The sequence below is a fragment of the Balaenoptera musculus genome, chromosome 3, assembly GCF_009873245.2.
Source record: "Balaenoptera musculus isolate JJ_BM4_2016_0621 chromosome 3, mBalMus1.pri.v3, whole genome shotgun sequence".
In the NCBI taxonomy this organism is placed as follows: domain Eukaryota; kingdom Metazoa; phylum Chordata; class Mammalia; order Artiodactyla; family Balaenopteridae; genus Balaenoptera; species Balaenoptera musculus.
In genome coordinates this window covers 43,924,008-43,996,096 of record NC_045787.1, presented here as the reverse complement: position 1 = coordinate 43,996,096, position 72,089 = coordinate 43,924,008, and the positions used below count along the sequence as shown (strand labels likewise).

General features: G+C 38.8%; 1 pseudogene; it reads right to left on the bottom strand.

Annotated features, from left to right (window-relative positions):
• Positions 1 to 57,088: 57,088 nt before the first annotated feature.
• On the bottom strand, positions 57,089 to 58,732 carry LOC118892483 (annotated as a pseudogene).
• Positions 58,733 to 72,089: the final 13,357 nt, after the last annotated feature.

Below are 72,089 nucleotides of genomic sequence, written 5' to 3'. Positions count from 1 at the left end.
AAAACACAGCTTGACCCTGATGATAAAGAACCTAATTATGCCAGGCTGGAAAGGATCCGTGGCTATAATCACATTGGAATAACCCAATTGGGCAAAGGACAGAAAAGCATGTAATAGAGGGCACTATATCAAACAAACAAATTGCAAATGTTTTTAATGATGTTGAGCTGAGGTCAATGATTTTCAAAGAAGAACACTGAACATGAGCTGCTGAATATATTGATGTCATTGAGACCAAAAGAAAAAAAAATGTTCAGAAAATCCTAAAATGTTGTTTTATCTACGTCATTAGTCACACTGAACTCTTAGCCTCCCCGAACTTCTGAATTCAGGCATCCTTATTGCCCCAAGGGTTAGATTAAGAATAAAGTGTGTTGTTAAAAGTATAGAAACATTCTAAATATTGGAGCTTACCCCTTTAAACATCAAAATGATTGTAAATATATATATATTTTTTTGGGTGAAAACTTACCAAAAAGTACAATACAAAAGAGGACACAAAGCAGAATCTCACATCTGCTGGATGAAATTCTATCACTGTTACCAACATATATGACCCCGGCAACAGCAGACAGTGATGGCTTGAGGGGATATTGCAGTGTGTAGGGTCACCTTCCCTTCTCTGAAATGTCCCAGACTGGAGTGTTTTTAAGTTATTAAATGTGCTTTTTAAATTTCTCCTGCTTGCTCCTGTGCTGTCATTTCATATCACAACCTTCTTGCTACTGTCATTACCTGAATCTAATAATCCCAATCTCTACCTCATCCACATGCTACCCACCACTACTTCCTGAAAAATATATGAGCTTTTGGGCGTAAATAATTGGTAGCATAGACAGATGAGAAGACGCTTTATAAAGGCAGCATCCTAAGAATGTGGTTCTTAACATTTGCAAACCATGGAAACATTGGAGAATCTAAAAAAAGTTGTAAACACTCTCCCTATATTTACATCTGCATGTGATTTGTCAGCAGGGTTTGTGAAATATATCCACAGAAACAGAGTGCATAAACCCAACCTGGAAACAGGAAATTTTTCTTAAGCACTTTGTGGGGATTTTTCCACCAAAGCGTGCTCCTACTTACTTATGCTTCTCTGGGCATCAAAATATTTCCTACCTCTAATAATCAGTTTAGACATCGCTGGTGGTAGGAAGCAATCAACAAATACCTGTTAAGTGAATATTCATCTATAATATTAAGATTATTTTTATTTTATTTTATTATTTTTTTTACATCTTTATTGGAGTATAATTGCTTTACAATGGTGTGTTAGTTTCTGCTTTATAACAAAGTGAATCAGTTATACATATACATGTGTTCCCATATCTCTTCCCTTTTGCATCTCCCTCCCTCCCACCCTCCCTATCCCACCCCTCTAGGTGGTCACAAAGCACCGAGCTGATCTCCCTGTGCTATGCGGTTGCTTCTCACTAGCTATCTATTTTACGTTTGGTAGTGTATATATGTCCATGCCACTCTCTCACTTTGTCACAGCTTACACTTACCCCTCCCCATATCCTCAAGTCCATTCTCTAGTAGGTCTTTGTCTATATTAAAATTACTTGATATTAAAAGTTAACATGAGATGTTATAAATGCAATAAAAGAATTGGGCATGTCTGAGCCCACACAATAGAATGAGAAAAATACACAGCTGACCCAATCATAAACACCTATAAAATAATTGACAGCTATTATGTATGATTTCTGAATTGAATTTTAATTCTATTTGAGGCAAAGGGCTATTGTGATTTGCTCTGGAGTCCTTTCTTCATTCCTCATTCAGATTTGTCTTCCTCCTTCTATCCATGCCCTTCTATTTTTGGAGTGACCATTTCCTCCTGCAGGGACCATATTGCTTCTACCTGGGACTCACAGTTCTCCGAATCTGCAATTGCTCAGAGGTCAGAGTTAAGTTATAATCTTTGTTACCTGCATTTCTAAAATCTAATTGATGAGGCCAAGTGGATGACTTGGAGGGGCTGTCTCAAGGCTTACCAAGGAGTAGGAGAAGATGGTGGGCATAATCCAATATGACTGAGGGCAATACAAGTGTAAGTTGCCTGAAACTTCATTGGCTACAGCAAGTCACAAGACAGTGCCCAAATTCAAAAACGGTGAATATTACAGTCCCACCACATTCTAGGAAGTAAGAGGGCTGGATGATTTGTGAACAGCACAGAAGACCTTAACACAGCTTGGGTGCATGGATGTTCCAATTCCCATTGTGGTTACTCACAGACTTTTGATTTTTACACTATTTCCTAAATAGAAGAGGTTGCTGGAAAATTGATTTTTGAATAATTAGGTGTTTGTGTGCTTGCTCAAAGGGGTCCTGGAGATATCATCTTTGTCATAAGATGTGTTTTTGAAATATTTTAACTGGACATCATAACTGTTTGGGGTCTAACTCACTCAGTTGACAGTTTGTTAAGTCCTATGTATAAATTTTCCCCTTTAACTTTTTCCACATGACAGAAGAGATCATAAATGTCTTCCTTTCGTTTTCCACTCTGCCTAAGAATGTGGTGTCTTAGCGATTTTATTGACTACTTTGTGGAGGTTTTCTGATCCTGTAGTTGCATCTTTCTTAAGGAGCTTGGTTATTTGGGGAAATAATTGGAGCCTTAGGAGACTTTTCTAATTGATGAACCCAAGTGGATGACTTGGAGGGGCTGTCTCAAGGCTTACCAATGTGTAGGAGAAGATGGTAGGCATAATCCAATATGACTGAGGGTGATACGAGTATAAGTTGCCTGAAGAGCATTTAAAAACAATGATAAAACCAACAAAAATTCTGTCTGTTTTTTACTCTCAGAGCTCACTGGCAAATCTAAACAAAGTCAGTGAAAGCAATATTCCTTTGGACTGGACCACTTCCACTGCCATACTTCCCCCATATTCCCCCATATGATAATTTAAGTATCAACTTCAGCAATGGTAGTGCTTAAAACTTTTGCCTTAATGCTTTCTCACCATTAAGTTTAATATTAACTGTAGGTTTTCAGTTGTTATTAATTTAGGAAATTTCTCTCTATTCCTAGTTTGCTGAGCATTTTTACCATGAATTGGTGTCAATGCTTTTCATGCTTTTATTATTATAATGAATGATTTTTCTACTTTAGCCTATTGATGTGATGCATTAATTTTTCTATTTTTTAGATGTGATTAACATTTAACTCAGTTGACTTTCAGTAAAGCAGATTATTCTTCACAGTGTTGGTAGGCCTCCCCCAAACAGTTGAAGGTACTAAGAGAAAAGACTGAGGTCCAGAGAAGAGGAAGGAATTTAGCCTCCAGACTGCCTCTGGACTCAGAACTGTAACAGCACTCCAGCCCACCACTCTGCCATGCTAATTTTGGACTTGCAAGCCCCTATAATCGTGTGAGCTAATGTCTTAAAATAAATACCTCCCTCTCTCTCTCTCTCCTGTTAGTTCTATTTGTCTGGAGAACCCTAACTAATACTGATGGATTTGAATAGGCTGAAAATAAGATTACTAGTTCAAAGTTACTGTAATAATTCAGGAAATAATGAGGGCTGAATTATAACCATGGTAGTGAGGCTAGAGAACAACAAATAATTTGTAAAGATACATTGAGGTAGAACTGATAGCTCTTCCTGACATTTTGGATGTGAGAGCATGAAGGAGATAAAATACTTGAATAATTCTATTATTTGTTTGGGGACTGGTAGTATCTCTAAATGAAATAAAGATAAATGGAGGAGAAGGATAGCTTGGAGGGAGGAAAAAAGCCATAAATGCTTTCCAGTTATTTTAAGTTTGAGCTCCCTGTGTAATATCTAGGAAGATATCCTGTAGGAAGATAGGAAGTTTTAGGTTATTTTTAGAAGTATCACTGCCTGGTGATGGTTGAACTTATAGATGAGAATGAGATGACTCAGGAAAACAGACTAAGTGAGAGTAGAATGGGGGCCTGGGGCCTGGAGAATCCATTTTACTTGGCAGAAGTAGAGGAATAATTTCTATAATTAAGTTTCTGGGCCATGCATTCTATTGCATTGAGATACTTCTCTAGGTATGTTGAGCTGCACATTCCTTGCTCTGTCTTTCTACAAGGACCATGAAGCAAGTGTTGGACAGCCTCTGCATTAGGCTTCAGAAAACTGTCTGTCCCATGACAGTCGTTTGTGAATAGCTACTAACAAAATCAACCCTTCTGCCACCTTGAAAAAGAACTGAGGAAACAATCATAAAGTAAACACTATTTGTTTTTGTTTCTTTCATACTAGGGAAGCTTTAATTTACAGGCTCCATCAATGCATTGTGACTCCACTGCAATTTGTGCTTTGCCCAATTCTAGTGAGATATAATGGCCATCTTTGACATCGTGGTTGTTCATAGAAAGAATCTCCCACTAATAAAGCGTTTTAATGGAAGGAGACTGAGGCACATGGCTGCAAGGACACACATTGTTGTGTGTGATTGAAGATGAATGAGGAGGGAGAGGTTTAAGTAGAGAATACAATTCATAAAACTTAGCTTCTGGGTAGATAACGCTCATCGCATGCTTCAAGATAGTTCCTTGAGGGAGGTCAGAGTGTATGTGACTTCAGTCTTTCTTCAGCTCGGTGTCGATCTAGTTCACTGTCAGGACTTTATTCTTGTCAGCAAGCACAAGATGAAAGACTCTCAGAACACCTTTTATTTCACAGATGCTCATGTCACATAAAATCTCAAACTGACCCAATGTACTCACTTAACAAAGTCATTTATTACCTAAAATGTACTTGTACTGCCTGAAACATAACAAATAAAGCCTGAACATGCCCAAGAAAAATCAGAGTAGCTTAGATCAGGACTAAGTAGCTCCAAGGACTTCTTAGTATATTCAACAAGAAGACTTCAACAAACACCTGTACATTCTGAGAAAGAGAGAGGAGAAGGAAAGGGTGACAGAGAGAAGAGAAGAGTTTTTCAAGAGTTTTTCTTCACTTAGAAAAATTATTAATACTTTTATGAAAACTATGAAAAAATTAAAAATATTTGTAAAAACTTAAAAGCAAAAGAACGTTACAATACTTATATACCTATAACCAATATGTAACTGTCATAAAGATTTTGCTGTATGTCACTTAATTTTTTTTTAAATCAATAAATAGATAGTTTATTAATCATATTAATAACAATGATGGGTCAAAGAATCAGGAATTCAGCCAATCTGTCAAATATGGATGAAAATGAAAGGAGGCCTTTTTTCCCCCTCCCTCTCATATCCTAATAGGTTTTTGGTTTTTTTTTAACATCTTTATCGGAGTATAATTGCTTGACAATGGTGTGTTAGTTTCTGCTTTATAACAAAGTGAATCAGCTATACATATACATACACCCCCATATCTCCTCCCTCTTGCGTCTCCCTCCCACCTTCCCTATCCCTCCCCTCCAGATGGTCGCAAAGCACCAAGCAGATCTACCTATGCTATGCAGCTGCTTCCCATTAGCTATCTATTATACATTTGGTAGTGTATATATGTCAATGCTACTCTCTCACTTGGTCCCAGCTTACCCTTCCCCCTCCCCGTGTCCTCAAGTCCATTCTCTACATCTGCATCTTTATTCCTGTCCTGCCCCTAGGTTCATCAGAACCATTTATTTTTTTACATTCCATATAAATGTGTTAGCATACAGCATTTATTTTTCTCTTTCTGACTTACTTCACTCTGTATGACAGACTCTAGGTCCATCCACCTCACTACAAATAACTCAATTTCATTTCATTTTATGGGTGAGTAATATTCCATTGTATATATGTGCCACATCTTCTTTAGCCATTCATCTGTCAATGGACACTTAGGTTGTTTCCATGTCCTGGCTATTGTAAATAGTGCTGCAATGAACATTGTAGTACATGACTCTTTGAATTATTGTTTTCTCAGGGTAGATGCCCAGTATTGGGATTCCTGGGTCGTATGCTAGTTCTATTTTTAGTTTTTTAAGGAACCTCCATATTGTTCTCCATAGTGGCTGTATCAATTTACATTCCCACCAACAGAGCAAGAGGGTTCCCTTTTCTCCAAACACTCTCCAGCATTTATTGTTTGTAGATTTTTTAATGATGGCCATTCTGACCAGTGTGAGGTGATACCTCATGGTAATTTTGATTTGCATTTCTCTAATGATTAGTGATGTTGAGCATTCTTTCATGTGTTTGTTGGCAATCTGTATGTCTTCTTTGAAGAAATGTGTATTTAGGTCTTCTGCCCATTTTTGGATTGGGTTGTTTGTTTTTTTGATATTGGGCTGCATGAGCTGCTTACATATTTTGGAGATTAATCCTTTGTCAGTTCCTTCATTTGCAAATATTTTCTCCCATTCTGAGGGTTGTCTTTTCATCTTGTTTATGGTTTCCTTTGCTATGCAAAAGCTTTTAAGTTTCATTAGGTCCCTTTTTTTTATTTTTGGTTTTATTTCCATTTCTCTAGGAGGTGGGTCAAAAAGGATCTTGCTGTGATTTATGTTATAGAGTGTTCTGCCTATGTTTTCCTCTAAGAGTTCTATAGTGTCTGGCCTTACATTTAGGTCTTTAATCCATTTTGAGTTTATTTTTGTGTATGGTGTTAGGGAGTGCTCTAATTTCATTCTTTTACATGTAGCTATCCAGCTTTCCCAGCACCACTTATTGAAGAGGCTGTTTTTCTCCATTGTATATTCTGTCTCCTTTATCAAAGTTAAGGTGACCAGAGGTACGTGGGTTTATCTCTGGGCTTTCTATCCTGTTCCATTGATCTATATTTCTGTTTTTGTGCCAGTACCATACTGTCTTGATTACTGTAGCTTTGTAGTATAGTCTGAAGTCAGGGCATCTGATTCCTCCAACTCCGTTTTTCTTTCTCAACATTGCTTTGGTTATTCAGGTTCTTTTGTGTTTCCATACAAATTGTGAAATTTTTTGTTCTAGTTCTGTGAAAAATGCCATTGGTAGTTTGATAGGGATTGCACTGAATCTGTAGATTGCTTTGGGTAGTATAGTCATTTTCACAATGTTGATTCTTCCAATGCAAGAACATGGTATATCTCTCCATCTGTTTGTATCATCTTTAATTTCTTTCATCAGTGTCTTAGAGTTTTCTGCATACAGGTCTTTTGTCTCCTTAGGTAGGTTTATTCCTAGGTATTTTATTCTTTTTGTTGCAATGGTAAATGGGAGTGTTTCCTTAATTTCTCTTTCAGATTTTCATCATTAGTGTATAGGAATGCAAGAGATTTCTGTGCATTAATTTTGTATCCTGATACTTTACCAAATTCATTGATTAGCTCTAGTAGTTTTCTGGTAGCATCTTTGAGATTCTCTATGTATAGTACCATGTCACCTGCAAACAGTGACAGTTTTACTTCTTTTCCGATCTGGATTCCTTTTATTTCTTTTTCTTCTCCGATTGCTGTGGCTAAAACTTCCAAAACTATGTTGAATTAACAGTGGTGAGAGTGGGCAACCTTGTCTTCTTCCTGATCTTAGTGGAAATGATTTCAGTTTTTCACCATTGAGAATGATGTCGGCTGTGGGTTTGTCATATATGGCCTTTATTATGTTGAGGTAGGTTCCCTCTATGCCTACTTTCTGGAGAGTTTTTATCATAAATAGGTTTTGAATTTTGTTGAAAGCTTTTTCTGCATCTGTTGAGATGATCATATAGTATTTATCCTTCAATTTGTTAATTTGGTGTATCACATTGATTTGCATATATTAATAAACTGCCCCCCATCATGGTGTACGATCCTTTTAATGTGCTGTTGGATTCTGTTTGCTAGTATTTTGTTGAGGATTTTTGCATCTATGTTCATCAGTGATAATGGCCTGTAGTTTTCTTATTTTGTGACATCTTTGTCTGGTTTTGGTATCAGGGTGATGGTGGCCTCGTGGAATGAGTTTGCGAGTGTTCCTCCCTCTGCTATATTTTAGAAGAGTTTGAGAAGGATAGGTGTTAGTTCTTCTGTAAATGTTTTATAGAATTCACCGGGGAAGCCATCTGGTCCTGGGCTTTTGTTTGTTTGGAAGATTTTTAATCACAGTTTCAATTTCAGTGCTTGTGATTGGTCTGTTTATATTTTCTATTTCTTCCTGCTTCGATCTTGGAAGGTTGTGTTTTTCTAAGAATATGTCCATTTCTTCCAGGTTTTCCATTTTATTGGCATATAGTTGCTTGTAGTACTCTCTCATGATCCTTTGTATTTCTGCAGTGTCAGTTGTTACTTCTGCTTTTTCATTTCTAATTCTGTTGATTTGAGTCTTCTCCTTTTTTTTCTTGATGAGTCTGGCTAATGGTTTATCCATTTTGTTTATCTTCTCAAAGAACCAGCTTTTACTTTTATTGATCTTTGCTATTGTTTCTTTCATTTCTTTTTCATTTATTTCTGATCTGATCTTTATGATTTCTTTCCTTCTGCTAAATTTGGGGGGTTTTGTTCTTCTTTCTCTAATTGCTTTAGGTGTTAAGTTAGGTTGTTTATTTGAGATATTTCCTTTTTTCTTGAGGTAGGATTGTATTGCTATAAATATCCCTCTTAGAACTTCTTTTGCCACATCCCATAGGTTTTAAGTCACCATGTTTTCATTATCATTTGTTTCTAGGTATTTTTTTATTTCCTCTTTGATTTCTTCAGTGATCTCTTGGTTATTTAGTAACATATTGTTTAACCTCCATGTGTTTGTATTTTTAAAAATTTTTTTCCTTTAATTGATATCTAATCTCATAGCGTTGTGGTCAGAAAAGATACTTGATACGATTTCAATTTTCTTAAATTTACCAAGGCTTGATTTGTGACCCAAGATATGGTCTATCCTGGAGAATCTTCCATGAGCACTTGAGAAGAATGTGTATTCTGATGTTTTTGGATGGAATGTCCTATAAATATCAATTAAGCCCATTTTGTTTAATGTATCATTTAAAGCTTGTGTTTCCTTATTTATTTTCATTTTGGATGATCTGTCCATAGGTGAAAGTGGGATGTTAAAGTCCCTTACATTATTGTGTTACTGTCGATTTCACCTTTTATGGCTGTTAACATTTGCCTCATGTATTGAGGTGCTCCTGTGTTGAGTGCATAAATATTTACCATTGTTTTATCTTCTTCTTGGATTGATCCCTTGATCATTAAGCAGTGTCCTTCTTTGTCTCTTGTAATAGTCTTTATTTTAAAGTCTATTTTGTCTGTATAAGAATTGCTACTCCAGCTTTCTTTTGAATTCCATTTGTATAGAATATCTTTTTCCAACCTCTCATTTTCAGCCTGTATGTGTCCCTCAGTCTGAAGTGGGTCTCTTGTGGACAGCATATATAGGGGTCTTGTTTTTGTGTCCATTCAGCCAATCTATGTCTTTTGATTGGAGCATTTAACCTATTTATGTTTAAGGTAATTATCCATACATATGTTCCTATTACCATTTTCTTAATTGTTTTGGGTTTGTTATTGTAAGTCTTTTCCTTCTCTTGTGTTTCCTGCCTAGAGAAGTTCCTTTAGCATTTATTGTAAAGTTGGTTTGGTGGTGCTGAATTCTCTTAACTTTTGCTTGTCTGTAAAGGTTTTCATTTCTCTATCACATCTGAATGAGGTCCTTGCTGGTTAGAGTAATCTTGGTTGTAGGTTTTTCCTTTCATCACTTTAAATATGTCCAGCCACTCCCTTCTGGCTTGTAGAGTTTCTGCTGAAAGATCAGCTGTTACCCTTATGGAGATTCCCTTTTATGTTATTTGTTGCTTTTCCCTTGCTGCTTTTAATATTTTTTCTTTTTATTTAATTTTTGATAGTTTGATTAATATATGTCTTAGTGTGTTTCTCTTTGGGCTTATCCTGTGTGGTACTCTCTGTGCTTCCTAGACTTGATTGACTATTTCCTATCTCATGTTAGGGAAGTTTTTGACTGTAATCTCTTCAAATATTTTCTCAGACCCTTTCTTTTTCTCTTCTTCTTCTGGGACCCCTATAATTCGAATGTTGGTGCATTTAATGTTGTCCCAGATGTCTCTGAGACTGCCCTCAATTCTTTTCATTCTTTTTTCTTTATTCTGCTCCCTGGCAGTTACTTCCACCATTTTATCTTCCAGCTCACTTATCTGTTCTTCTGCCTCAGTTATTCTGCTATTGATTCCTTCTAGAGTATTTTTGATTTCAGTTATTGTGATGTTCATCCCTGTTTGTTTGCTCTTTAGTTCTACTACATCCTTGTTAAATGTTTCCTGTATTTTTCTCCATTCTGTTTCCGAGATTTTGGATAATCTTTACTGTCATTACTCTGAATTCTTTTTCAGGTAGGTTGCCTATTTTGTCTTCATCTATTTGGTCTTGTAGGTTTTTACCTTGCTCCTTTGTCTGTAACTTTTTTTTTTTTTTTTTTGATGGGTGATGCTGTATTCCTCTTTTACTGGTTGTTTGGCCTGAGACGTCCAGCGCTGGAGTTTGCAGGCAGTTGAATAGAGCTGGGTGTTGGTGCTGAGATGAGGACCTCCTGGAGGCCTCACTCTGATTAATATTCCCTGGGGTCTGAGGTTCTCTGTTAGTCCAGTGGTTTGGACTTGGAGCTCCCACCACAGGAGCTCAGGCCCGACCTATGGCCTGGGAAACAAGATCCCACAAGTCAGTCGCTGGGGGCTCCTCCTGTCCCCTTAGATGTCCATCATCCCCCGTTGGTGCCTGGTAGGTGCCCTAGTTGTGTGGAGGCACGAATTCTGTGTTCTCCTAGTCTGCCATCTTGACTCCACCCTTGTCATTTAATTTTTAATTGAAGTATTTTAACACAAATTATAGACAGCATAAAGTTTTAGTCATAAATATGTCAATTTGCCTCCCCCAAATGAGTATTTCCTAACATACCCAGAATACCATTATCACACTTAACAAAATTATAATTTATTTCTACCATCTTATTCCCAGTTCATATTTGATTTCAGATTTCATAGTCTCCCAATTTTCTCTAAATTTATTTAATAGCTGCTTTCTTTAGACCAGAATCCAATTAAGTACTGTGAGGTGCATTAAGTTGTTATCTTTTAACGTTAAATTAAAAAAAAAAATTCCAATGATATTAAGAAGTTATTCCCAAATAATATTAGGAAGTAATGGTCTCCAAAAAGAAAAGACTGACTTCCTACAAAAGTTTAAAAGTGACTCTGTGTGAAGATTCTTTGGGATCATTAATACATGGATTTGTACAATTGTTTCTAAACCTGGTTTGTCATCACCAGCACCTGAGAAGGTTTGGAAAACTACAGGTTCAGGGCTCCAGGACAGATCTACTGAATTAGAATCTCCATGTTAAGCAACCTGCCCATTTAGGGAAAATATTAGTCTAACTCATTTGACAGAACCAATTCCAACATGGACTCTTTGTATTATATTTAGGGTTGTAATTCCATTACCAATTACAACTTCCTAATATTTGGTGAACTTTTGTTTATGACATTTTCATAGCCACAAAATATTTGATAAGGAAACAAAGATTTAAATCTAGGGTCTTGTCCAATTAGAATTACCATATTGTTAACTAGAGGAATTTCATATATTATATGAGGCATTGAAATTAATATTGTCACAGTGAAATTTTATTATACTTACTTTATTTCTAAAGGTCATAATGGTTATGTGTTAGAAGTTGGGAATCAGTAAAATAATTTATGATGAAAACATTTTTATAATCCTTTAGAATAAATATAGCTACAATATATGATTACCTGTTTCTCTGCAGTACCCAGAAAAATTAATTCAGGCCCTTCATTCTCCAAACTCTTGAAACATTTGACTTGTAGTATGTTTTGATGAATGTCTTGGGAATTTGTGTCTCTTGTTATAGGGACAACTCTTGTTATTCTTCTAGTGTTTTTCTAGAGATCCATTGATTTATCAATTACAGGTATTATATTTTTCCATTCTATTGCATACAGAGAATATTGATTTATAATGTTCTAATAAAAATTATTAATTTTACCACTTCTCCAAAACTTCTAGTACTTAACTATTTAATTCTACTTACCTCCTTCCTGCTTTTGTGTTACTGTTGTCATTCATTTTAGTTCAACACATATTTTAAACTCCACAACACATCATAGTTACTTTTAAAATTCAATATTCATTTATATTTACCCACATATTTACCCTGTCTTAATTTGTTCTGGTATTTCCATGGTTCCATCTTGGGATCATTTTTCTTTTGCCTGAATAATTCCCATACTGTTTTTTATCTTATTTATCCCCTGCAATGAATTCTCTCAGTTTTTCTTTGTCTAAAGCTTGATGTTTTTCACCTTTGTTTTAAAATAAAATTTTGCTTGTTATGGAATTCTATGTTGGCAGTTAATTTCTTTTAGCACATGAAGACGTATTCTGGTGTCCGTCATCTCTTCTGAGGCATCAGCTATCAGTCTTATTTTTGTTTCTTTGAAAATAATGTGTATTTCTTAAATTCAGTTTTTGGAAAATTCTCTCTTTCCTCTCAATCTAGGACTTCAGTTATAGATATAATTAATATTTTAAGTAAGTTATATAAGTATCTTACATTCTTAACGTTTTTTCAATTATTTTTTTCTCTGTGTGTTTTATTTATGTATTTTTCTATTGACCTTTCAGTTCACTAATTGTTTCCATTTCTAATGTGATATTGAACACATCCATTGATTTATCAGTTTCAGATATTTTCCCACTCTACAGAATTCATTAAATATTTTTTCTTCCTTACTCCTTTGCTTCTTTTTTCCTTCTTTCCTTCCCTCTCTTCCTCTCTCCTCCCTTTTTTTCTTTTATTCTTTATAATTCTCTGGAGAAATTTTCTGTCCTCTACTCTCCTATATCCATCTTTTCTTCTTGAACGTATTACACAAAGTTTTAAAAAGTCCTTGTTTGCTAACTTCATGAATTAGCTAACTCCATGAAAATGAATTGTGCCTGTGTCTGTATGGACACACTTATCTCAAATATTGTTTAACTCTTTTCCATAGGAGTCCTAATCACTAAGTGATTTTTCAAAAGCCTTGAAAACAGAGAGTAAATAAAAACAAGATGTTTAATTGTCTTAAAAAATATAGTTTGATATACAAAACCTATACAGTAGGGAAAAAATGCAGCCTTCAGTTGAAGTTACTAAATTACGTGTTACTCTCTCCCAGGCAGAATTGATTACTATTTTAAAGATTGATGAAGTTCTATGAATTTTCAGAATCACAAGGAGAGTGGCTCTGGTGTTCTCTTATCCACAAGTATCTCACCTGAAAAGTAGTGGTGGGACATTCCCAGCAGAGAGCACAGACAAAACTGGGAGTGAAATGACCAAGTCTAGTGGATAATGAGCATGTCCCTCCAGGGCAAATTGGAGGGAACAGAAAGGAAAGCAGCGATTTTAAAAATAAAATTTTTAAACTCTTGGTAAGGCTCAGGCAGAGGATCGGTGGTGAGGTGAAAGTGACTGGGTTACTCCCCTACAGCAGTATCAGAATATCTGTCAGGGAGAGAGAGGCAGCAGGGATATTTTGATAACAACATCCAATATGACAATAACTTGGATTACTTGTAAACTTGATAGGTGATATATTTCAAAACATCAAATATCACTAAAGAAATGATATTTTATGCATATTAAAATGTATTTTGCAGAGGGTAAGACCTACTGTTTTAGTTAACACAGAGGTCAACATTTTGTAAGTGACCAATCAGTAAGATAGGACAATTATAAAGGCTCCTACAAAAAGTGAGCTATAATACCACTGTTTTTTTTTTTTCAATTTTATTTGAGTCTTTTTATCTTCTTAACATGCACACTTTTAATCCACCATACAGCAATTCATGTTAACAGATGACTCTATTAACAAGCCAAAGATAGAGTTGAAAACAATAACCAAGGTAAATTCATTGTAAAAAGAGGTAATGATTTACTGATTATATCTAGAGAAGAAAGTGAAATAAATTAATTGCTCTGCTCATATAACTGTGAAAAACATTTGTTTCTTGAGCATCCTCCTCGATGAATATGACAAAGAGCTTTACAAAAAAGATTGTTTAACTAATTGTATCATATATGAAACATAGTCTCTTCTTTTCCCACAAGATAATGCCCATGCATTCTAGAATTGCAAAAAATGATAAAGTGAGATAGGTATGTTATTAAGAATCAATAGCTTCATGACTCATGAGAATAGAAATTCTGATCCTTGTTTAATAAGTGCAGAAGGCTTATCACCCAAAATACTTCACTGTGTAAGGCCACCTGCTTTTAAGTGTAGTGTGTGTGTGAGCAAATGGGGTTGCATTTGGAGGGAAAAAAAAAAACCCCAGCAGTTCAGATGATTATGATATATCCCAAACAGTCCCCCCGCAGCTAAGAATCAATGTCATGGGATACTTTTTGTTATCATATTTGAAGTCTAAGGTGGTGGTTTTTTTTCTTTAATTGTGACCTTTTGTTATTTCTAACTTCAATTTCCTGTTCTTTTTTTTTTAAATTGAAGTATATTTGATTTACAATGTTTTGTTAGTTTCTGGTGTACAGCAAAGTGATTCAGTTATACATATATTCTTTTTCATATTATTTTCCTTTATGAATTATCACAGAATGTTGAATATAGTTCCCTGTGAATTTCTTGTTAAATCTGTATTTATCATATTCTGTACGAAAATTTCAAAGATCTTTACTTTTTCATCAGCAGTGGCCCTTCTACTTCTACTTTATTGAAAAATCCAGAGCTAATGATGAGATGAGTGGATAACCTGGGCTGGTGGGTGACAGTAGAGGATATAACCTGGTTGATGATTTGTAGTTACACAACAGAAGACTCTGGGCCATGTCTGGCTCACTGCCTGATATTCAGGGCCTTGGCAATGCTCATCATATAAAAGCAACCAATAAATATTTATTGACTTACATCGATGAACAAATGAATGAGCCTTCAGATTTCAAGACAGGAAAGACATTACTCTCTGAAACAGAATCCATTGAATCAACATAAAACTAATCATATTATTTATTTCTCAATATCTTCCTAGGCTTTGTGCTTCCCATGACAATTATAAGTGTAGTTGCTGAGACAAATTTGACAACCAGGCCTCACCAATAAGCCTAGGGAAATCTCTCCAGGTTTCATTTAGGAGATCTCATTCTGAAATATAACCAAAATAGGATGAATGATACTGATTAGCTGTCATATATAAATGCAAAGTGTGTTATACTGGTACTCTTTCGTGATTGATTAAAAATTCTGAGCAAGTTTTCATTCACAGAATACTGAGAGCTTATTATGTCCCTGGTGTATGCAAGGCACTGGCGTTACAAAGATGAGCAGTACTGATAAAGTCCCTGCTGCGTGGAGCTTGTCTGCTGAGTGAAACAAACATTAAACAATCACATAGTAAGTATATGATCGCAAATTGTGATAAATGCTAAAAAAGAAAATTTTACCCAACAGAGGAAAAATAATGTCAAAGAAATAAAGCATCATGGTAACTTTGAAACTGATGGGAGGCCAGAGGGATTAGAGAACAGGACCCAGAGGCAGATAGGAGACAGATACAAATGGAGAGTTGGGTAGCACAAGCGCTGACAAAAGGAATTCCAATAGATATTCATAGAGGGAGCATTAGATGGTAGGTCCTGGCTCCTCCCGCCCCTGGCCACCCCTTCCTGAGAGAAACCCAAAGGAGATGCAGGCACAGAACAAAGGCAGGCAAAGGAACCCTTTATTGCTTAGCAAGACTGAGTCAAAGAACCATTTCGCCAAGGATAATTCAGTCCTATTGACCTAGAACCAAAATAGATGAAAAAGCCTTTCTATGTATGTTTACCCTAAAGGAAAAATTTTGATTTCACAGATTTTACCAATTTAGTACAAGGAAAACCACTATGACCAAAGAGAAGAAACAAAGAGAACACTAATCTACTTTGAGGTGGGCAATACCCAAGGGTGGTAAGAGCTCTAATCTGCTTCTTTAAAAATCTGTGTCCTCATTTTATTATTATTTGTTTCCACAGACAGAATTCTTTTGCAAGCAGCAGAGGGAGAGGAGATAAAATGCATGACTGGGGCAAAGAAATACCATTTTTCAGATTTAGCATCTCTTTGGGGTAATTTGCTCTGTATTTGAGAAAATTTTTTACAATACCTGTAAAAATGCATTGAACATTAATTGTGGTAAGATACAGTATGTGAACAGGAAAACTGTTTTCATGATTAGCAAGCAATATTAAGAAGGAGGTAAATAATTATGTAGACATGAAACTGTATCCTATATAGAAAAATTTACAATATTATCATTTTGTATGTTTTGTTAACTGTATTTTGTTACGTCTATACTGTGCTTATGAAAGCATTGTCTATCTTGGCACACATGTAAGAGGAGTTCAAGTAAAATCTACAAATTTTCTCATGCAAGTTGGGTGACAGTCAGCTAAAAATCACATTAAATGGCCTGCTGACCTAATAAATCAGCACATGTTTGTGTGTAGCTTTATTCATCTGGGATCATATTTTTCCAGTGTGATTTGTGGGGGAGGGGAAGAAGGATGCTCCAGGATGTCCTTCTAGTCATACTTTCTCTTCATCAACTTTAATCTTCATGACTTCAGTTGAACTTATTCATGATTTGATGTTCGATGTTTAAAGCCTAATTGCTAGCCATTTAAAATAACATGCCCATTAATTAAAGATGCTTCCAAAAATGTCAGTGATTTGTTTCTTTGAAACAATACCTTGAAATAATACCTAGAAAATTCTAGAAAAGTGAAATTGGAAATTATTGCCCAACAGAAACTTCACACCTTGACCTCCTATTATGAGCATCAAGACTACACCAGAATATCTGCAGAGAGGGACTGGGATCCAGTCCTCTCCTTCCTGTTAGTGTTCCCGGTGCCCAGGCTTGGCGTGATTTAAAAGCAGAAGAGGAAGGAGAGACAGTTCTTGCAAGTCTACAGGGATGAATAATGTCCTATCCCTACTCAGTCCAAGAGGAGTTGGAAGCCCCAGCATGTCACAAAACAAATTAATCCTAAAACTTGTGTTTGCTGCTCTTCTTTTGTGTCCCCAGGGTGATTACTGTGAACGGGCTGGCCTCCCAGGACACTCAGGATTGGGACATTGCCAAAAATATGGCTCCTTTTAATATGCAAGGAGATAAGAAACGTGTGTAAACTCACATCACATTATTCAACAAGACATTCCGTTTCATCGGTTTCAATTTTATGATTCATTATACCAGAGGTTAGCATCTATAAAAGCAGAGTTTTGAATTATCAGTTGGGTTTAGTTCATGCTGAGAGTTTTCTCAACAGCATCCTAGGGGATTCCCCTACAAAACTAGTGTTGTAAAGTTCCAAAATTAGACCAGACCAGAAGTTACACTCCAAAGCTAAAACAATATGGAACAACTATTTTGGATTAAATTGCTTAAAAGTCATCTCCCACTTCCTTTTTTCTCCTTCTGATAATAATGTTTCGGGGCTACCCCTAAGCTGATGGGAGCTCTTGTCGTCTGAGGCAGCCAAAAATGACATAGCATACAAAGAATGACATAGCAATGTGAGACTCTCCAAAGATTCCGCAGTGTTGCAAGGCATTGGAAATATGAGCATTACAGTTGAAAAAACTGTAATGCAAAACCCAAGTTGTTGCAGTCATACTGAAAGTTTTTCACTAACTGCATTCAAATTTAAAATTTAAATGATTAAAATTAAGTGAACAACCCATTTGCTTGGTGCACTGGCACAGTTCAAGTGTTCAATAACTGTCTGCCCAGTTGGTCACCCTTCTGGACAGCACAGTGGGTGGCACAGAGCCACCAAGGAATGTGATCCAGAGCAGTAATGGAGACCAAGGGCTGAGGCCCCGGTGCAGCCATGGGAAGAAGTCATGGTTGCATTGGTTGGTGGTGACAGAACCTGGCAGTGGAGGGTCAAAAGTTGAAGGAAAGGGAGGAAAAGTCGACAAAGCAAATTTCTCGGATATTGAAACTGCAGGGAAGGAGAGACATCGTATGGTAGCGACAGTGGCAGTGGGTGCAGTTTTTTTTTGAAAGATGAAGCGTGTTAGGAATATTGACTCAGGGGAAGGAACAGTCCTGGACGAGATTGCAGTAGAGGAGATTCACTGATGCCACCTTGGAGGTTGTTTTTCTATGAAATCTCTGTTTAAAGCCACATGTGATAATGAAGGTCACAGCAATAAAGTTTACTGAGTGTGAAAAAAATAAAAAAGAAAATATGAGCATCATGTTTCCATATAATCCATACAATTACTATTACGAGGTCATTTATTTTAACCTTAGATTAGGAAAAAGAAAATCGGCATGTAATTTAGCTATTCAATAATAAATTTTAAAAGTAACTTAAATAGTAAATGAAATCAAATCCTTAGAGAATAATTATAGGTGGGCATCTTAGTCAGCTCAGGCTGCTATAACAAAATGCCATAAACTGTGTGGTTTGTCGACTGCAGAGGCTGGTATTCTGAGATCGTGGTGTCAGCATGGTTGGGTTCTGGCGAGAGCTCTCTTCCAGGCTGCAGACGGCTGACTTCCCACGGTGTCTTCACACAGCAGGAAAGGAGCAAACCAGCTCTCTGGCCTCTTCTTATAAGGGCTCTAATCCCAGTCGTGAAGGCTCTACCATCATGACCTGATCACCTCCCAAAGACCCCATCTCCAAATACCATCTCATTGGGAATTAGATTTCAACATATGGATCTGGGGAGAGGACACAATTATTCAGTCCCTAATAGTGGAGAAGAAAGCTTTATGCAAGAATGTGAATAGTTTAATGAGTCTATTAACTTATTTTTCTCTCACTTTCAATTTTCAACTTATTAGAACCTACACTAGCTAGACACCAGTGAACAGCCATAGTCTGAAAGTTCACAAGGCTTTTCGGTTTGATTTCAGTTTTGCCTTGTGCTGTGACTGCCAGGCCAGTGGCCTTCAGTGAGGATAAGCTTTGACTACCAGATCACTTGATATGATTAAGCACATTCCCCTTTCATTCCACAGCGACCATTACTAGGGCAGATGTGAAACTCCCTTTTGATACATATCACTCTCCTCTGATTAGTTCCACACCTTCACCTCTTGGTAACTCTATTTTCCCGTTTGTAAAATGGGGATAAATAGATCTGGTATGAGGACTGGGTAGAAAAATACCTATAAAGCACTTGGTACTGAGTCTGGCCCTTGATGAGGGCCTGCTGAATACGTTGTTTACTTTGCCATATTTATCATTTAGAAAGTTTTTAACTCAAGAAGCTGCACAAGTTACAGCATAAGAAAAACACTTCTTTTCCCTCCGGTTCTGTACCACATCAACCACCACATGAAGTGACGAGACAAGAAACTCAGACCCTACTGTAATGAAAGGGACCCTAGACATGATAACCCAGAAATCTGGGTCCACTTCTGACGTGGATACAGCGTTACTATGTGCCATGTACTGTTCTAAGAACCTAATGTACATTAACTCAACTTGTCACAACGACCCAAGGCAGGTGCTATCATTACCCCATTTTACTGATGGGGAAATTGACGCAAAAAAAGTTAAGCAATTTGCCACAAATTATACACATTTGACAAGCTATGGAGTCAGGATTTGAACCCAGACAGACAGCTCCAAGTCTATGCTTCATAGCCTTTTAGCCCTCTTAGCTTCAGTTTTCTCAGTGGTAAAATGAGAGTAATAATCCTGCACTAGAAGTGGAAAAGTCTAGACAAATGGAACGGGTGATAGCTAGTAAGCTACTTAGCCAAAGACAATCACTATGTGTGCAATGAAACAGTGTGGCTGAAGTAATATCACTAAAGACGTGTTGCTAAGATTATTCCAGGTGCCAAATACCAACAAAAATATTTTTTCAGGGAATCTCAATATTATGCCCTGAAAGAGAGCTTGAAAATAACTTATCTTTTGAAAGGATTATTTGAACACTTACAATCCTTTCCCTTGTCAGTTAGGAGTAATATTTTTTCATGATGTATAAGGAAGTCCTCACAAGTTCAGAAAGGACTGTAGCAAGACATGTTTAAATGGGTGTGTAAAATTATGTACCGTTCTCTGAATGGTAAACTCAAATATTAGGGTGAGTTTATTTTGCCTCCTGGGTCAGTGTAATTGCCTATTGATTCTTAAGAAGTCACCCCCCCAAAAAAAGTGACATTCACTACCTTTGCTCTTCAATTTCTGAACAGAATTATAGCTTAAATGGAAAAATGACTTCGTTTTTCAGTTAGCACGTTTCAGAGACAGGGCCAAGACGTTTCCTAATTACTTGTGCATAACTGGTACTCAGTAAACATTTCTGGATTAAAAGCTTAACCCTGTGTAAATAGTTCCTGCTTCATTAGACAGATTTGTATTGCATTCCTGATCAAGCATCTGATAGTCAATATTTGCATTTATATCTTCTTACTCTCCACCACTGATTTTACTAGCTTAACCAAATCATTAATAAATAAGGGAATCCCCAAAAGGCTTGCCATACCTAAAATACTTTTGAGTTGTATCAATATTCTGTAAATCATTGACAAGTCCAGTTAATCCCAGTATAACTCATGACATGTCCGTGTAGCCACTGCCATTTCTGTAGTACTTGGTTGGCATAGTTTCAAGCAAGGACGGTAAAAATCAAATCTGCATGGGACAGCAAGCATTAATTTGGGGTTTCCTCATCTCTGTTTATGTACTCAGCTCATAGACCAGGTTCTGAGTAGACAAGTAGGTGATGAAGGCCTTCATTCATCTCTTTGTCCCAAACCCAGTTTTATGGACGTTTATGAAAAAGCAATTAATTATCAAGCCCTGCGTAGAACTATACACCAACGCCTGTGTTCAGGAGTATGTTTAAAAGATGCATGGAAATAAATCAATCACGTCTATTAGTACAGACACATCTCCTTGAGAAGGGCATGGACATAATTCGTGCAAGCTCTTACGCATGCGCTGCGCACAGCTGCTATTAACGCTTCGCGGCTGCTCTCACCATCACGTGTGTGCTGCTACTGCTCAGCTAACCCACATCTATTTTGTTCCTTTTCATGTTTCTCCCTCTAACCATAATTACCTCCTAACTATCTTGTCCTGCTTCCTGGATTATCTCCCTCCAATTTATCCTCCCGAAGGCTGTCGGAAAGAATTTTCCAAACTGTCAATCTGATCATGTCACTTCCAATTAGAATCCTTCAGTCGCTGCCCATTTGCCCTCAGGATAAAACCCAAACTCCTTTGCATGATCTGGTGCCTGTCTATTTCTCTGGTCTCATCTCATTCTCTCGCTTAGTCTAACTAAACTACAGTATTTGCAACACTTTACCTGGTCCACACTCTCCTTAGCACCTCTGCCATGTTCCTCCCTCGGTCAAAATCATTCTCCTCTTTCTCCACATATTATCTGGCGAATTCTTCATAGTTATCTCGTACAAGAGATCTTCCCTGCTGGCCTCCTCCAGCTCTCGAAGGGATCCTAAAGTACAAGCTCTTACCTCCCAGGTCACTTGCAAATCCTGTAATGAAATGATCAGTGGGCTTCCCTGGTGGCGCTGTGGTTAAGAATCCACCTGCCAATGCAGGAGACATGGGTTTGAGCCCTGGTCTTGGAAGAGCCCACATGCCACGGAGCAACTAAGCCCGTGAGCCACAACTACTGAGCCTGCGCTCTAGAGCCCACAAGCCACAACTACTGAGCCCGTGTGCCACAAGTACTGAAGCCCATGCACCTAGACCCCACGCTCCACAACAAGAGAAGCCACCACAATGAGAAGCCCGCGCACCGCAATGAAGAGTAGTCCCCACTCGCCGCTAGTAGAGAAAGCCCGCGGGCAGCAACGAAGACCCAAGGCAGCCAAAAATAAATAAATTAATTAATTAATTAAAATAAAAAAGAAATGATCAGCGTTCATCACTGAACCTCCCGTTAAATTTTCAGATGCCCGAGGGCAGGTAGGGTTTTCTAACTCCAATGTCTATTACAGACCTGGCACATAGCAAGTGTTTAACAGATTATAAATTAACAAACATTCAAAGTGCTGAGCCCAAATTGCACAACTGCATATCTGAGAAGTACCCAAGCAAAATGTAAAATATTCTCTCTCCGGAATCCTTAATGCTCAAAGCCTAAAACAGCCGATTCATCTCCTGTTCCAGGTGGTTTCTATATTTGGGGGGGGGCAGGGTGGACAGACACAGTACTTACCACCAGTTTATCTGTTAGATCCTTACCCTGCATCTTAAATAGTGTTCAGATCAACTTGGTTTCCTGCCTGTATTGTTTCACACAAGGAAGTACACACACATAAAGTGTGGGCACAACCCATAAATCGTATGCGTTACCAAATAGCCTTTTACATTAAAGAAAAGATCACATTCTTTTCAAAGGTCATAACTATAAGAACAGTGTTCCAGTTTTCAGGCACTTAACATTATCCATTTAGTTGAATTAGATTCTTTTTGGTGACTCAGATTGGGAGTCTTAATTTTAACTGTTTGCTTAACAGTGTCAGTGCTTCAGTGGTCTCAGCCTGCCTTGGAGGTTAATACCTGGCCTAAGTAGGTGACTGAATAATGCAGTTGGCGACCACCACCTCCTGACTCCTGAGGCACCACTAGGGACACACAGGTAGCATTTATGGAAGCTGTCTCTGACTTGTCTTCACAGCTGCAGGCAGATCCAAAACAAATACACAGAAACTACAACTCAGCGGGAGTCTGGACACCAAAGGGGAAGAGGGCAAGGGCCAGTGCTTTGTGCTAGTGACAGTCACACGCCGGAAGTCCTGAGCAACACAGGGCTACGTGATGGCGGAAGTCAGTTGCTCAATAGACACAAGGGCTTGTTAGCCAGTATGTGTGCTTCCTAGAGGGCTGGATCTGTACTATTCCTTTAAGAGTCTGTGGCCTTAAAGATCACGTATTGGGATTAGACACAATTTTGTCCTTAAAGAGATATGTGAACATTTTCCAGATGCAGAATGAAGCAATGGTGTGATTTGTTCCCTCTGACTTTGCTAATTACAGAGGACTCACATTTCCCCCCATCTCAGACAATGCAAGGCTAATTTTGAGTTGCATTTCCTGCTCTTTGTCTCAAAAGATTAGGAAACACATAGCGTGCACCAGAAATCAAGCTAATTATTTTCTAGGCAATACTAAGAGAGATCCAAAGTTCTCAGTTTTACATCCAAGAATATCCTTTGCGTCTCTACTACTCAAAATAAATGGCTTCTCCTCCTGGGGCAAATCCTGTTTCTAGTTTACTTGTCTGTCCTCGCTCTTCTCTTCTAACTACCGCAAGGGAAACCTTTCTCCTTGGTAGAAACTAAATAAGAGATGTGGCTCCCAAGGAAGTTTGCTTAGAGATTAACGATAAAGATATGCAAACAGTCACATTTCTCCGAAATGGAAACTTAGGCTTCCCTGGAAAAAGGTTTCAGCATTTTGCAGGTGAGCTGCTTGCTGACTGATCATTACCATTTAGTCAAAAACAACTTCTGTCATGGTAAAGCCAGGTGGAAATCTCTTTGGCTGCTTATTAGTTTTCCTTTCTCTGCCTCATGTTTAATGATGAGTTATGTCTTTCAGACAGTCAGTATTTGTGGGCTGGAAGATATTTGTCCTTTAAGAAGAAGTTTGAGTGTTAAGGACTTTTCTGGTCAAGTTCTGGAAAAGCCCTGTTCCCCTGGCTTGACCCCTCCTTAAAGGGGATGGTTCCCTGCCAGATGCTGTCATCCTGGCTCGCCAGACACTGGCTTCCTGAAGAGGAGCAGGGTGAAAATGACCCCTTCGCTAAAGTTAAAAAAGGGTAGGAAGGCCCTGTAGGGCAGGGGTGGCCAACCCCCGGACCACAGACCGGTAGTGGTCCATGGCCTGTTAGGAAACAGGCTGCACAGCAGGAGGTGAGCGACAGGCGAGCCAGGGAAGCTTCATCTGTATTTACAGCCGCTCCAATCACTCATATTACCGCCTGAGCTCCGCCTCTTGTCAGATCAGCGGCGGCATTAGATTCTCATAGGAGTGCAAACCCTACTGTGAACTGCGCATGCGAGGGATCTAGGTTGCGAGCTCCTTATGAGAATCTAATGCCTGATGATCTGAGGTGGAGCTGAGGCAGTGGTGCTAGTGCTGGGGAGTGGCTGCAAATACAGATTATCATTAGCAGAGAGGTTTGCCTGCACAGAGACCATAATAAATCAGTTGCTTGCAGACTCATATCAAAACCCTGTCAGTGAGTGGCAAGTGATAATTAAGGTGCATCTGGTGGCAGGATTTACAGTGGCAAGTGAGTTGATGTACTTCAATTGTACAGCTGCAGCTGGTGGCAGGCTTTAAGTCAGAATCCGACACTTATTTTAGTCTGCGCACGGCCCACCCATTATTTTATTTACCACTTCCATCTGTACCTCTTTCCCGCACTGTGCACTTGTTTCAGTCACTGTTTTGGTAATCCCACAAGCTAACCTTGGCCAAAATGAGTAAAAAAACAAACGTTGCTGGAGAGCTTCTTTGAAAAGGGGGAAAGACCCAATGATGAAATAGCAGAAGACTCTAAGACTGCCAACAAAAAAGAAAGCTGCATTTAAAAGAAAATACCAAGAGTTCTACTTAAATTACAGGTTCATTGAAACAGGTGATTCACATTCTCCAAGCCTGCTTTGTATAATATGTGGCAACCGGCTACCCAAAAAAGCCATGAAACCTTCAAAACTGCTTCGCCACATGGAGACCAAGCACCCTGCATTAAAAGACAAGCTTTTGGGGCTTCCCTGGTGGCGCAGTGGTTGAGAATCTGCCTGCCAGTGCAAGGGACACAGGTTCGAGCCCTGGTCTGGGAAGATCCCACATGCCACGGAGCAACTGGGCCCATGAGCCACAACTACTGAGCCTGAGCGTCTGGAGCCTCTGCTCTGCAACAAGAGAGGCCGCGATAGTGAGAGGCTCGCGTGCCGCGATGAAGAGTGACCCCCACTTGCCGCAACTGGAGAAAGCCCTCGCACAGAAACAAAGACTCAACACAGACAAAAATATAAATAATAAATAAATAATAAATAAAAAATTAAAAAAAAAAAAAGACAAGCCTTTGGAGTTTTTCAAAAGGAAAAAATGTCAACACGAAGAGCAGAAGCAATTATTGAAGGCCATCACTTCATCAAACATATCTGCACTGAGAGCATCATTCTTAGTGGCTATCCACATTGCTAAAGCTAAGAAGTCCTTTACTATTGGTGAAGAGTTGATCCTGCCTGCTACTAAAGACATCTGTTGTGAACTTTTAGGAGAGGCTGCAGTTCAAAAGGCGGCGTGTGTTCCTCTTTCAGCTAGCACCATAAGTTGACGAATTGATGAAACAGCAGAAGATATTGAGGCACGATTGTTAGGATTAATGAGTCACTGTAGTACGCAATCCAGGTTGACGAGTCTACTGATGTTGACAACAAGGCAACAATGCTTGTTTTTGTGAGATATATTTTTCAGGAGGCTGTGCATGAGGATATGTTATATGCACTTTTGTTGCCAACCAACACCACAGCTGCAGAACTATTCAAGTCTTTGAATGATTACATGTCAGGAAAACTGAATTGGTCTTTCTGTGCTGGTATATGCACGGACAGAGAGGTTGCCATGACTGGACAGCTTTCTGGTTTCACTACTCGGGTCAAAGAGGCCGCTTCTGAACGTGAGTCTATGCACTGTGTCATCCATAGAGAAATGCTGGCTAGCCGAAAAATGTCACCTGAACTTAACAACGTTTTGCAGGATGTGATTAAAATTATCAACCACATTAAAGTACATGCCCTTAACTCAGATCTGTTCGTGCAGCTCTGTGAGAAGGACGCAGAGCACACACGTCTTCTCTTATACACAGAAGTGAGATGGCTTTCTAAAGGTAGATCACTGGCCAGAGTTTTTGAGTTTTGAGAGCTGCTGCAGAGATTTCTTTTAGAAAAACAGTCACCACTGGCAGCACATTTCGGTGACACTGAATGGGTCGCAAAACTTGCTTACTTGTATGACATATTCAACCTGCTCAACAAACTCAATCTGTCACTTCAGGGGAGAATGACACCGTGTTCAAGTCAGCAGATAAAGTGGCTGCATTCAAAGCCAAACTGGAATTATGGGGGAGAAAGGTGAACATTGGGATTTTTGACATGTTTCAAACATTAGCAGAGATTTTGAAAGAGACTAAGCCAGGGCATTCTTCCTCCCAGCTGGTGCATGATCACCTATCTCAGCTTTCAAAAGAGTTTGAGCATTACTTCCAACCATTACTTTCTAAATCAACCACTAAATTGATCTAGAACTGACAACTTCCCCTGAACTGCGAAGGAATGGATCCGCAATCCATTTATGAATAAGCCAGGTGAATCGACTTTGTCCGTGCTAGAAGAGGATCAACTGCTTGAGATCGCAAATGACGGTGGCCTTAAAGTGTGTTTGAGACAACTTCAAATCTCCATATGTTCTGGATTCAAGTCAAGGAGGAATATCCTGAGATTGCCACAAAGGCACTGAAAAGCCTGCTTCCATTTCCAACATCCTGTCTTTGTGAAGCAGGGTTTTCTGCAGTGAGAGCAACCAAAACGAGATCACAGAGTAGACTGGACATAAGCAATGCACTTCGGGTGTCATTGTCTCCCATCACCCCAGATGGGACCATCTAGTTGTAGGAAAACAAGCTCAGGGCTCCCACTGATTCTGCACTATGGTGAGTTGTATAATTATTTCATTATATATTACAATGTAATAATAATAGAAATAAAGTGCACAATAAATGTAATGTGCTTGAATCATCCCAAAACCATCCCACCCCCCTGGTCCGTGGAACAATTGTCTTCCATGAAACTGGTCCCTGGTGCCAAGAAGGTTGGGGACTGCTGCTCTAGGATATCAAGTGTAAAACTAAACAAAACTGTGATATTATCTCCAAAGCCAGCTTATTCTTTCTTTGGACCCAGCAAAGTGGAAGAGTAAGGCCAGGGATCCACCAATCAGTACTTGGAATATTGGAATTCCAACACTGAGAGGCCAAAGCAAATCTTTGGGCCATATGTAAGAATAGTTGCAATATTTTTACTAGTTGCTTATGACAGTGTTGTCAAAGAGGTGTTCCTGGCCACTTCTATCAGAACCACTAGAAAAAGTTTATAAAAATACCTGTTGCTGAATCAATCTCTGGGGACAGCGTCAGGAAGCAGCATTTTCTGTAATTACATAAGAAATTCTTATGAACAATCTTTCTCCAAAACCGCTATTTATATACCATATACAGTTACATTTTTAGTTATGTAAGATAAGCTGCTATAATTTTTTTCTGAGGAAGACATTTTGCAAGATTAGGGTGTGAAACACTGAGACTACATTTACCTAATTCCTCTCAAAATATTAGTTTGTAGTCTTTGAAGCATTTGGGCAATCTTGTCTTGAGACATTTTTTATTTTTATTAGACTTTATGGGGAAAACAAACTACAAAAAAAAGCTATTTGCTTGTTTGTCTAAGGAGAAATTGGTAGTACTAAATTGATCTAGAACTGACAACTTCAGAAAGCACAAATAATAAATTTACTGGGCTACCAGTTAAACCCTTGAAATGGTCCCCATGTATAGACTAAGCTAATCATTGGTTATTAAACCACGCTGAATCATAGGACTTATCAATTTTGATATTATATAAACATACATTTGAGATTATACAGACAGTAACATTATAGCAAAAGAAAAAAATCAAATATGAAATGACGAATTAGCACTCTATTTAAATGTGGGCTCTCTCTTGATATTTAAATTTATGGTGCTTTTTGGTGGGGGGAATCTTAAGAATGGTAGGTAAGCAAAGAACATCTAGTGAATATTGAAAACTAACCATCTTGTCCTCAATTTGGCTCAACTTGAAAGTTATTATCCATAAAATCATAGATGGCTTAGGGATCACTAATTTCATCTTTTACAAGTCGAGAAAATGGAATCATTTGGGAGACCCAAATCTACAAAAGTTTTATTGACTAATGTCATCACTGCACTTTGTGTAACAGCAGGGCATATTCTGGGGCAGGCAGACTGCCCAATCCCTTGCTTAGAATCTGTAAGAATAAACTTCTTCCCCACCACTTAAGATTTTTTTGATAGGCGAACATTATAAACTAAGGAAGACAGTGAATAAAAGCATATGACATGATCAGAACCAGCTGACAAAAAAACTATGGTTTCCAACAACCTACTGCTTATTCTACAAGATACCAACAATAAGACTGGTTAGTTTTACTGATTTAATTGGTTCCCATCATATAGACACAGCTGAAGTTTAAAACACTAGAACAGGGGCTTCCCTGGTGGCGCAGTGGTTGAGAATCTGCCTGTCAATGCAGGGGACACGGGTTCGAGCCCTGGTCTGGGAAGATCCCACATGCCGCGGAGCAACTGGGCCCGTGAGCCACAACTACTGAGCCTGCGCGTCTGGAGCCTGTGCTCCGCAACGGGAGAGGCCGCGACAGTGAGAGGCCTGCGCACCGCGATGAAGAGTGTCCCCCACTTGCCGCAACTAGAGGAAGCCCTCACACAGAAACGAAGACCCAACACAGCCATAAATAAATAAATAAATTAATTAATTTAAAAAAAATTTAAAACACTAGAACAGTGCCAATCAGATCTTAGGAAGAAGTAGGAAATTACAGGAGGGGTTGCTCATTGGATTTTAAGTTAATATAATATATAGATTGAAAAACTGTCCTGTGACTATAAATTATACCATATTTTAGGGCATTATATATTATAATAAATATATACCTTAGGTATATTATACTTAGACCAAGAGAAATTCCTTTATTAAATATGTATCACCTATAGTTTAGTTTTTATCAGCACAAATTGAAGTTGATACAATGTAAAAGAATATCCTCATAAGAGATTTATATGATTCTCCAGACTCAATAACCAGAAGAATTGATTGGTGAGATGGGGAGAAGGAACCTAGCTTAACCCATTCTGAAGCCTTTTTAAAAGTGTCCTATACTAGGATGCACTTATTTGTCTCTTGCACATACAGTGGGAAGCTTTTAAAATTTGGGGAAAAGAATTAGCAAACCCATTTGACCACAGATCCATGCCTTGTTCTTATTCAATAAACTCTGTCACTAGTAAAAGTTTTACATATATATATACATATATATACATATAGATGTATAATATCTGTCTGTCTCTTTCTTCTACGTTGGTTCAGAATTTGGAAGAGAAAGGTGGACATGTATTATATTACTCCCTATCCCATCCTATCCTCCACCCTCATGCCAAAATCCATCATAATTGAGTTCTGGAAATTCCAGATCCTCTGCTCAGCTGCTCTAGTACAGTTTTCCTGATCTAGATATCCTTACCTCTGGATTCCTTAGATTCTGGCATTCTCTACTTCTAATCTTTGTTCATTCCCTCCTCAGAAGCTCCTATAGCTAGACTACCCTTAGGCTCTATTTCTTTTAGACTCCTGAAACGACTGTCCATACAGGCTTCATCTACACTACCGACTTGAGTAACAAACATCTGGCCTAATAAACCAAATCTCTTTCACCCTTCTCTCCTAGGATCCTAGGATTATTTTGTCACTCCTTGGTGATAAAACTTTACCTCTCTTATACTAATTAACAAAAATCCTTTAACAACAAGTTAAAATGAGGTCCTTAGGGTGAGCATTAATCCAATATGACTGGTGTCCTTATTAAAAAAGGAGAAATTTAAAGACAGACATGAACACAGGGAGAGCACCATATGTATACCGAGGCAGAGATCATGGTGATGCTTCTACAAGCCAAGGAACGCCAAAGATTGCCAGCAAAACACCAGAAGCTAGGGAGAGGCTTGGAACAGCATCTTCCTCATAGCTCACAGAAGGAACCAACCCTGTCAACATCTTGGTCTCAGACTTTTAGCTTCTAAAACTGTGGGACAATATATTTTTTTGTTTAAGCCACCTGGTTTGGGATACTTTGTTATGGCAACCTTAGCAAACTAATAGGTGTGGACTTTAAGCCTCTTAATCGGATGATTGGTGAGTAATAACTGTGCTCTTTATTACATGTCATTTAGTGAAAGAATCTATAATGTTATAATATTACTTAATATTTGATAAATCATGGGATCTTAGAGCCAGAAAAGACATGGGAAGAATTTCTCTTTTACCCTTTATGTATCCACCAATTCACTCAAACTCATCCACTGAAAAAGCTGTTTGTCTTTAATGTTATTACAGAAAGGACAAAAAGCCACTTTTTATATGTCAATTATGTGCCTGTTATGTGCTATGAATGTTAAGTCATTTATTTAACAAATATGTATTGAGTGCTCAGTATATCCCAGCATTGTATTAGGCACTGGGGATAGAGCAGGAAACAAGACAGATACTGTCGCTAATTTCATGGAACATATAGTCAGTCTAATGAAGGAATCAAACAATTAATATGCAGATATAAAAATGTATTATCACAGTTGTGAAAAATATTAAGAAAACATTTAGTGTGCTATGATGCAATGTAACAGGAACCTAATTAGGACTTGTGGGTCAAGCAATACATCCTTGAGGTTGTGGCATTGAGCTAGGTTCAGTAGGCGTAACCAGGGAAAGGGAGTCACTGTAGAAAATGGGAAGTCTTTACAAGGTTAGAAGCAATGAGAAGCTGTGATAAGATTTTGTTTTTAAGAGATATTCTGACTGCTATAGTAAGAAAAGCTTAAAAAGGGTCAAGAATGGAAGTAAGAATAGCAAGTTAGGCTGCTGTCACGGTACCTAAACAAAGATAATGTCCTGGGCAAGGATGGTGGTAATAGTAACAAAGAAGCAGAAGGATTCCACGTATATTTTTGAGGTAGAATCAACATGATTCTCAGTGTGAGAATGAGGAAGAGATATAAAGGATGATATCAAAATTCTAGTAGAAGAAGGGTTGATGGAGGGCCCATCTACTGAAATGGTAAACACTTAAAAGGGACAGATTTTTAAGACAAAAGTTATACTTCATGTTCTATTTTATTTATTTAATCTTCACAGAAGCTCTGAAATTTAGAAATTAGTATCACCTGGTTTATTGATGAAATAGGTACTTCATGATATCCTTGAATAACATATCCCAAAGTCTTATATTCTTCCAGCTCTGTGACTTGTTTAAGACCAAATTCATTTATCCAACACTGAGTGAGCATTTATCTTGTGCCAGGTATTCTATAAGAATGTCTCAGCCCCAGCCTTCTAATCGAGGAGACAATATATACATAGACAGAATTATAACTCAGTGTAGTGACTACAATATTAGAGATACACAAGGAATATTTGGAAACTTGGGGGACAATACTTACATTAGCCGAGAAGCAGGAGTGAGAATGAGAGAAAACTTCCTAGGTTATATCTGTGTTGAGGCTTAAAAGTCATGCTTAGGAATTAGGTAAAAGGATCAGGGCTAGACTAGATGATACAGAGACGGGGATTGAGCAACCAGCATGATTAATAAAATACACAATATTTTGTAGCTTGGAAAAAAAGATAATTGCTATACCAGGAAGATCTTTTAAGGAATGTGAAAGAGCTTGGAGTTTATCATTTAATGGATGACAAGGAATATTGCTGGGTTCTCAGCAGAGAAATGCCATTGTCAAGCATCCAATTTTAGACATATTCTGTTGGTTGTGTTGAAGATGGACTTGAGGGTACTAAGGCTAGAGAGAGGAAAACCAATTCAGACATGACTACACTAGTAGGTAGAGCGATGATGAGTCCCAGTTAGGTTGATGGTTGTTCATACAGAGAGAAGCAAATGGACTGGAATCTAATTAAAAGGCAAAATTGGTAAGAAATGTTGATGCACAGATGTGTTATATTGAAGATCAAGGAAAAGGAGAGAGTTAAGGATGAACCCAGATGTCTAGCTCAGATAGCTAGGTGGCAGTTAAAAGAAGAAAAGCTGAATAGGGAAGAAAACAAGTGTTTAAAATCAGACTTTTTGAGGTCGAGGTTCTAGATGAGATAGAACTAAAAATAGATCTGAGACTTTTAAGATTAGTGATTTTTTCCCTAAAGAATAGCCTAGAAAATAGCCATTTGTCCATTTTTAAGGCTCAGCTAAGACTTGTAGTGAATAAGAAAGCAGAATTTCTTTATCTTTTTTTTTTCATGTATTCCTATGAGAGCAGACAGATCGATAAAATTCTGTAGGTGGTTAAATATTTGGTCCTTCTGTATAAGGTTGAGGGATTTCATTGTATATGACTCATCAACAAAGTTATGAAGTTGATATGTAACAAGAGCTGTCTTTATCTGTGAAAGAGAAGATTCTGGAGGAAAATAGATGTTTTCTTCGTTCTCTTCCCAGAAAGAAAATTCTTTGGGTGTTCTACCACTTAATCCAGCCAGGAAACAAAGATCTTCTTTCTTTACAACAAATGGATCACATCCTGAGTTTACTCCTTAGTGCCAAAGAGCTTTATAAGATTCTGGAGAACAGACCACAACTCAAAGACAGATGGTCTACAGACCAGACATATTTATAGAATTTTGTCTTTAGAGAAGAAAGAGAGTTGATACAAATCTTATTATGGGCAAACACAAGTGAAAAAATTTAAAAATGATATATTCCAAGTATAATTCTTTCTGTGCAATTACTGTCCAACACATCCAGAATGTTACTAGAAAAATACACAATACAACTTTAAATAAAAAACAGACATTCTCTAGGAAAGTATAGAATACAAGTTAAAATGGAATGCTTTGTGACTTTTATATACAAGGCATGTATTTTTATACAGCATACTGCTTTGAAAAAACTCCACGCCATGTAAAATTGATTTACATAAAAATATTAAAATTGGAATATATGATTCTAGAATCTAGAAAATAAAATATTTTCTAAATATGGCAAAAACCTACTCTGTTTTAAATCTCTTCCATATTAATTAAATAAATTTAGTAATATAAAAGATGCCCTGGATTTGTTAAGAGGGAGGTCATTGAAGTTTTTTGTTCCACCAAGATCCAAGGAGGTACATTGAGATTCATTCTAAGTCATTATTGACTAGAACTTGTTAATGGAAAACTGCTTATTAAGAAAAAAGTCCAGTGTCTAAGTATTTCCCAAGAGTAATATTCAGCCAGCTGACGTGAATAATGGCACTGGCCACTTGTATTTATGGCTTTAGTGATCAAGCCACAGTATACATTACTACACTTCAGTCCTTGATAGGTGGCCAAGAAGAAATTTACACTGCATCAAAGAGATGCTGTACAAAGGACCTGGCACCAGTGCCATGTGCTGTTGCTATACATAAGCAATTTGTTAGAGTTTCTAGCTGTATTTCTGGTACGAACTAAACTCAATATCACAGAGTTTTGTTGTTGCTATTGTTTAATTTTTTGTTATTGCTTTATTTTGTATGTTTGTGTGCGTGTTATTTTAAGTAATGTTGGGATGTCTTCCCCCACAAAAGACAGATTATCTGAAAGAACACAACATGTGGTCATTTCTTTTGGAGGGAGGGAGTTTGTTTTTTTTTCAAAATAACGTGGTAGTCTTCTCCCAAAACCTAATGAATAATGATGAAGCCCCCTGATTTTGCCTACACATTAAGATCAGCTACTGAACTGGTGATTTTCCTAAGACAGATGATACTAATGGTAGTTTATGTGGGCAGCATCTTTCATCACTTCCTTTCAAATTGTATTAGGTTTGGCAAGTTTTGATATTTAAAAAAAAAAAGTGGGCTTCCCTGGTGGCGCAGTGGTTGAGAGTCTGCCTGCCAATGCAGGGGACACGGGTTCGAGCCCTGGTCTGGGAAGATCCCACATGCCGCGGAGCAACTGGGCCCGTGAGCCACAACTACTGAGCCTGCGCGTCTGGAGCCTGTGCTCCGCAACAAGAGAGGCCGCGACGGTGACAGGCCCGCGCACCGCGATGAAGAGTGGCCCCCGCTTGCTGCAGCTAGGGAAAGCCCTCGTGCAGAAACGAAGACCCAACACAGCCAAAAATAAATAAATAAATAAATAAGTTAAAAAAAAGATAGGAATTTATTAAAAAAAAAAAAGTTGTTTTAATGTAACTAAGTTTTAGCCCTAGCATTTCATTTCCTCTATTTTCCGGTGTCTTTCTTATCAGACTTTGTGTATATACAAAGTTGTATTTATATTTTGGTCAGTCCAATAATAGTATAGTAATATGCTGTTAAATGCTATGAATTTCTCCTTTCTAAAATACTGATTTACTGATTCCTTATATATTTGGTTGTGATAAAAGACAGTTTCCTGTGGATGTGTGGTATTTATTTGTTAAATCCAAATAAATTGGAATTTTAAAAAAGGGAAAAACTACAGGTCAATTTATGAAATAGTTGACACTGTTGGGAAACTTTCCTTTAAAACAAATTATATTTAAGGACCAAATCTAATCTTAAATAAATTATTAGTTCTAATAAATAATAATATTTTTATACTTTATGACATAGGGGCCATACGAAAATTGATATGGTTGACAATGTTGGCCTATTTGAGGGTAACGTACTTTGAGTTTTTACCTTTTTCTGAATTTTTCTTGAACTTGAGCTTAAAATCTAATCTCTTCTGTTCTCTTTTTCTCCTATGTAATTCTATTTCTCAAGTATCTAATAAAGGCTAGTAAGTCTTATGTTTTGAGTAAAAATTAAAATTATTTTACAAGTTCAAATAATTAAAGTGAAACTGAATTGAGAGAGGAAAATATATTTTGCATAAATCTGTTAGTTGATACTACTCTGGGAAACAAAAACCGCACCCCTTCGTCTTCAAGCCCTAGACACACACTCATGCGCATGCGCACACCACACCATCTCCACCGCGTGAGACCAGAGAGTTGAGAGAAGCAACAGCACTGGGGAGCTTCTGGAACACTGGCAATATTGCATTTTGCAAACATTTGCCTCTTGAACTTGTGCATTGAAGGTATGATTAGAAATTCACGGTGCTAACTAAAGGTACTGAGGAATTGGAATCTAAGGGAAAAGGTGTGGAGGAAACCGCATCTTTCAGTTTCAACAGGACGCCAATAGTCCAGTTTGCTCGAGCCAGGAAAACCAGTGCTGTGATGAGATGAAAACTGAATACATTTAGAGTCGTCTGATTTTACACTTGACTTTCTATCTAAAAAGAGGGAAAGGAACAGAGGAGATGTTATCTTTGAATTTAAAAACTGTTTGTTTTTTTTGAAAGCCTTGGTGTTTACAGTAAAAGATCTTTTTCCTTGGGGTGCCAAATTAAAATCTTATGTCATATGCTAATAAGTACCCTTCAGACAGAGACCCTAAAACTCCCCTTCCTCAGGCGAGTACCGGAGGTTTGACTTTGACAACGAATATCCCAATGTACCAGGCTCCAAAGATGTAGCAGCTGATCCCAGGAAGACAAAGAGCTCGTTAGGAAAGAAATGCTAGAGATAGCCTAGGGTGGAATTCCAGTACCACCTTTTGTCTTAACAGATAAAAGGCTAGGAGGAGTTTCAACCACTTCCCTGTAGAAATGTGGGGAACTCCATGTCTGCCTAGGGAAAGGTCCACCCAACAAAACTTTCATAATTCCATAGCCTCCTCCTTCCTTTATCTACCCTTTTCTGTCTTGAGTTCGATCCTCTTCCTTTTAAGGATCAGTCGTTTCTTACATCCTGCGAACTTAATGCGAAAAATAAAAGGGCCCTAGCAAGAGGGAAACATAAAAAGGATGGCTTGGGGCCTTGAGTTTTCTAGCCTGTTCAACACAGGTTTTACCAAGATTTGGAGCAGCAAGAAGTCACCTTTTGATATAGTGTAGCAGGGCTTTTCAGCCCTAAAGTAGTTTATAAAAGCAAGTCTAGCTAATAAATTGTTGGTGTATAGCTTGGTTTTCTGTGGTAAAGAGTGAGGTAAAAATTATTGTAATCAAGAGTTCAACTATTTACTCAAATACTTTCTTTCCTTCTGGGAAATGTTAGGGTGAAGAATAGTCTTGTAGGAAGATTCTGATTCCAGGAATCCCTCTGCTGTTTTTGATAAAGAAGGATGAATTTGCTCTTCTATGATGTAATTTGTACTAGTGGCTCTTTTCTCTGCAGCTGGGGTAGAAGGGGTTGGGGAGGGTAAGGAAACAGAGACCGCGTGCATATATATATATGTGTGTGTGTGTATATATACACATATATATGTATGGCAAATAATGGAGAAAACAAATGAAACCCCTGTAATGTATCCTAGAGTTTGATTGTGATGCATTTCTCTCCCTCAATTTCAGTAGCTCTATTAGTTTGCTGGGGCTGCTATGCAAATTAGTACAAATTAGGTGGCTTCAACAACAGAAATTTACTGTCTCACACAGTTCTGAAGGCCAGACATTTGAGATCAAGGTGTGGGCAGGATTTGTTCCTTCTGAGAGCTCTGAGGGACAATCTGCTCCATGCCTCTCTCTTGGCTTCTGGGAGCCTCACATGTTCCTCCGCTTGCAGCTGGTGTTTTCCCGTGCCTTCACAATCTCTTCTCCATTTAAGGTCACATTCACAGGTGCTGGGGGTTAGGATTGCAACATTTTTTGGTGGGATACAATTCAACTTGTAACAGTAGTACAGAGATTTTTATTTTACTTTATGCGAATACAAGTATTAAAAATATAAAAGAAATAAGATTCAAAAGGGAGAAAGTGAACCGAGTCTACCATGGAAATATCCCATCCTGTGTTTTAAAACTCCTAGGTAGTTAAAGGGTACGGCCTCTTTACAAGAAGCCCCATGGGAAAATAAAAAAGCTAAACTAAGACTTACTGGAAACCAAACTCATTCAAAGTAGCAATTGCTGCTTTCTGACTCAAGAGAATATAACATCTATTCCCATCACAAAAGATTGTTCAACCTACTTGCCTTGGCCTTGAGGAGGAGAGCCAGATATTGAGAAAGAAAAGCATTAGGGAGAGAGCTAATGTTATCTCTGTATCTTAAGATAACTGAAGACAAACTAAAGTTGAATTGACTTCACAGGCTTCATGACTCAGAGGCTTTAGGCCTGGACAGGCTGTGTAATTTGGAGGGCCCAATGCAATATGAAAGTTTTATTAAAAATCTGTTAATAATTTCAAGATGGTGACAGCAGAGCATTACACCAAGCATGGGACCACTGTAAACATGAGCACTCTGTGACTGCATGTGGTCCACACCCATGAAGCCAGTCCTGTTTCCTGCTCTGCGGCATGGGTGTATCTGGTGGGTATAGCCTGGGATGGTCTTAGTCTGGAATAGCAAAGTTTCACGAACTGGGTCAACTCTACTAGTTCATAGTGGCTACCTGGAGCATTGGGTTTGAATGCCTAGGAGGCTGAAACATGTACCATAATCCATTAGCAATATCCACCATGAGCATGGGATATGTTTTGCCATCCCTAGAAATGATATCTGACTTTAGGAAGGATATATTTTTAAATCTACTTTATTGATGTATAAATAACAACAATATATCACACATTTTAAAGGTGTCGTTCTTTTACCTTTGACAAACATACCTTTGTATAATCACCAACCCATTCAAGACATAAGAATATTTGCATTTCCCCAGAAAAGTTCCTCATGCCCCTTTGTTTGTAATCAATCTCTCTCTCCACCCCCAAATGACCACTGACCTATTTTTCATCACTTTGAATGATTTTGCCTGGTATAGAATATCATATAAAAACAATCATACAATCTGTACTGTTTCGTGTGGTTTGGTCAGCATAATTGTGAGATTCATCTGTGTTGTGGCCTGAATTAGTAGTTCATTTTACGTTATTGCTTAATAGAATTTATTGTTAGAATATACCATAATTCGTCTATCCATTCACCAGTTGTTATACATTTGGGTTATTTCTAATTTGAGGTTATTATGGATAAAGCTGGTATGAACATTTGTGCACACATCTTTTTATTAATGTATGTCCCAGTTCTCATGGATTAATATCAAATAGTAGAACTGCTGGGTAAATGCATGTTTTAACTTTATAAGAAATAGTGGTTGCACCATTTTATACTCCCACCAGGAGTATGTAAATGTTCTAGGTACTCTGTATCCTTGACAACAATAGATACTGATGGTCTTTTTAATATTAGCCATTGTAGTGGGTATGTAGTATGGTGTTTCATTGTAGTTTGAATTCCCTGGTAACTAATAATGTGGAGAAAGTTTTTCATGTGCTCATTAAGCATTCACTGTAAAATATCTGTTCAAGTCTTTTACCTAATTTTTTAACATAGACTATGTTTTAGGCTCGTTTTCGGTTCACAGCAAAATAGAGCAGAATGTTGCCACATACGCCCTCTCCCAACACACACAGCCTCCCTCACCATCAACCTTCCATACCAGTGTGGTACATTTGTTACAGTCAATGAACTAACATTGTCATTATCAACCGGAATCCATAGTTTACTGTAGATTTCACTCCTGATGTTCTATGGGCTGTGCCTTGCTCTGTGGGTTTTGACAAATGTGTAATAACATGTACCCACCATTAAAGTATCATACAGAATAGTTCTACTGCCCTAAAAATCTGCAGTGCTCCGTCTTTTCATCCCTTCCTCCCCCCAAACCCCTGGCGACCGCTGATCATTTTCATGTCTCCATAGTTTTGTCCTTTTCCAGAATGTCATATAGTTGGAATCACACAGTAAGTTAAGTACCCTTTTCAGAGTGGCTTCTTTCACTTAGTAATAGGCATTTAAGGTTCCTCCATGTCTTTTCATGGCTTGACAGCTCGTTTCTTCTTAGCACTGAGTAACATTCCATTATATGGATAGACCACAGTCTGGTATAGTTTGAAGAACATCTTGAAGATGTTCTATTGAAGAACACCTTGGTTGCTTCCACATTTTGGAAATTATGAATAGAGCTGCTATAAGCATCCACGTGCAGTTTTTTTTGTGGACATAAGTTTTCGGCTCATTTGGTTTTGATTCACTTTAAAAATTAGGTTGTTTGTCTTTTTACTCAGTTTTACCTAGAAAGAAATATTTAACTTGAAAACGTTTTTTCTTATTAACCTTGGTAAGAAAAACAGTGATTACAAAAAATAAAATTTAATGAATAACATACGTTAAAAAATTTCTCTAAAGTAACAAAGAGTTTCTAATTGCAACTAACAAATTAATGATGACAGCTAGGTATCAATACTCTAGTAATAGGATCCTTTCAGACTCCTGGTGAAATGTGACAAATCTTCTTTCCATACTCTACAGCTTAAAGTGTAATTTCTACTTACTAGCCTTCATAGACTCAATATAGAATTTTTAAAATGTAAAAGTTCATGCACTCCTTATAAAATTATTGCTGCACCATGGGGATCAATCAAAGTAGAGACTGGCCTTGGCATAAGAGCAGATTTTTGGAGGACCCCTGCTGTTCTAGTTGTTACCCCCCTAGATCCTGGATTATTGGTATATTATTTACCCATTTCTGTGTAATATTATAAATTATATATAATCTTATAAATGTGCAACAAATGTTTCTGCATAAGAAACTATCTCAAAACCAAGTAGCTTAATAACTGTCTATTTAGCTCATAAATCTTAGGGTCAGCAATTTGGGCTAGGCTCAGCTGGATGGTTCTTCTGCTGTTAGCTGGGCTGGCACCTACGTCTTTGGTCAGTTGCCAGTCAGGCTAATCTGAGATGGCCTGAACTGAGATAGTTCATCGCAAATCCACTTGGTTTCTCATCCTCCACCAGTGTGTCTTGGACTTGTCCTTATGACTCCAGAGCATGTTTCTGGGAGAGAGAACAGATGTGCATAAGACTTGTTTAGGCCTAGGTTTATAATTTGTATAACGTAATTTTTACTGCATCCTATTGGTGAAATCATGTACCAAGGTCAGCCCAAATTCAGGAAGTGAAAAAAAAGAGACTCTACCTCTTGATTAGAAGGACCACAAGTCATATTGCAAAGGGGTGTGGATGTAGAGAAGAAAGTTAGGGTGACCATTTTTGCAAACAATCTACTATAATGACTAATTCAGGGGGGAAAGGGCCAGGAGAGGCTCTGAGTCAACTCAGGTTCTAGGAGGGTGTTAGGGGAGCTTGAAGCAGTAACTCTTTACCAACTTCTATGGAAATATTTCAGTATTTTGACAAGCAGTATAGCCACATGGGTAAGCACAGGCCAGATATTAGCCCTGAAAAGAACATTACAATTTTGTGTTTTAAAAAATGAAAACACAATCAGGTGAATACATGCATTATGTCTACATTCTTCATTACTTTCACCCAGAGAAATCTTAACAGTCGGGCTGGTGATGCCTAAATTATTTAACTTCAGTCATGGATCCTAGGAGAAAAGCACCAACCTTTTTAAGATTAATATTGTTAAAGTAATACTATTAACATAGCTAATATTATATTATTCCAGAAAATGAAATACTGCATCTAGTTACTATAATCTGCCTGCCGCTGGAAATATGGAGCGTGAGTGGGAACCATACCACTTGATCAACTTAGTTTACTTATTACTTTGTGCAAATATAAACGTTTAAACCATGATCCAACTCCTAGTTCTGTTTCTTTTAGACAACACAAAGCCATCTGTTCTCAGATCAAAAAAAAAAAAACTTTAGTCTTGTAACTATGTTGGGTGTTTTACTCCAAAATATCATTCTTCCAGTAAGTAACATAGTAATAGAATTCTTCCAAACTGCTGCTGAAATGTGACCCATCTTCTTTCCACACTGTATAGCCTAAAGTATAATTTCTACTTACTGGCTTTTGTAGACTCAGTGTAGAATTTGTTTAATGTAAAAGCTCATGCTCTTCTCCAAATGAAGGTATTACTGAAGCGACTTCTCCCCTCCACAGCTCACCTGCACAGGGGTCCCTGACCATCACAATGCTAGACCTGTGTGTGGACAGAGGGAGAGCCAGGGTTGAATAGGTCAGTAACTATGTGGTAATAGAGGCCAATCAATAAGTTTCTCCTCCAGTCACTAAACCATAATTTGTTCATAGGAATAGACACCTGAAAGTAAAGAAATGGTAACTCTCTAGTTTTTGAGTCTGAATTTCTGGCCCTCATTCACCACTTCCCACCCAGCACAGTGCTCTGCATCCGGTAGTGACTAAACAATGACTGTCAGACTGGTCATATCTACAGCCATGTCCAAAACAGGAATCTGGCCCACCTGCACAATACAACACCACTGTTAGAATCAGTGTCTCTGAGCTCTTCCCAAATTGGAAATCAGCAGATGAAGATAGTACCATGGCACAAGGAGCTAAGGGCCAAAGGGTGTTTTTATACTTTGAATTACACTCAACATACAAACCAAAGATGACTATTAGCTTAGGGCCAGAGAAGCAGGATCTAAAATATACTTTAAATAGTTTATAAGAAATTAGGCTGCAGGCAGCACACATACACACCCATACTTGCTCACGTATACACAGCAAAAGCAATGGAAGATATGAAACTATGACCCACCACACAGGCATTTCATGATGGTCTGAATGGTCGGTGATATTTCCCACGGCAAGTACAGAAAGATGAGTGAAAATATCTCAGGGCAATTGCAGTTTCTGACCTCTCTAAACACTGTGATTAAGCCCATGTTTGCACGCTGCTGCTGACCATTTTTCTCAGATGAAAGGCCCATGGTCAGCGAGGCTTATGTGAGAGGGAAGCAAGAGGAGCCACTTGCCCTGCCCGGCTCCCGTGGTGACCTCACTTGTGGAGATGTGGCCGAGGTGAGGCAAACCCTCAGAAGTGTGCAGCCCTGTGTTCCAGAGTCAGAGGTCTCACTGCATCAAAAGCTCAAAGTGAAATTTCTAGGTCCTCAGTATTTTTTCCGGGTGAAAATAGCAACAGGGACATTCCACCCCCATTAAGAATCCTGAGGTTATTTTCTTGTCTCAATCACTAACAAAAGACTTCACAATTAGGACTTTACAATTATCCTAAAGGAACTTGAAGTAGAGGGAGTGGATACTGATTATCATCACGTTTACAAAACTTCTAGTGAAAATTTGCTAACTCCTTACAGTTGGGAAACAGTCTTATGGAGTGCCTGTTACATACTCAGGGTTATGCTAGAGTCTTTGCATGCATTATCTTGTTTACTATGTTTACTAGAGTCTGAGGAAGTTGGTACTATTGTCCCAGTTGTTAAATAAGAGGAAAGGAAGCTCAGGTTAAGTAATTTGCTTTGACCGTATAGCTAATAAGTTGCAGGGTGAAGCTATCACCCGGGTGTGCATGTTTCTATCTCTACTCGCTCTCCACTACCCCTCACTGTTCGCTGCAGGATAGTCCATGGGTAGGGATAGGTGACTCTGAATTCATTCCACCCCATAAATGTTTCTTTTATATTTTCCACTTACCGAAAGCCAGTCTCAGAAGATCATCTGAGCAACAAGAATTTTCATTCATCGCTGGTGGGAATGCAAATGGTACAGCCACTTTGAAGACAGTTTGGCAGTTTCTTACAGAATGGAACATATTCATACCATATGAGTCAACATTTGTACTTCTTGGTATTCACCCAAATAAGTTGAAAACTTAGGTCCACACAAAAACCTGTGCATAGATGCCTATAGCAGCTTTCTTCATAGTTGCCCAAATGTGGAAGCAATGAAGATGCCTTTCAGTAGGTGAATAGATAAACTGTGGTACATCCAGGCAATGGAATGTTATTCAGCGTTAAAAAGAAATAAGTTCTTAAGCAATGAAAAGACGTGAAGGAAACAAATGCACAATGTTAAGTGAAAGATAGTCTGAAAAGGCTACATATTTTATGATTCCAACTATATGACATTCTGGAAAAAAGTAAAACTATAGAGACAAGAAAATGACTAGTGGCCGTCTGGCTTTGGCACGTGGGGAGTGGGGAATGGGGGAGGGGGAATGAAGCAGGGGAAGCACTAGAGATTTTTTTTTTTTTAAGGAATTCCTTTATTTTTTTAAAATTAATTAATTAATTAATTATTTATTTTTGGCTGTGTTGGGTCTTCGTTTCTGTGCAAGGGCTTTCTCTAGTTGTGGCAAGCGGGGGCCACTCTTCATCGCGGTGCGCGGACCTCTCACTATCGCGGCCTCTCTTGTTGCGGAGCACAAGCTCCAGATGCGCAGTCTCAGTAGTGGTGGCTCACGGGCCCAGTTGCTCCGCGGCATGTGGGATCTTCCCAGACCAGGGCTCGAACCCGTGTCCCCTGCATTGGCAGGCAGATTCTCAACCACTGCGCCACCAGGGAAGCCCACCAGAGATTTTTAAGGCAGTGAAACTATTCTGTATGATTCCGTGACATTATATATTGTCAAAGCATATGAAATATACAACCAGAAGAGTGAATCCTAAGATGAACTATGGACTTAAATTAATAATTTAAGTATCAATATTGTCTTGTCAATTGCAACAAATATACCATGCTAATATAAGATACCAATAGTAGGGGAGACTGGGGAGGGGGGAGGTTGTGGCTGGCAGGAGGAACTCTGTAGCTTCCAGTTTTTTATAAACCTAAAACTGCTCAAAAACAAATTTTATTAATTCCAAAAAAAATCTTCAAACTACAGGTATTTCTTAAAGGCCTCTTATGTGTTAGAATCTGTTGTTAATGGCAGAGACTCATGATTATGTCACTGTTCCCAAGTACTTAAAATATAATTGGGAAGATCATGTACACCCATCAAACCGTCAAGTAATAACCCAAGGATTCACACAGTTAAGTGCACAGATGAATGGAATAGATGTAAAATGCTATGACCTTTCAGAGAAGAAAACATTCAGCATGTGCTTAAGAAGGTAAATTTAACTCTCTGCTTAACACTGACGCCAGGAGGAAAGGGGGATGGAGACTATGCCGGGCTGTGGATAAAGAGAGAGGAGATGAAGAAGAATCACTGTCAGTGGGAGGAGAAACCGCAGCAGTGCGAGTTCATAGAATCTGAGTCAGAGAAACGAAGGTCTGAGTGTGGAGTTTTCAGTGGGAAGTGGTATTTTGGGGCATGGGTATCTTCCTAATCATCGTGTTTCTGAACCCCACCTGACTCTGAAGCTGCCCCCGTCATTCTACTTTGTTCCTGGGCAGAGTCTCCAGTTGACGAAAATAAAAACCAGAACCTTCATAGTCATTGCTTCTGGGAACACCGGCCCGGCTCACTAACACAGGTGCTGCCTGTTGCAGCTAAGGACGAGTGGCATGAACGGAGCACTGCATATACTTGCATCTCGGTGCGTCCCTTTGGTCCTCAAACCCCACCTCACGCTCACCCTCCTGAGAAGCCACACAGAAAGAGAGGCAAAGAGAGGGGGACGGAGTAAACACTTGAGTGAGACTTTGGGTGGAACTGTTTATCTACTCTCTGCAACAAAAAACAATCACAAACAGGTTCTTTTTAATACTGGTCTAGATGAGGTTTTGCAACGTTGCAGGTTGCCAATTGCAGTAATAACTGCCTGAGAACAATTAAGCAGACACCAAACATTTCTATCAGGTGAATCCTTTGTCCTATTAATAAATAGCCATGAGGTTACTTCTTCCTGGAAAAACCTCTTTGGCTGGTTCCATCCTACCTAAGGCTCTAACTTGGTTTGTTCCCACACGTTCCGGGTGCGTGAAGCAGCCCGAGCCAGAAGTGGTCACTCGGATGTCTGAAAGTCCACAGAGGTGCGTTTTGCAGCTGGCTGCTGTGGTAACTGTGTCTGGTCCCTGATTAAAGGCAGTAGCTGTGACTCAGCCTGCAAGGCACGGCACCCATCACTCACGACCTGAATTTGCCTTCTGGAAATCCTCTTTTTCCCCAGCTTGGCTACTTGCAGATTGACTCTCTAAATAGCCTTTCTCAGGGGAAGAAATTTCTTCTTAATCTTTGGATCAAAGCCCAAATCTGAAAGAGGTCTTATTTTTGAAATCACTAATGTCATATCCTGAATGATCCCTTTATCCACAACAACCCACAATAGTTGTCCAGCTGTTCAGCATCTTTCTTTTTGGCTCTTCCATGGTGGATGTATTGATTTAGGAAGGCTTCTTTCAAGCTGGGTCTTCTTGCCCCTCTCTCCTTGCATTCCCATCATCACACCTTAGAATGGTAAGGCGTGCTGTCAGTCAAAGCACTCCCTGTCCCCAGCATGGCTGAGTCAGTGCAGCCCTGAGAGGAAGCTTGAAGGAGGCTGTTAAAATCTATTCATAGATGAAAGCGACGTTCCTGCCACAGTGAGAGGTTGCTAATGACGCATGTATACACCGGGAGTGACTTAGGAGGAGGAGGAAGCTGGAGGGGGCGGGGGAGAGAGCAGAAAGGGGGTGGACATAGGATCCAAGAACCACGGCAAAGCTTGATATGGGCTCTGTCACCTTTTGGTAAGGACAGAATTCTAAGGATACACATTGCTAGCACGAGCTGCTCTGTCACAGATTCCATGTGCTTTGTCAGATTTCTCATGTGAAGCAGTGCCCCCGTGTATTTTATATATATATATATATATATATACACACACACACACATGCACACAAATACCACTGGACTGCTCAGCTCCGTGACACCTGCAAGATTTCTGACAAACTACTGAGGACTCCTGTAAGCATGTGGGGATAAAGGAGGGAGGAGGGTACGGAAGGTGGAGAGGGGAAGACAGTCCTTCATCCTCCATCCATTCAATTGGGATACACTAGGTACCAGACTCTGTTCTAGGTTTGAAGAGGTAAATAACACAGTCTGTGTCCCGAAAGAGATTGTAGCATATTAGAATTTAGAGAGTTGTTCAAGATAAATGAAAAAAAAAAAAAAAACCCTCAGAATGTTACTGCTGATACATGGAAAAAAGATCAAAGACTTTAGGGCTGTTTGCCACATAAGACTAACATCCTGAATAATGCAATATGCAGACAAATAGTCCATGGAGTTCATGGAAAGGCAGATTCTCTATTATGCCATCCATCATCAACCATTTATTCAGAACCTACTAGTTGCCAGCAGTTATGTTAGCTGTTGGTATGTAACAGATGCCAAGTGTCTCTTGGCCCCTTTTCAGGAGCTCTGAGGGCACTGGAAGAAGCGCCTGTGAGGGTGTGGAGAGCATTGTGGGCTGAGTGGATGAGTTTGCTGCACAGAAAAGTCCTGTTTTCTCAAAAGTGAAAGATCATGAGTTTCCTTAACTGGGATCCTATAAGCCATGCCAGGAAAACATATCAAGGACTCGGGAAAGCAAAGTAGCAGAAGGCCCACTGACCTTGATCGAGTCGGGTTTTGGTCGTAGCTCCATCATGATTAGGATTCATTCAGGGGACTCATTCTCCTCATCTGGAGATTAGATTTGATAACCTCTAATATCTCTATCAAATTCAAAAGTTATGATTTTATACTAAGTTAAGATTCCTAATTCCCCAATTTCCTTAATACACTATTGAAAGGTAATATAATCCCCACCTGGCACTTTTCCATGACATTGGCGGCCTCTTCCTCAACTCCCATCGCAGTCCTGAGTCCGCTCCCCTCCTCCCGCCCATTTTTCTAATATGTCAGGGCTCTGTTGAGGGAGTAGTCCTCTCTTAACTCATGGTAAAGCTTGAAGAAGGAATATAGTGTGGAATAGTGGGGGAAGTGCCAGCTATAGAACAAGGACTCGATCCTTCCAACTTTCTCTGTGATTTTGAGAAAGTCAGTTCACTTCTGTGGGCCTCAGTTTCCCTATCTGTGATTTCCCCCACCTCCATCCTATACACACATGCCAGTTTGTGTTAGAAACACATGTATCATGAGCAAGAAATAAACCTGCTGGGTTTGGGGATTATTTGCTAAAAAATGCCTCCTCTATCTCGGTAACTACAAGGTTCAGAAAGATAGTTCAGGGGGGTTAATGAAAATGCAGATTCTAATCCCCATGCTGACTGAATTAGAATTTCAGGTGATAGGGAATTGGCATCATAATCTTAAAAAGCTTAGTCAGTAAATTTGATGCACACCAAAAATTAAAAACTGCTGCAGATATGCATTTGCATTCATTGATTATATTGGCAGCAATTAACAGTGCCTCTGAATCTTCTCAGGACACTCACAGAAAATGACACTAGTTATGTGACTCGCTGGGGCCAACAGAGAAAGCTGCTGTTCCTAGAAGCTGTATGGGGTAAGGACGTAGGAGGGGGTGGCTTCTATGCCCCAGGCCCTGCCTGTCCCCCAAACTGGTGCCCTGACCGTTTCAGACCACCCTTCACTCCTTTGCAGGGTGTGCAGAGGCATAGGGGTTGGGAAGCTCTGGTGTCAGACTGGCGGTGTAGCCAGGGCACGGTGTGGAGGGGATGGGACACAGGAAAATGTGCTAAGTCTCACCCTGGCAGGACTCTGGGAGAGAGCAGACTGGAGGCCAGAGTGGGGGATTCTGCCACATGTAAAAACCGCATCCAGACCCACAGAGCTGGATGGAAAGAGTAGAAGAACAAAGTGGGCTGGGTAGACTAGGGTTTAATAAGAAAAACTCCAAAAGCATCACCAGCTATAATCCTGCATATTTCTAGCCCCAGTTATATGCCCATTTTATGGGAGGACCCTGTGCCAGTGAGCTGAGAAGCAGCTTCATCCAACCCACAAGCACCTACCCTGTGCCAAACACCCTCTTCAGAAACAAAGCAGGAAGTACACACAGGGCCAGGAAGTAGTCCCACAGGCTTCCCGCATCGCCTGGGGGTTTCTACAAGCCCTATCTTGGCCCAAGGGCCTGCTTTTCAGCAATGGCACCTTCCCTCTTTCCTTCACATTATCTGCTTGTCCAAGTCTGAGCTTGGCCAATTCACCTACAGCAGTAGTATCTGAGGGGCAGCCCACGAATGAGCTCATCTTTGCAATTTCCACAGATTCCAGGAGGGCTTTTGTCTGTTCTTTTGCAACCACATGAACATAAAGTGCATGAATGTCTGAAAAATATGTTTGGGTGCATCTGTGCCCCTCTGGGCAAGGCACAGGTTTGGGACACTTTATACTAGAAGATGCTCTGATCTAAGAAATGATATGTTTCTGCATGGCTAAAAAATGCATTATCTGTGTGCACTGAAGAGCCCTTTTTAATCCTTAATTATTATCATTAAACACAAGTGTAAGTGCTCTGGAATTTCATACCAGGATGGGATCTGTGAACTAGCACTTCAGTTTCCCCGAAGGGTTGGCTGAGGGCAGCAGGGAGCAGGCCCACTGAGACTTGGGCATAACCACAGAGCACTCCTTTGAGAGGAATTATTTGAAATTATTTTAGCAACAACCGGTTGGATATTGAAACTGTGTAAATCCTGTGGTTACAGGCATTGGTGTTCTTCTGGTTCCATAGGTTTAGCTAGGTGACTCGTTGACCGAGGTTACCATAGTCATCCTTGCAAAACCACTAAAGGGAATTCCCCAAATTTTCCTAACCTACTGGGCATCCTTTAAAGGCACAAAATAAAAGCTGTTGAAATAGGTTCTTCGACTTCTTGTATAATCACTTCACTCATGCAATAAACCAAAGCTGGGGCTATTTGCATTGCTTATGGCACTATTCTGCTTCAAGTCCATGTTTTTGCCAAAGCTGCCATTCCATGCTTGCATTGGACTCCTGCTTTAGGCTTAAGTCTGTGCTAGATGCTGTGGGAGTTTCAGAAAAATAGAGTCCCTACCATGGAGGAGCTTATAGTCTAAGAACAAAACAAACATTGTCTGGAGCAGTATAGGAAAAGGGTCAGAAGCACCAGATTCATGTCAGGCAGGTTGGGTTTAAATTCCTGTTCCCCCACTTTCAGGTTGTCTGAACCTGGGTGCCAGATGTTATCTCCTGAGTCTCTATTTTCTCCACCACAAACTGAGGGTAATAATAACTACCTTGACTGGTAGTTATGAGAATTGAAGTAGTGCTCAAAATGCATTTAGAGCAGAGCCTGATTCCATAGTGGGGGCTCACTACATGGGAGCAAAGATGATGACAATGAAGACGAAACAACAGTAAACAATAGAGTAATTAGAAGCAAGATAATAAACTATGGACTACAGTCTGATAGGAATTTGGAAAAGGGAGAGCCCGCTGGGGTTGAAGCCATCAAAAATGTTTTATGGTAAAGATGGACCAAAGTTGAGCCTGAAAAGATATGTAGAATTCAGATGGGAGAGGTTAAAAGAGTTGACACTCCAACTGAGCAAAACAACTATAGCTAATAAAGACTTTCAAAGTGGTCAGCATGACATGTTGTGGTATTCCAGTCAAGGCTTCCAATTTCAATATATGACTTTGTCGTGTGATTAAGGCAATCCAGATAGCTCCCAAGAATATGTGCCATTGGAGAGGCATCCATACTTAATTTCCTAGTGGCCTCTCCTAATTGTTTGATTCTATTATATTTCCAGAGGTAACACCCTCCGATATTGCAAGCAGTACACTTTAAAATTGAAGGTTACAGACGGGATTAAGTTTGCTAATCCACTGACTTTAAACTAGGGAGATTATCATGGATTATCTAGGTGGGCCCGATGTAATTACAAAAGTCCTTATGTATGAAAGAGGGAGGCAGAAGAGGAGGTCAGAGTGTTGTAATGTGAGAAAGACTCAACTCACCATGGCTGACTTCAAAGATGGAGGAAGGGACCCATGAGCCAAGTGATGGGAATGGATTCTAGAAGGATTTTAGAAGCTAGAAAAGGCAAGAAAACTGATCCTCTCCTAGAGTCTCCAGAAAGAAGGCTGACAACATTGTGATTTTAGCCTAATGAGACCCTGTTGGACAGCTGGCCTCCAGAACTTTAAAATAATAAATTTGTGTTGTTTTAAGCCACCAAGTTTTGGTAATTTGTTACAGCAGTGGTAGAAAATTAATACATCAGGGAAAGCTTATTGATGCAGGTAGTACAAATCTTCATTGCATGTTTAAATTTCAGCTACCATATTTAAATTTCTAAGAGCTCTTTCTCATACCAAGAAGTTTTTTGTTTCAAACCATCCTATTCTTGCTTTATCTGAATAATAAAAACCAGACAAAGGGAATACTATCTTTAATTTATTATAAAGAAAATAACTCTCAATCTAGAATTCTATATGCAGTTAAAATACCTTTCAGCATTCAGGGTGAAGCAAACATTTTTGGCAGATACTGGTGGTGTTTACCATTCACAGACCCTGTAAAGTTTAATGAGAATTACTAATAGATATACTTTTGAATGAAGGAAATTGAGCACAAAAGCAAATAATGAAGTGCAAATAATAATGGTAGTTTTTTTAAATGGTCAACATGTGGAAAAATCAAAATAATCATTAATTGTTTAAAACCACAAAAATAGTAACAACTAACTTTGGAGGTATAACTAGAAAGTGATATGGAAATAGTGGACAACAATATCATGTAATTCAGAAGATAAGTGGTTAAAGCTTCCTAAAAACTCTTACATTATTTGGGAGGAGGGTAGAAGTGTTGATTAATCTGAGACTAAGTCAAGTATTCATATCAAAATGTACAGATAATACTTAAAGGAATAGAACATTACAGTAGTGACAGATCTTCCAATAGTTTTTTGCATCCACCCCTGCTTCAAATGTGCGGTAGTTATTAGACATGCCACTAGGTCTTGTTACTTAATGTATAATAAAGAAATTCATACATTACTGTATTGTTTTTAAAAATTCTTGATAACTAAATTTCTATACAGTTGGCTTCCTTTGTAATCCTATGTAGATTATTTTATGCATTTAAAAACATCCTTCTGAGAAGAGGTCCATAGGCTTCCTCAGACTATATAGTGCAATTCATTGCACAAAAAGTTACAGAACACTTACATTAGAGCCTCTCATTAGCCTTTTTCATCCAAGCTGCTATCAAAAAAGTAGGGATTCTTTCTTTTTTGCCTTATAAAATTGTAAAGCTTCAATGTCTTAAATCCACATTCACAGAGACTGACTACTAAAAGAAATAAGAGAGGACTCCCCATATAAGCGATATCACACGATATTTTATATATATATATATATGACTGACTCACTTTGCTGTACTGCAGAAAGTAACACAGCATTGTAAATCAAGTATCCTCCAACTAAAAGAAGTAAGAAAGGATTTCTCTGGTCAGATTGAGATATCTGCCATGAGTTGTTCATATTGTAGATTTTAAATCAAGATATGCTCATTATCTGAGCCCTAAGCATAATTAGGCTAATGCTTCTTTTTTTGTCAAATGGAGAAAATCATAACCATATTGTGTCAGAAAATTCAGAGCACACAGTCTTAAAACCTATTTTTTTTCTCATCTTATCCAAGATTATATTATCACATAGAGAACTTTAGGGTAATGATTGTAAATGATTTAAAATAAGGACTTTAGATTAAATAGATGAGGACTTGAATCCTGGACTCACTACTTACTAGTTCTGGATGGTTGGGAAGTTATTTTTCAATTCTATCAATGCTCAGTTTTCTCATCTTTAAAATAGTGATAATAAGAATTGCATCACAATTTTGTTGGGCAAATTAAAGGAGACTGTATATGTAAAGCACGCTGCACATTACTTGGCTCATAAATACTATTTCGTGTATTCATGCATATTTTGCATTCAAACTAAATAGATATGCAACAAGCTAGTCATAAGTATCTGGGAATAAGTGACCTAACACTAGGCGAATCTAAATAACTAAATAACATTGAGACATTAACCTCCCATTTTTGTTTATTTTCTTCTATTCCTCTGATGGAGTTAAGGTCCTACTAGTGGATTGATACATGAACATCTTAACTTCTGTTTCTGGTTGGTTTTATCATTTTGAATAATGGAGGTTATTTATCTGGTCAATAGAAATAAAGTTGTAAACGTGTTTCTACTTTACCACCCCACTACCCCCATCACCTTGATAGAGTGCTGAAAACTTCTTCTGAAATGATTTACTTGGTTTTAGGCAGATTGATAGACACCGGAAACACACTCATTTTCATTTCAAGTTCAGAGGAAATTGTGTCTCTGCTTTGATCCTTTTTTGACTTCATAGATTTAGACAGCTGCTAGGTTAGCCTTTTTATGATGCAGATGAAGAAGCTAGGACCATGTCAAGCACAGCTTAATTAGCTTTACATCTGTTGTCACAAACAATACATTCAATTCAGTAAGACATGAAACCTGGTGGTCTGCCCCAAAAACAACAAAAAAGCCTTCTTTATTTAAAAAAAATTTTTTTTAAACATCTTTATTGGAGTATAATTGCTTTGCAATAATGTGTTAGTTTCTGCTTTATAACAAAGTGAATCAGCTATACATATATCCCCACATCTCCTCCCTCTTGCGTCTCCCTCCCCCCCTCCCTAGCCCACCCCTCTAGGTGGTCACAAAGCACCGAGCTGATCTCCTTGTGCTATGCAGCTGCTTCCCACTAGCTATCTGTTTTACATTTGTCAGTGTATATATGTCCATGCCACTCTCTCACTTCATCCCAGTTTACCCTTCCCCCTCCCCGTGTCCTCAAGTCCATTCTCTATGTCTGCGTAAAAAGCCTTCTTTAGATCTACCTTTCATGAAGTAGGCATTAAGGAATAATTTCAAGAGGAGTCTCCAAGTAGACAATGACCATTAGTTTAATAGAAAATAGTACTATCTGCCAGTGATGGACATTAATAACCTTAAAATTGGAATGATCCTGACAGAAGGTAGAACAACTCCTATTTTTTTTTTAAATGAAGAACAGGATTTATTTGATCAAGAAAGAAGAAATCATGTGTTCCCCCTACTTCATACTTTTCCTCAAAGTTATTTTCCATTTGGTGTCAATTGTAGATACTCTATTAATTAAATTTCTACTCAAAGACAATTACCAGATGCTATCATTTTCTGATGAGCTCTCAGTAACAGGAGAACCAGACAGTCATGAGATTCTGGTCCTTTATTGGTTGGGGCTGTCAGTAGAAGGGAAGTGCAGTACTGACTATTTAAAGTATTTATGTTTGAAAACGTACCTCATATTTCTTAATGAAAAATGACAATAAGCCCTGTAGTAAATACTGACATAGATAAATGAGAGAGGTTGCAGAATTAATTTAAGAGATCAGTGCTTAAGACAAAAAGGCAAATAGACACCTCAAGGTCCTTTTTCTTTTGAGCATCTGTGATTTAGTAAATAAATGCCAGAGAAAAAGTGTTGCAGCTTAATACATACAGCAGAGGCGTTCTCAGCATCTTACTTAGGCTTTCTCCTGTCACTTGATACACTATGTAAAAGCCAGATAAATATTATCCTGTAGTTGTAGAAACAAGAATGAACAGCATGCTTGGGATATCACTTCATAGTCCTCACGGGGATATTGTGTCACCATTGCACCACCTCTCAATCATTTTTTCTTTCTGAATCATTTCAATTCAATTTATGAAAATCACACATGCATGCAATCTGAAGCAGTGTGCAGCTTTTCACTGTTAAAGCCTTTCCTTGGCAGGGGAGAGACAGCTGCTGATAATGGCTTTCCAGACAGCCATTCAGCAGCCTTCAACAGCAGGAGGAAATCAAGTTGAGGAACTAAGTGAGACCAATGACTTCAAGTGTAGAAATTGAAAGGAATTCAGCAGAGTGATAAGACGCTAACTCTGGGCAGCAATGGAAGTCCATGGGCTGCATTTGATTCTAAGCAGGACTGGTGATTCTGAAGAACACTGAAGAGCAATCTATTGCAACTGACCTCAGTAAATCCTCTTTCATTTATTTAATTCCCCATGTCTCACAAAGCTGAATTCTTACTCTATTGAAAACTGAGAAAATTCGTAATTCAAAGACTGGCCACAGAAAAGGAGATGCACTGCAGTTAGAGGCAACATTATGGTGAATGGTAGTAGCAAAAACTAGAAGGCAAATATAGAATGTCATGCTCTATGGAGAAATTAGTTCCCTAATAGCTCATTTTTTGATGCTTTCTATGCATCTTCTGCACCATAATGACTTTAGGCTAGTAAAGGGATCCTTGATCTTATTCCTCTCTGAGGAGCCCCGGCTATGGAGGCGACTGGCTTCCATCCCAGTTCTTCCATTGATTATGATTAAACTTGAATAAACTCTCAAAGCCTTAGTTTTCTCATCTGTAAAAGGAAGATAATAAGGTTATATCTATTTCATTAGCTAATCCCCTGGAAGGTGCTTAACACCGTACTATGTCATTTATAAACATTCAATATATGTTTACTATTATTATAAGTGCTGCTTTGGTGGTGATTATGCCATGCAAAGGAGTAGTAAGAATCAATAATATTTTAGCAGCTATTATGTTTCAGACAGTGAGCTAAGAATTTTACACGCATTGTTGTTAGCTCCCTTCAGAACTCATGGCAAAATACAGCAAAAGCTGTGTTGAGGGGCTGAGATCCAAGAAAGTCGATCTCTTGCAATTGGTTAGATGCAGTTAATAACCAATGAAATGCAGAAAACTTGCCCATTTCAGAATTACTTTAGGAGCCCATAAAAGGAAAGCTGTTAGAGATGCAACTCTTCCTACCAGGGACCAAGAATAGAATAGGACTACTCAAAAAGGCACAGTTTTATCTTAGAGTTTCAAAAAACAACAGCCATTTTTAAATGTAAAATATCAGATTAAGGCATTTTAAATCAGAGAAAAGCCAACTTTGAAAGTTGTAGGTTTGTCAACAGATCTTGGATTTCTGAAGAATTGCTAGACCAGATGATGAAACACATTAATAATCAGTTTCTCAAACACCTGGGTGTTCATAAAGCACAAAATAAAAAGTACACGCAGCTCAGTTGAATCTCATTCTTCCTCTGTTCAAGTCATTGTAGCAGTATTCAAGCACACAATCAAGGTTCAATCTAAGTAAGAGTTAAAAGTCTTTCAGATGCACGTTGGAAAGGTGCTGACCTTTTTTTTTTTTAATGTTGTTTAAATATTGTTATAAGAAAAGGGGGGAAAGAAATGAGAGAAATACTGCCTTGACAAGATTTTTCCATATAGCCCATTAATTATAGGTTTTATTAGGGGTAACAGATTCCATTTTTTAATGTAAGTATCAGTGAGAGACATGTGTCAGTTTTTGCACCTTATTGGTCATTACTTCTTTTACAAAAGATTTTAATATAATTGTGAAAACAGAACTAAGAAAATGGGAAAGTTGAAACCTTTAGGGAAGGCAAAATTGGGTTGGGTTCATCTGTGAGGAGTGAAAATGTTATATAGGGGCATTGAGAGCCTAGAAATTGTAAAAAGATAACTTTATAGGAGGTAGGGAAAAGTTTCAAGAAAACAAACAAAAGGAGTTAAAAGGAACCAGAAAGAAATTTATCAACTTGCAAATTCTATGTAACAATAATGCTAGTAACCAGGTAAGTTCCTTGCAAAACTATCTTTTTGGGTAATCAGATCCCTAATGATGTGATCTATCATGTGAGTAAGAAACAAATTCAAGATGAAGCTAAATGTAAGCAGCTTCTGGTCATTTCTTCACCTGCCTGCACCTTGCTCCAGGGAGCAGGGCTAATGCCATTGGTAGAGGGGGTTTAGGTGGCATAACTCAATGGTTTCCAGTCAGGGCTCCTGAAGGTAGACTGAGATTGGCATACACAAGAAATTGTGAGAAGCTGCTAGTTATGAGATATTACTGATTCTTTATTTTTAAAGTAAATAACAGAGATAATATATTAAGTTAACATGATTGTACAAGATTTAAATAATACAAAAATATGCAGTATATATTCCTCACCTCCTACCTCAAACTTACTCCCTTTCCTGAACATACGTGTGAGTTCACAGCTTCTTTTTGATTCCTGGGATTTAGGTAAGGCTTTTCCCACCCAAAGAAAAATAAAGTCTCTTATATTGTCTTCTAAAACTTTTATAATTTTATTTGTAAAAGTAGGTTTTAATCCATACGTGATATATTTCTATATATGGTGTGAGGGAGAACTTTCTTTTTGAACAATCGATAGCCAATTGTTCCAACATAAGTTATAGAATGGTCTGTCTTTTCTCCAATGATGAGAAAGGCCACTTTGATCATTGAAGTAATAATCATATTTGGGCCTGTTATTGGACTTTATTTTGTTCTGTTGGCCTACTTACCTATTTATGTGCCCTTACCTACGACTCATAGTTATTGTAATTTTATCATATGTTTTCCCTCTGTAAGGCAAGTCCCCTTCGTTGCTACTTTTTAGGGGAAACACATATTCTTGTATACCTCTATCAGATGAAATCAAGAAGCACCTTCAAGTTTTATTTTCTAAAAACTTCCATGGAGTTTTAATTAATTTTTTAGATTACTCATGGCAAAACTGATATTTTATGATTGCTTATTCTCATCGAGTAATGTGGATTTTCCCGAATACATTCAAGCCTAATTTTTATGCTCTCAAGTATTATAGATTTCATTGAGTAGGTGTGCTTATTTTATTTTATTTTTTTCTTACCAGACTGCAGTAGGTTTAATAGTGGCCCCAAAAGATATGTCCAAGTTGTAACCCCCGGAACATGCAAAGGTGACCTTCTTTGGAAAAAAGATCTTTGCACATGTAACTGTGGATCTTGAGATGAGATCACCTTGGATTTAGGGCGGGCCCTACATCCTCCTTATAAAAAGAGGAGAGAAGACCACGTGAAGACAGAGGCAGAGATTCAAGTCCGCCGAGCCACAAGCCAACAACACCAAGCGGCACCAGCAGCCACTAGAAGCAGGGAACGGAATCCCCCTCAGAGCCTCCACACTTCTGGCTTCCAGCACCGTGAACGTAAGTTTGTGCTGCTGCAAGCCACCATTTGTGGCGATTTGTTACAGAGGCCCTAGGACACAAATGCACCAAGCAATAGGTGTTTTCCCACAAGCTTCCTTATACTGTCACGGTATCAGAAACTCAACAGGTTGGAGCTTGTGTCAGAGTTGAGAGAGCAGCTCTCCTGGGGGGAGGGGAATAAATCCCCTAGAACCATCCCAGGATGGTGTAGGACACAGGCCACCCGGCAGGCCTGTCCTCCTCTCCCAGCGCTGGAGCCAGAGGGCAGATGTCAGGAGTTTCTATAACCTGGGTGCCTCAGTTTACCCATCACTGCAACTCAGCACAGAACCCCATCTTCTAGGGCTTATTCTGCCCTTATAAAAGCAACAGATAGCCAGAGGCCAAGCAGTGCTGCTTCTGCCTTCTTGCCACAGAGCGGGCCAGCCACGCTTCTCCCCCTGCAGTCAACCATCAGTTCTGTGGGTGTCCTGGAGCCAGCGCAGCACTTCTGACAAGCCAGTGCCTTTCCGGGCACTGATTTCTACGTGGTGATATTCCGCTTGGCACAAGCAATGAGGTCCGGGAGCCTGATTAACGACTTCATCTCTTCTATGGTCATGTAACAGGGCAGGTCAATTTTATTGAAGAGACTCAGAACCGATGCTTCTTCAAGTTGTTCTGCGGAAAGGAGACCCAGGAGCTGCGCACAGGATGCAGAGATCTGGGTGGGGTTAGAGGCGTCCGCCATGAACAGGAGAGAATGACAGTTTCCATAGTAACTGGACCAGATGGGTCCCATGCTCCACCCCCCAGCTCCCGGATGGTGATCTTTCTCTGAGCCACAATGTCCGTTAGGTTGGTACCCACCGTGGGCCGCGTCGGGGGAGGATCACCCAGGTCGCCCTTCCCATCCCGGGAGCTCAGCTGTGCAAGGCAGTCAAGGTCTCCGTAGTGAGGTGGATGGACCTAGAGTCTGTCATACAGAGTGAAGTAAGTCAGAAAGAGAAAAACAAATACAGTATGCTAACACATATATATGGAATCAGAAAAAAAAAAAGGTTCTGATGAACCTAGGGGCAGGACAAGAATAAAGACGCAGACGTAGAGAATGGACTTGAGGATACGGGGAGGGGGAAGGGTAAGCTGGGACAAAGTGAGAGAGTGGCATGGACATATATACACTACCAAATGTAAAACAGATAGCTAGTGGGAAGCAGCCGCATAGCACAGGGAGATCAGCTCGGTGCTTTGTGACCACCTAGAGGGGTGGGATAGGGAGGGTGGGAGGGAGACGCAAGAGGGAGGACATATGGGGATATATGTATATGTATAGCAGATTCACTTTGTTATACAGCAGAAACTAACACACCAGTGTAAAGCAATTATACTCCAATAAAGGTGTTAAAAAAAAAAAAAGGTCTCGGAGCGGGGCCAAGGAGGGAGCACTGGAGGACCCCGCCCCGGGCGCCCCCCGCCCTGCTCACCGCCAGCGCCCCCCGATCCCCATCCCGCATGCCCGGCGCGGAAGGATCGTCTGCAAGCGTTTCACCAACAGCGTCTCCCCCAGTCCCGTGGCACCGAGCCTGCTTATTTTTTTATAATATCCTCTCCAAGGTATTTTGAAGTTCTGCTGCTATTTTAATGGAAATATCTTTATTGAATTTATTTCATTTTATACATGCATGATGGTTGGTTTTAAAATGTCACACCAAAGAAAATGAATATTCTTAGAATTACATTGTTAATAATTCATTAGTTTACAATAATGTATATCATAAAACAGGAAGAAAAACAGAAACAAAGATTAAACTTTACAGAATGAAAAACAGCCTCTTGCCTCACCCGCTCCCAGTCCAGAACCACTGTCATGTCCCTTTTCAATGTTTGGGTTCTTAGTTTTCCTGGTACTTTCCACTATAACTTTAAGTAATAGGCTTTTGGCTTTGTTTCTTGGTTTACCAACGTTAGATACTAGCACACATTACCTCCTGCTTTAAGGATGATAAGATTCGGCCTCCTGTGTCATGTGGGTACCTGAGAGTTGGTTCATCTACTGGTGAACACCCGCTGCTTATAACACTGACTCTGGTGGTGATTATGGCCGGCATAGCGTGTCTTGCTGGGATATTCTGAGGACCCTTCCTCTGGGTGTTGCGGCTTCATTTCTTCCTGGGATCACTGGCTACCTAGAGCACCAACTCTCCTGTGTCCTCTGCTCATTCTCATTGTTTTAGCCCAGGGGAAAACTCTACTGCTCCTACAAAGACTAACACAAATGATGATCCTTTCCATCACCCCTGGGAACCCTCCTGCTCTCTTTATCGACTGGATTTTCAATTCTAAGCATTCCCAAAGCCACTGGCCAATCAACCCTTGCAGTGTATTGGGCTATGATGCCCTCCAGTCTTGTGTCTGTCATTCCAATCCTGTTTGATTTCTCTATTTCAGAAACTTCTTAAGACTACCTAGTACACTAGGAAGATTATTTTCTAACAGTTCAGTTAATGAGTTTTCCTTTTAAATATCTAGATTTTTTTTTCTTCATTCCAAGGTATTTGAGGAGGGAAGGGAATAGATGCATCTACACCCAGACAGCCATCTTAATCCAATCTTAAATAATATTTTAGTATTTCTTCCCTTTACAACATGACAGCAGGAGAACCTCCAGGAGTCTCCTAAACAGCTGGGATAAGGTATCAGGAGAGCTCTGATGTGTATAACCGGACTCAGCTAAACACCTCTGCTTCCATTTACAATTGTACAGCTTTCAGTGCCCTTTATTCATTGACACTAATTGTTTAGTTTAGACTTACAACTGACCATTGCTGAAAGACAAAAAGCTCAAGAACTTTGATCTTGGAACATAAAAGTTAAGGACAGACATAAAGGTAATACCAATTCTATACATTTGCATCAGTGATCTTTGCCTTATCTGTAAGTTAGAATAAACCTTTTGTAGAATATGAAGATGGCTCTACAACTTCCAAAAGACATTTTTAAAGCAAAATATATTATTGTTATATCCAATTTAGATTTTCATTTATTGGGAATAAAGACTAGCCACATCAAAATGGGCTATATGTAAAGAAATGCTCACCATAGCACTTTAAAACCTTCTCTCTCATATGGTATTTTAAATGCAAAGCATAAGTATAAACTTCCAAAATTAAAAAAAAAAATCTCAGTTGAATTTGTAACAGTTATGAAAGCAAATTTGGTCTATTTTTGATTGCTAAAACATGTTAAATTTCAACCTACATTTTCGTATGTATTGTCACTAAACCAACATCATCTGTCATTTGAAAGTTTGTCCCAAATGTATTTTTTATGAAATAATTTATTTCAACTAAATTAAATTGTGTGCCTTCCCATGGTCAGTGTGAAAAGTTGCAATTCGCTTTTTTTCTTCCAGTTTTATGGAGGTATAATTGACATACAGCACTGTGTAAGTTTCAGGTTTACAGCATAATTTGACTTACATAAATCATGAAATGATCATCACAATAAGTTTAGTGGACATCGATCATCTCACGTAGATACAAAGTTGAAGAAATAGAAAAATAATTGTGTGTGATGAGAGCTCTTGGAATTTACTCTCCTAACAACTTTCAAACATAACATACATCAGTGCTCACTATATTTATCACGTTGTACATTACACCCTAGTATTTACTTACAACTGGAAGTTTGTGGTACCTTTGACTGCCTTCCTCCAGTGTACCCTGCCCTGCCTCTAGTAATCACATATCTGATCTCTTTTCCTATGAGTTTATTTGTTTTTCGGTTTTGGAGTATAATTGACCCTACAACACTATGTTAATTCCTGTTACACAACGTAGTGATTTTTTTCTGTAGATTTCAGAATGATCACCACGATAATTCTAGTTACGAATTTTACCATACAAAAACATTACTTAGTTGTTGACTATATTCCCCATACTGTATATTTCATCCCCATGATTCATTTATTTTGCAACTGGAAAATAATCCTCAGTCTCCCTTACCTATTGCTTTCCTCCCCCTAACCCCCTCTCCTCTGGCAACCACCTGTTTATCATCTGTATTTAAAACTCTATTTCTGTTTTATGTATGTTCATTTGTTTTGTTTTGTAGATTTCACATAAGTGAAAGCCTACAGTGTTTGTCTTTCTCTGACTTATTTCATTCAGCATAATTCCCTCTAGGTCCATCCATGTTGTTGCAAATGGCAATATTTCATTCTTTTTATGGATGAATAATATTCCAGTGTACATATATACGACATCTTCTTTATCCATTCGTCTATTGATGTGCACTTTGGTTGCTTCCATATCTTGGCTATTGTAAATAATGCTGCAGTGAACATAGGGGTGCATATATCCTTTCTAATTAGTGTTTTTGTTTTCTTCAGATAAATACCCAGGATTGGAAATGTTGGATCATATGGTAATTCTATTTTTAATTTTTTGAGGAATTTCCATACTGTTTTGTATAGTGGCTGCACCAATTTACATTCCCACCAACAGTACATGAGGGTTCGGTTCCCTTTTCTTCACATCCTCTTCAACACTTGTTACTTGTTGTCTTTTTAATGATAGCCATTCTGACAGGTATGAGGTGATATCTCATTGTGGCTTTGATTTGCATTTCCCTGATTATTAGTGATGTTGAGTATCTTTTCATGTGCCTGTTGGCTATCTGTATGTCTTCTTTGGAAAAATGTCTATTCAGATTCTCTGCCCATTTTCTAATAGAGTTGTTTTTGTTTTTTGATGTTGAGTTGTATGAGTTCTTTGTATATTTTGGATATTAGCCACTTATCAGATATATTGTTAGCAAATATCTTCTCCCATTCAGTAGGTGATCTTTGTTTTGTTGATAGCAATTTGCTTTCATAGAATATGTATATTACTAAAAATTACAGTAAAGTGAAATTTATTTTTTCAGTTATACTTCTATCTATATCTAAAGTAAAAGATCTTATATCTTTTAATCATATATATTAAGTAAAAGATTTTTCTTAAAACCATTCCTTATTCAATACCTGCAAAAATGATGAAAAGACTAAAAAATGCTAAGAGGGTTCAGAACATTAGATGTTGCCATGAATGTGAGTCTTAAGTCAAAAAGGTTGAGAAATGACTACTTAAAGTAACCCTCAGGAGTATCTTCAACACTAGAGGAGAATAATGAAATTCCATTAGCGATTATCGTTTGGAGGGGGATCCTCATTACAATGATTTTACTTACTTTACTTTTTTGACATTTAAATTAATCCCACTGGTAAGTACTTTAAAAAAATCACATAAGCTCCTAAATATCTAGTTATGACCAATCTAAACTGACTGGAAAACACATATAAAATAATAATTAATGACTCAGCATTGACCCAGAAAATATAAAGTTATGTTTAAGTTGTTCTGATGAAAATTTATTGAATTTTACCAACAATGATGGCCGGTATCTGACTATGAGTTTTTTCTTCTGAACAAGTTTGTTAACTTAATAAAATGCATCCAACATAGTTATGCAGTATTGGTTAGGATAAATTTCTCCCTTTCTGATTACCATAGCCTAGTAACATCATGTAGATACACTTTGTGTTGGTGCAAATTCCATAATGATAATGTAAGAGAGAGAAATAATGTCCTAAAAACAATACACCAGTCATTCAGGATATGGAATCCCAGGTGAGGCAACTTCTTTCAGAATGGGTAGATTGTGACTAAGAGTTTGAAAGTTGGTCTTATGGAGAGCAGTGGCATTTTTTTTTTTTCTGTCTATTTGCAGGGCAGATGACAGTCACATGTGCTAAACACTTCACTGAGCATACCCAAGGTGGTTTGCAATTGCAAGCATGTTAATTATATTTCCGTCTATTTCTATGGCATTCCAGGAAGCATATCAGAACTTAAATGGGTAAGAGTCCTCCTGGATTTTATTACAGGGAGCATTTTAACCAATTCTTACACATAAGAGAAGAAAATTTTTAAAAATATTTTATCACTTCAACTATTATTAATTAGAATAACAATATATAATAAACCTAACAAACCACTGTCACGCACCAGTGTGCTGAGATGCCAGTGCTGAGATGCCAGAACTGAGAACCAGCATCCTAGGATACCACAAAGTATGCCCTTTAAAATTTGAGATACTTGATGTTTAGTTTGTCAGGGCTGCTGTTCAAAGTGCCAAAAGTAGGTGGCTTAAAGAACAGAACTGTATTGTCTCACAGTTCTGGAGGAGGTCCAAAATCAAGGTGTTGGCAGGGTTGGTTCTTTCTGGAGGGCTCTGAGGGACAGATCTGTTCTAGGCCTCTCTTGGGGTTGTATATGGTCTTCTCCCTGTGTCTTTTCACGGCATTTGTCCCTCTATGCATGTCTGTCTTTGGGTCCAAGTTTCCCCTTTTTATAAAGACACCAGTCACTGGATTAGGGCCCATCCTAATGACCTCATTTTAATTTGATTACCTGTGTAAAGACTGTCTCCCAATAAGGCCACATCCTAATGTTCTGGGCATTATGACTCCAACATATCATTTTTAGGATGGTCAACCCATAACATTTGGAGCCAAAAAAAATGCTCGGAATAATAAAAGTAGTCTCTGAGAAGATGGCAACATCTTGACTACACAGCTGCTTGCATCTCCCAGCTAGCACCAACCAAGCAAGAGGATGAAGAAGCTTGCACAAGGAACAATTCTCACAGTGAGTAGCTGACATTACACGCACAATCTCCAATTATGAAAGATCTAGAAATAAATATGGGAATTGGGAGTGAGAAAGTTGGTTTGGGGAAAGACGCTGAAGTCAAACCTTAATCGATTTGATAAATGTAGGGAATTTCCTTAAGTTATTTTTCGATGCCAGGCTCCCTTCGACCCAGGACCTCTCAGTACCCATTCCTCCCCAGACTGCCCCCAAGAGCGTAAATGCTAGCTGCACCTGTGTTTGCATATTTATAACTGCCATTCTTGTAATCTTCACAGTTATTCATAATGAAAAATAGTTTTCATTTACATGTTTTTTTCCCATGCATTTTCTCTTCACCCTCTAAAACTGGGTGAAGAGAAAATTTTGATTAAAAATAATATAAAATACAGTACATCAAACATAGAAGCTGGTAAATTCAGAAGATTATAGGTTCTAAATATAAGAATACTTCCTTTTGGAAAATACTCTAACACTATTTCTTTTCAAGGAAGGCACACACATACACTTTTTTTTTAAATGGAGGTAGCAAGGCTGTCGCTTTACATGATGTCCAGGAGCAGCTATACAGTTTGTGGGACCCAGTGTAAAATGAAAATACAGGGCCCCTCGTTCACAAATTCTTAAGAACGGAAATATCAAAACAGTAGAGCATTAAACCAAGTGCAGGCCCTTCGAAGCATGGGGTCCTCCCTAAGCTCTTATACGCAAAGAATAATTTCACTTCGGTAGACTTTTCTCATTATATAATATAGGCGATTATCTTAGAATTTAGGGAGGGACTAACTAATTATTAGATAACTTAATGAAAAATTTGAAGCTTACATGAAGGGCAGGATGTGACCTCACGTTTGCACTCTTATCAGCGACTTTACTCTTGCTCACTGTTTCCTTGTTCTCTCTTGCCTGCTCTTTTTCTGTCCTCTTATCTCCCTTCCCCCATCTAACCACAGTAAGGAGTGGAAGCATGATCTCATGGGTTTGTGTACTTATGAGAGCATTGGTTTGTATTTCATTTTACTTTCTGAAGAAGTTGAGTCAATAAAAAAAAATAAACTGTACAGCAGTTCACAGAAATGGGTTTGACATACGTTACGAGCTTTGCTTTAGTCACCTTAAAGAATTTAGACAAAAACAATATTTCATGAGTAATAATTGTGTCTTTGTACAAGTTAAGTGGGACTTGTTAGTGGGATGGAGATAGAAGGCCAAATGGCTTGGATGATTTTTTGTTTAAATTTATACTTATTTTGTTAATGTCATGATGTTGGGTCACATAGAGGTGCAGAGATTTGACCTCTAGAATTCCTTGAGAACTTGTTAAGCTGAAAGCAAACCTCTTGGGTCACAGTCAGCCAGTCTGTCACTGTATCTATTTTCCCTGGGGTCTTCCCTAAGCTGCAGCTCTTATTGGCAGCTGTCCCAAGGGTACTGGGAAAAGACTCTGCCCTTTCTGTGGTGTCACTTTCCTGTGGGATTGTACCTATTTAGCCGACGTGGAATAGCCCTGGGGAGGTAGATAAAGAGGTGTGGGGAAAAAAAGGATTGATGTATATAGTAACTGAATTTTAATAAGACTATTCAATATGAGATATTTGTATTTGTATGATTTAAGAGTACTCGCATATATGGGTTCAGAAAAGTAAACTAATCTGATTTTGTTTATATTTCAGGTGATATGAATGAGAATTTCTTTCAAATGTTTACTCTCTGGGACTGCGTTACTATAAAGTGCGTGTCTTGGGGAGGGGAGCAGAGAAGAGACTTCTTACAAGGAGGGGATGTGTAGGTCCCTCTGTTCCCTCTCAAGCCCCGGGTGGTTCCCAGGTGACAGGCACATCTTGAGGATCAGGAATTCGTGACTTCTGTGTCCCTGCTGCAGCACCATCTTCTAACACAGACTACGCTGGGCTTTAACTTCTTCATCCAACAAATGAAAAAAGTGCTACTTGTCTTGCATGGATCACATGACAGGATGTATATGAAAGTAATAAATCATCATCTATGTCATAAATACAAATAATGGAATTTTGTTGCATGTAGCTAAATCAAATATTGATAACAACATATAGTACATACCCTAATGGGAAGGTAAGTGTTAAAATATTTTCTGATTCTCTGCCAATTTTGGCCCAAGACCTCCGGTACCCTTTCATCCATCAGGCTGCCCTAAGAGCTAAAAATGATAGAAGCATCACCGTTCCCACATTTATAACTGCCATTCCTGTTGCCTTCAGGATGTGAAACACAATTATACCATGTAAGGTTCACAGTCCTGACTAATTCCATCCCCTCTGAAATCACTGCAAAACATTATTTTATCCTTTTTTTTAATTTAATTTTTATTTTATATTAGAGTATAGTTGATTTACAATGTTGTGTAGCTACTGAGAAGAGGGCAGCACTTGTCTCTGGTACCATGGACTTAAGCCTGGGTCCTGAGGAGGTGGGGAATGGGAGAATGGTGCTGTGATAGATACTGAAAGGATTGTTTCCACCAAACCCTCTGGAAGGGCGTTTAGAGCAATGTTTTCCACTCATGTTCTGAAGTTCAACACCAAAGCTGGAGGAGAGATTCTTTTGTTTTCACATGGAACACAGATTGGATTTAGCCCCTGCAGGACGCCAGCCTTCTCAGCCTCGTCTGCCATCAAGATGACTTCCCAATTTCAGTAACAGCCAAAACATGTGGCACAAACGGCCAGAGGCTGGTCTCTGGTGGGAGCACGCAGTGGACCCGACGTCCAGCAGCAGCAGACAAGGCCAAAGGGGCGTAAGGCAAGAGGGGGCTGTGAGAGGGCCCAGGCCACACGGCCACTGCCAGGCCTTGTCCTTGGCCATGTGAGGATTCAGGGGCTCTCCCAGAAATGCCCTAATGATACCCTGATGCACGTGGAAGTCCCATGGGAGTGGATGGGAACATCCGCTGAGGTGGAGTTTCTTTCTTTTAGGGTCATAGCATTTACAACCCCTAGGCTTGTGAAACCTGAGGAAGCGTGGGTTGTACCCATGTTGTCATTCAGTGAATTAGAGTCCCTTCAGGATTGAAGGGACTCTCCTTTAGTAAATGAGGCTACTTAAGCGAGTTGCTCTTACACTCTTAGGCTATTAGTGGGAGTTATCTGGCATGAGGAAGGGCATTGCCCTGTATGTTTCTTTACAACACCATTTATCCTGTTTTCTCTCACCAACTTCTGTTCTGTACATGCATCAAAAGAACAATACAAAATGGTCATATATACCTTTTGCCCATTATTTGAAACTAATGTTTCTAACAATCATCACAAGTTGAACATTAACATTTTCTCAAAATATGACTCCGATGAGACTTGTTTTCTTTTGAAATACTCAACCCACTGATAGAGCTTTGAGTGTTTTGGGATAAAAATAGACAAAAAGATGTTTTTAATCTATATTTTGGGAGCATTTAGGGGACACCTACCCCCAAGAACTTGGGAATAGGGGGAAGAAGACTGCCTTTGGGATATTAAACTAGTAAAGCCCACACAACCACTTCTGAGAACCAACCCAAGAATTTGTCTGCAATCATGTATCTGTATAACTTAGACTCCAGTCAGAATGAGTAGGAAATTTCTCAGGGCTCAGGGATCCCGGGCTACAACAGGAATATAATTTAATAAGCAACAACCTAACCAATTGTGTCAAACCCCATTTGGGGGAAGACAGCAAACAGCTCTCTAGCTTCCTGAATGTTTAGCCAGCCTTGGTTTAAAATTCTCATTTAATTCTTCCAACATCCTGGTTAGGCAGGCATTATCATACCCATTTTACAGATGAAGAAACAAGAGGCTCTGAGAGATTATCTCACTCCCCCAAATTGCTTTTGCTAAGTGACAGATCCAGAATTTTGATTCAAGTCTGTCTGAATCAGGGAACCTGGGTTACCAAATGTTAAGGCTATCTGTATCAGAATCCCCTAAACAAGAATTCTGGGTCACCCCCGTTATAATTCATTTGATCTTGGGGTAGAAAGGACATGGGAGATTAAAGAATTTAACTTTTCAAAGCTCAGTAAGACATTCTGCTGCTCATTCAGGCATGGGAACCACTAACCCACAGATTGAAAATATAAACTGTACCCACTCAAGCACGATTTAGGTGAGTAGTACCTGTTCATCCTGGAAGGGGTCTACATTTCCAACAGATATGAACATTTATAGAGATGTAAATTATGATGCCCCAACACTACGAAACACTCCTGCTCGATAATGAATTCCCTTTGTTCTGGTTTTGGTTCACCAAACGTTATGAAAATGTGACTTCCCAAGTAGTTTGTCTTCCAGGAAAGAGTACTGACCTGCCACTCCAAACATTTCAGCACTTTTATTGAGTTAATCCAGCAGTCTCTCTGAGTGTGGTTATTGTGAATTCCCAATATCCACACAATCTGTGTGACAAAAGATCAGCCTGTAATTTTGAGAGCCAGACCCTGGACCTCAATGCATCCGAAACAGCAAATGCCACCTTGACTGTGTATCTGGGGGCAGCCCTGCTCGCTGAGGGCACGGGCAGGCTTTCCACTTACCCTGCCACTGTTGGTGTTAGAATTTGGTGGGGAGAAAGGTCACCCACCCTATTGCCAACAGAGGAACATAAAGAAATATTTACAAATTGGCAAACACTCAGTAAACTGGATAGCCCTCACTCAGATAAGTACAGGGCAGTTGATTAAGTTGCTGCGTACTAAAATGCAGTCTTATCTTATTTAGCCTGGCTCCGAGTTATCCCCATTCTGACAAGAGTCCTGGATAGGGAGACACAGGCTTACAGAAAAGTTCTTAGTTAATTGTCACAGATGGACGGTCACACAGAGTGTGATTTTGTTAGTGTTTTGCCAATTTAACTCTAAAATGACTACATTATTTTCTCTATCTTTAAGTTATTGGGCATGGGGCATCTCACCATTGCCTCATATACTAAAAAAAGGTATATTAATGATTTGAGAATATTTGCCCTAACACTAAGAAGTGAAGTCCTACCAACATTAAGTTTTGTGGAAATTTTAACAATATTAAATTGTAGTTGATAAATGGGCTTGAAGGGTAATTGTTAGAAACTGTAGTTATGGGTAGTATTTATCAGGGCTAATGACGAGAACTTTATTCTTGCCTGTCTTTGGTGGAATCACTTAGGTACGTTTTGGTGTTGCCAACAACAATAACCAAAATCTCAAAACCATGTTAAGTGTTCGCAAGTGTGGAAAACCATGTTAAGTGTTCGCAAGTGTGGAAAACCATGTTAAGTGTTCACATGTGTGGAAAACCATCAGATCCTTCAGGCAAAGCAAATGTTTCATGAGCAAAGAAGAAACCAATTACATAGTATTTTCAAGAGGTGGTTTCAACTACATACAGAAAGTCGGGATGAGCAGAAGATGCCCAGGCAGCTATTTCTTTTCTTGACGCACCTTCTCAGAAGCTTCCCCGGCAACCCGCACATGGGAGGCCAGCTTTGGCCCATGATCCATCCTTGCATTCCTCCCTTTGAGCAAGGTCTTAGGAGCCAAGGTTGTGGAGTTGGTGGGGATGAAGGTGCAGGGTTGGAAGGGAGAGGGAAGCCGAGCATTGACGACTGTCATTGGGAGCTAGGGTGACTGCCAAGTACCAAATCACCTGAGATTTTCCCATTTGAATGAGGATTTGGGGGGGATTGGAAGTGTCTTTACTATGCGCCTACCTTCTGCCTTTTTAAAAGAAATCCGTGTAGGTTATAGAATTTTAAAAATATGTTTTGAGAAAGGAGAAGCTATGATGCGCATTACTTATAGAGCATTAGGTTACAATCTCTAGACTCGCATTGTATGGCTGAACATTCTCTCATTAGTCTAATAAAATGCAGAACATCCAGTAAAGATTTTTTAACTCAGTTTTCCTGATGAATTATATTCTTTTAGTATCACCAAGTTCAAGAAGCATGATGTAAAAAAGTGTTGGCAAACTACTGCCGAGAGGTCCAGATCTAACCTGTGGCCTACCTTTTAGAACACAGCCATGCCTATTTGTTCAATATTGTCTGTGTGGCTGCTTTGTTGCTACAGTGGCAGAGCTGTGAGAAAGACTGTATGACCCACAACGGTCTGAAGTATTTACTATTTGGCCCTTTATAGAGAACATTAAGTCCTTAATATGAAGAAATGATTTTTAAAAATGGAGGTATGAAATACACCTTCTCCACAAAATCCCACACATTCTTTCTTATCCCTTTTACCATAAAGCTGAAAACAGTATAGCAAGAAATTGTTGCTAGCACTGAAACCTAAGGGGCTCAGAAGAAATGCCACACTAATGCAAGGAAGAATTTTAAGATTGTGATGACCAGTTTGGTTCTTTTAATTAATTTGTCTCATGGTAATTTACAAGGTTGAAGGATTCAAAAATGCTTCACACTAGTTTTATGGGACACATTTTGAACTCTTAGCTTTACATCCAGTGTTTATTATTTCTGAGAAAGTGTTGAGGAAATTGTAATAAGGGAACATTCAGGGGATAAAGAAGACACTGGTTAGAAACCGTTCACCTGAGATATCTGTATTCCCAGGTCCATAGCAGCATTATTCACAATAGTCAAGACATAGAAATAGCCTAAGTGTCAATGGATGAGTGGATAAAGAAGAGGTGGTGTATATATATAATGGCATATTATTCAGCCTTAAAAAAGGAAATCCTGTCATTTGCAACAACTTGGATGAAACTGGAGGACATTATGCTGAGTGTAATAAGCCAGACAGAGAATGATAAAATACTGCATGGTATCACTTATATGTGGAATTAAAAAAAAAAAAAAGTCAACTTACATAAATAGAGTGGAAAAGTGGTTGCCAGGGGCTGGGGGTGGTGAAAATAGGGAGAGGTTTGTAAAGGGCACAAACTTTCAGTTATCAAATGAATAAGGTCTGAGGATCTAATGTATACTATGGAGAGTATCATTGATAATACTGTATTATATAATTGAAATTTGCTAAAAGAGTAGAACTTAAATGCTCTCTCTCTCTCTCTCTCACACACACACACACATACAAAAGGTAAATATGTGAGGTGATGGATGTGTTAATTAACTAGATGGGGGAATCCTTTCACAATGTATATGTATATAAAATCATACTGTACACTTGAAATATCTTACAATTTTATTTGTCAATTATATCTCATTAAAGCTGACAGTGGAGGAAATTGTTCAACTGATTTTAAAGAAATAGGATTCAAATTCTTATTCCACAAATGTAAGTACTTCACCTTAAGAGTTTAAAAAATAGATTTTTCCTGGTTAATTTGGACCCTTCTGTTCTTGATTTAGACTTTAAATGACACCAAAGTAACAGGAGAAAAAAATCTCTTTAATAATGTGCAGAGTTTCATTCATTCAACAAAGGTACACTGAGCATCGACGATGCAGCAGGCACTGTCCTGGACACTTGAGCTGTAACTTCACGGCAGAGACAGTCCCCTGTGAAAAGTGGAAATGCACCTGCCCCATCTGACTGGGAGATGGTCAGGAATTAGCCATGATCTGCAAAGGGATGGCCTGTCAACACACTGTCCTGCTTGTGAGCTCACACATCTACCACCCAGAAAGATTTTTAAGAGGATCTGTGAGTTAATGTTTACGAACTGTTTTAATATCCTAGGATTAAAAAGGGCACATCAGAAAGAAGTGGCCGTGCTGGAATTTGGAGGGCATTCAAAAATCCAGCCTGGCAAGTCTCGTGGTTTGTTTTCAACGTTTACTTAACCTCCTTCTGCTATCAAGAAACCCGAGAGTGCTCTGAGGAAGTTTATATCGAAGGAAATGAAGAAAACGTACATTGTTTTTGAGTTGTTTTGTTAAGGCTTCTGGATAGCAAGAGTGTGTGTTTTATAATTATGAACGTTTGCCAGCCTGTAGAGATGTCGTAGGTGTAATTATTTGAGCCAACCAAGATGGGATATCTTGCAGAGCCTCCTTAGAAAAGTAAATATTGTTAGAACACTTGAAATAATCTTAAGTCTGTCCTTGAAATAGCTATAAATGAACTTGGCCTCTGTTCAACATAGGCCAGTGAAGAGAACATGCCCCGGGGGAAATGTTTTTGTCCATTCTGGAATGGCCAGCTGTCACTGAGTGCACAGAATTGCCGGATCTGTGGGGATAAGCAAACAGTTCTGTTTTCTTCGCAGAAACTCATTTCCCTGTGCCTCATATCAACAATTGTGAGCTATATTTACAAAGGGGTTTGTATGCAAAAAAGCACCCACTGGGGCAGGGGCAAGTATTTACACCAGCGTGTCTTGGGAGCCGCTCCCCCCGCCCCCCCCGCCCCCCCCCCCCCCGCCAAGCTTGCTTTTTATAGAACCAGGTGATAACACATTTCAAAGTGCTGGTTTGAGAGGCAAGTGTTTACTGGCACAAGAATGTTCTTTAATTAGTATTTATCTAAGAGCCACGGTGACATAAGTTGCTAATTATGCTGATACAAGAACAGATTGAGATATTCTTGTATGTAAAAGAGAGAGGGGTAATAGGCACGCCTTTTGGATTTGGAGTATATGTGGCTTAATTTGACCCTAAATTAGCTTGGATCCTGTCTGGCCTGCATTTAAAATAGCCTTTCTAGTAGTTAAGGAGACTATGCTAGCTTTGGTCTTGAACAGTAGGAATTTCAAATTGTATGCTACATATCATCTCCGAGCTTCATAAAGGTTGTTTTTTATCCCAACCATGATTAATGGAACTTTTACACATCTCTCAGGAGGTGATTATCTCTATAAGTGCTAAA